This window comes from Lolium perenne, chromosome 3 (assembly GCF_019359855.2).
Source record: "Lolium perenne isolate Kyuss_39 chromosome 3, Kyuss_2.0, whole genome shotgun sequence".
Classification (NCBI taxonomy): Eukaryota; Viridiplantae; Streptophyta; class Magnoliopsida; order Poales; family Poaceae; genus Lolium; species Lolium perenne.
This window is the reverse complement of record NC_067246.2, coordinates 286221369-286293457: the sequence shown is the minus strand read 5'-3', so window position 1 is coordinate 286293457 and position 72089 is coordinate 286221369. Positions and strand designations below refer to the sequence as shown.

General features: G+C 45.8%; 2 protein-coding genes and 1 non-coding gene across 6 annotated transcripts; all 3 read left to right on the top strand.

The window, feature by feature from the left end:
• The first annotated feature begins 21503 nt into the window (after window positions 1–21503).
• Window positions 21504–48350, top strand: LOC127344215 (5'-3' exoribonuclease 3). 3 transcript variants are annotated; one of them, XM_051370433.2, is made up of 23 exons: window positions 21504–21830; window positions 40869–40971; window positions 41555–41631; window positions 41754–41945; window positions 42130–42249; window positions 42344–42406; window positions 42623–42769; window positions 42853–43017; window positions 43203–43280; window positions 43401–43487; window positions 44028–44297; window positions 44387–44482; window positions 45210–45305; window positions 45475–45545; window positions 45682–45810; window positions 45889–45965; window positions 46052–46092; window positions 46166–46240; window positions 46333–46490; window positions 46708–46812; window positions 46891–46966; window positions 47069–47175; window positions 47255–48350. In XM_051370433.2, the coding sequence occupies exons 1-23, from the start codon at window positions 21627–21629 to the stop codon at window positions 47883–47885; spliced, it is 3168 nt and encodes a 1055-aa protein (XP_051226393.1). In that variant the 5' UTR covers window positions 21504–21626; the 3' UTR covers window positions 47886–48350. The 3 variants fall into 3 exon arrangements, with proteins under 3 accessions (XP_051226393.1, XP_051226392.1, XP_051226394.1); XM_051370432.2 differs by lacking the exon at window positions 21504–21830 and adding an exon at window positions 39819–40160; XM_051370434.2 differs by lacking the exons at window positions 21504–21830; window positions 40869–40971; window positions 41555–41631 and having other exon boundaries at window positions 41812–41945; window positions 42164–42249.
• Window positions 48351–53938: 5588 nt separating this feature from the next.
• Window positions 53939–57254, top strand: LOC127344216 (uncharacterized). 2 transcript variants are annotated; one of them, XR_011756099.1, is made up of 3 exons: window positions 53939–55075; window positions 55592–56597; window positions 56689–57254. XR_011756099.1 is itself a non-coding variant. In XM_051370435.2 (2 exons), exons 1-2 carry the CDS (start codon window positions 54061–54063, stop codon window positions 55888–55890), a joined length of 1314 nt encoding a protein of 437 aa, XP_051226395.1. In that variant the 5' UTR covers window positions 53939–54060; the 3' UTR covers window positions 55891–57254. The 2 variants fall into 2 exon arrangements, 1 of the variants encoding a protein (XP_051226395.1); XM_051370435.2 differs by having other exon boundaries at window positions 55592–57254.
• A 4829-nt stretch (window positions 57255–62083) lies between these two features.
• Window positions 62084–65202, top strand: LOC127344217 (uncharacterized). Its single transcript, XR_011756098.1, has 2 exons — window positions 62084–63215; window positions 63511–65202. It is a non-coding gene; the product is annotated as an uncharacterized protein (transcript).
• Window positions 65203–72089: the final 6887 nt, after the last annotated feature.

Below are 72089 nucleotides of genomic sequence, written 5' to 3'. Positions count from 1 at the left end.
AGCTCCGAGACGACTTGTGTATGCTACTTGTAATAATATGTGAATGAGTTATGGACCCTGCTATGTTCGTTGTACTACTCGAGGGATGTAATATTTGCGGAATGGTACTTCGCGAATGTTATATCAACGGCGGCATACTACAACATGCGGTGGTATGCGGTGGTCACCACAGTTGGTATCAGAGCAAAAGCTTTGACCTTAGATTGGAACCTAGTAAATGGGACCAAACGTTAGGAGTCAAATAGGATTAGTAAAGAATTCTCTAAAAATATGGTGTATATTCAATTGAGAATACAACAATCATATCTTTTAGTGCGATAATTCTTTATTATCTCTATTATGATGCATTATTACTAATCTTATAATCTTTCTATTTCTACAGCCAACATGGCAAGTTCACGACCGGGAAGAAACGTGAAAGTTATGGATTCCACACTGAACGAATACCAAGGAGGACTTGCTGATATCCTACGAGCCATGTTACTGGAATTTGGGTGTGATCCCCAGATTCCAGTAAAGAAGTACATGTTCTATGATGGACCGGTATTAGCCAAGTGCAGAGTAGGACTGCGACTTCCCGAATCTTTGGGAATGAGCATAGTCATGCCAGCTGGAGAAGCTAGGACAACCAACACAGCCTACCATATAGCTGTTATGAGAGCCATAACCGACATACGGGAACATAAGACAAAAGAGCTTATGGATTCCGAGTTCTCCCATATTCCTCATAATCAGGAGGAAGAAGATCCCATGCTCAATCATTACAAATACGCCAAACGCAAACCCATAGCAGCGGCAAAATATATGGATAATAGCCGTAACTTCATATCATTACTCTTTCAGTTGAATCATCATCTGATAGGAGCAATTGATACGATGCTTGAGGAATTTACAGCACCCAAGGAGGAGAGTAGGGGGAAAGAACCTATGGAGAATGTAGTGCACACACCAGTTTATTCAGCTGGTGACTACATCAGCTTTGATCCACTTGCACGTGAACCTACACCTGCTACACCTGGGAACTACCTGGGTAGTTCCTATGGGGGATACGAAGGCGGAGAGGAATCCGGAAACAACCAGCGTTCCGAGACTCCAATCGAGAATTCCAGGGGTTGGCGTTGGGGTAATGATACTGGAACCCATAGTACTACTGAGTATTATGATGGAGAGATGAACGATGATGCAACAACCCAGAACCAGAGCTATCCTAGTAATGAAGGAATGGATGGAGGATATCCGACACAGGTTGAGTCGGGTATGGGTTTTGGTAACCCTTATGGAGGGGCTACAGGAGAGTACACCCGATGGGTGGACTATGATGCACTCAACGATCAGTTTGTGAACACTGATTTCGCCTTAGGGTCATCATCGGATTCGGATTACAAGCCAACGGGGAGACCTTATGTTCCAGGGTCTATCAGGAGGACGACACGTTCGACTGGATGGAAGCCTGGAATGTACCGGGAGTGAAGACCGATTAGAAGTCCACCAAGGGAGGCGTGGCTATAATACACAAGTACCACGTGTATTATAGTTTGTAATATTTGTATAAATTTGTACATATACTTTAATAAGTGAGTTTGCATACTCACATCGACTTGAGTATTGTAATAAGACCACTTATGTATGTATATACAGGGTATATGTTTTGTATGATTTGGATTTGCTTCTTGATTTCCATTGCGTGACTAGTTACGTGCACAAAGTTGAGCTCGTAAAACTTGCGCATGGAGTAATTATGAGTATCATCTTGTGTTGCGAGAACTAGGGGGATTATGTCGGGAACGTTAGGAAACGAGATCAAGCACGAGCGCATGGAGCGCGAAGCAAAAGAAAAGGAAGAGGCTGAGGGTGCAGCCGGAGATCGATTTCCACCACCACCACCACCCATGACCCGGCAGAACTTTATCCAAGACATGCGGTTGGCGGAAGAGAGGCAGCGTGTAACACTGGAGCTGCAACAAATTCCTTCGTAATCTGATGCAGCAGAATAGGGTGGAGAGACCTGAGAACCAGGGAGTCACATTAGCAGACTTCCAAAACACCAAGCCGATATCTTTCGCATACGCGCCAGAGCCTATGGACGCGGAAGATTGGCTGATGGATACTGAGCGCAAGCTCAACACTGTTGGATGCAACGACCAAGAGAAGGTTAGATATGCTACCCATCTGTTATGTGGACCTGCAGCATCATGGTGGGACAATATTGTAGCCGTTTACCCGGCTGGAAAGGTATTTACCTGGGAGGAGTTCGCAAGGAAGTTCAGGGAATCCAATGTCCCTGAAAGTATAGTGGAACTGAAGCGTCGAGAGTTTGAGAGTCTCGAGCAGAAGGACAAGGCAATCCTGACCTATGTCAGGGAGTTTTCAAAGCTGTCTCGGTACGCGGTTGAGGAAGTCAACACCGAGGACAAGAAGAAGAAGAGATTTCTGAGGGGGTTAAGTCCCCAGTTCAAGGTACAGCTGCGGATGATGAGAGCAACGGAATTCCAAGAGTTGGTGGATGCAGCCATCACTCTTGAAGATGACTTCAAACAACTGCAAGAAGAGAAGAGGAAGAAGGCCAAGTTTGAGCCTAAGAGATATATCAGTAACAAGCCTAATACTGGTTTGAGTTTCAAACCAAGGTACAACAACAACAACAACAACAACAACAACAGCTACAACAACAGGAGGAACCAAGGGAACCAAGCTGCAAACCAGATTGTTTGCCGCATTTGTGGGTTTAAGGGGCATCTTTCACAAGATTGCCGGAAACCCAAGATCATATGTTTTGGGTGTCGTCAGGAGGGGCACATGCTGAAGGATTGCCCCAAGAAGCATAGTGGAGGAGGTCAGTTAGGAGGAGGAGGAAACCGAGGAGGAAACACCGGAGGCAACTGGAAGAATAAGAAGCCCTTCGGCAAGCTAAACTGTACCAGTCTGGAGGAGGTGGTCAACTCTGACCAGGCGGTGATAGGTACGCTCCAGATACTCACTCATCCTGGCAAAGTACTTTTTGATACTGGTGCAACTACATCATTCATTTCTCAACAATTCATCATCAAACATGGGATTAGTTGCACTAAGTTAGATACACCCATAACCATACTTTCTGCGGGGGGAACGATATTAGTAACCCATGTCAAACAAAAACAAGTCATTATGATCAATAAGTGCGCGTTTGACGCGGACCTGTTCATTTTACCGATGAAGGACATTGATGTCATTCTTGGTATGAACTGGTTGGAAGCTAATGGAGCATTGATCGACTGTGTTAATAAGACGGTGTCTTTGAAGAGCCCCGATGGAAGTAGAATGATCCACCAAGGCGACAAACACACTCAAATTGAAGTTGAGCTACAGCTGAACAGCATGAAGGAGGTGAAGTTAGAAGATATACCTGTAGTAAATGAATTCCAGGATGTGTTTCCTGCGGAATTACCTGGTATGCCACCAGATAGGGAGATAGAATTCACTATCGACCTAATTCCAGGAACAGCTCCGATTGCCAAAGCACCATATAAGATGGGGCCTAAGGAATTGAAAGAACTGAAGGAGCAATTGGATGACTTGGAACAAAAGGGATTCATTCAGGAGAGTGTTTCACCATGGGGATCACCTGTGATCTTCGTGGATAAAAGAGATGGAGGAAGAAGGATGTGCGGAGACTACAGGAATCTGAACAACGTCACAATCAAGAACAAGTATCCACTTCCAAGAATACAAGATCTATTTGATCAAGTGAGAGGCGCAGGAGTCTTTTCCAAGATTGATCTAAGATTGGGTTATCACCAGATAAAGATCAAGAAGGAGGACGTTCCGAAAACTGCCTTTGTCTCAAGGTATGGACACCATGAATACCTTGTAGTACCTTTTGGATTAACCAATGCCCCAGCAATATTCATGAATCTCATGAATAAGATTTTCATGCCATATCTAGACAAGTTTGTCATCGTATTTATCGATGATATTCTGATATACTCCAAGAACAAGGCAGAACATGCCGAACATTTGAGGGTAGTGTTGCAAACACTAAGGGAACACCAACTTTACGCCAAATTCAGCAAGTGTGAATTTTGGCTGGATCAAGTGGAATTTCTTGGTCATGTCATAAGTAAAGATGGAATCGCTGTCAACCCGAGCAAGGTAGCAGCAGTTCTAGAATGGGAAGCACCCAAGACTGTCAAGGAAATCCGAGGATTCCTAGGAATGGCAGGATACTATCGGAGATTCATTGAAGGATTCTCTAAGATAGCAGGACCTATGACAAAGTTGTTAAGGAAGAACACACCATTCGTGTGGTCCGAGGAATGTGAGAAGAGTTTTCAAACTCTGAAGGAGAAACTCACCACGGCACCGGTGTTAGCAGTTCCGGAAGTTGGCAAGGATTACACCGTGTACTGTGACGCGTCCAAACATGGATTGGGTTGCGTACTCATGCAAGATAGGAAAGTGATATCTTATGGATCGAGGCAACTCAGACCTCATGAAGTGAACTATCCAACACATGACTTGGAATTAGCAGCGGTCGTATTTGCACTCAAAACTTGGAGACATTTTCTCTATGGAGCTAAGTGTGAGCTCTATACAGATCATAAAAGCCTCAAATATTTCTTCACACAGAAGGAACTCAACATGAGGCAGAAAAGATGGCTAGAATTGATCAAGGATTATGATCTGACGATCAACTATACACCAGGGAAGGCTAATGTTGTAGCAGACGCCCTGAGTAGGAAGAGCACCGGAGGAGCAGAACAAGAAATATCACCGGAGTTGAGGAAGGAAATAAGCCAAGCCCAAATACAACTTTGGGAGAAGGAAGCCCATGAAGGATTATCGGCGTTGCAAGCAGCCGATGAGCTTAATGTCAACTTGAAGAATGAGATAATGATGGGTCAGATGGACGATCCATTCATTGTAGAAGAGATGAGAAGAATAGATGAGGGAAGACCATCAGAATTTCACCGAGGAGAATCTGGATCTTTGTGGTTCCAGAAAAGAATTTGCGTTCCGGATATTGCTGAAATTAAGGAAGTAATACTCCGGGAAGCTCATCAAACCCCTTATTCCATACATCCGGGAAGTACAAAGATGTACATGGACCTAAAGGAACTATTCTGGTGGAATAACATGAAGAGGGAGATAGCACAATATGTGGCAGAATGCCATACCTGCCAAAGAGTGAAAGCAGAACACCAGAGTCCGGCAGGGAAGTTACAACCTTTACCTATTCCAGAGTGGAAATGGGAGGAGATAGGGATGGATTTCATCACCGGACTACCCATGACTAACAAAAAGAAGGACATGATATGGGTAATCGTGGACCGGTTGACAAAAAGTGCACACTTCTTAGCGGTAAACCAGCAGGATAAAGGAGAGAAACTTATCGATCTTTACATCAAAGAGATCGTGAGTAAGCATGGAGTGCCTAAGAAGATAGTGTCGGATCGAGGATCCGTGTTCACATCAGCATTCTGGAAGCAACTTCACGAAGCTTTAGGATCTAAGTTGGATTATAGTACCGCCTATCATCCTCAGACCGGGGGACAAACCGAGAGAACCAACCAGATCTTAGAAGATATGCTTAGGGCTTGTGCCCTAGACTTCGGAGGATCATGGGAGGAGCATCTACCTTTAGCAGAGTTTTCATACAACAATAGTTATCAAAGCAGCATCAAGATGGCACCATTTGAAGCTCTGTATGGAAGGAAGTGTAGATCACCGATATGTTGGTATGAAGCCGGAGCAAGCAAAGAGTTCAACCCTGATTATGTCAAGGAAAAACAACAAATCATTGACATTATCAGAGACAGGCTCAAGATAGCCCAGAGTCGGCAAAAGAGTTATGCCGATCAGAAGAGAAGGACATGGGAGCCACAAGTTGGAGATATGGTTTATCTTAAGGTAAGCCCGATGAAAGGACTCCAGAGATTTGGAGTTAAAGGGAAACTCAGTCCTAGGTATATAGGACCTTTCAAGATACTGAGTCAGAATCGAGGTTTAGCCTTTGAATTGGATTTACCAGGAAGGTTAGATCAAGTTCACAATGTATTCCATGTGTCACAACTTCGGAAATGTTTGAAGACCCCAGATGAACCAATATCACATGAGGAGCTCGAGTTACAACCAGACTTGACATATATCGAGAAGCCAGCCAAGATTCTCGAGGAGAGCTGGAAACAACTCAGAAACAAGGCGATCAAGTATTGCAAGATACAATGGAAGCATCACCCTGAGAGGGAAGCCACCTGGGAAAAAGAGGAAGACCTGAGGAAAACATACCCCGAGCTGTTCAGGTATTACAACCACAACTTCGGGACGAAGTTTTCTTTAAGGGGGAAAGGCTGTAATGTCCCAGGTTTAGAGACGATCGAGGGGTAGATTTTAGAAAGGGATGTGCATTGCATAGTAAATTCGGGGAAATTTCGCGCTTTTAAACAAAAAAGCGCATCGAAGGGGGACAAGTTTCTCTCTCGACACCTTACAGGGTTAGGGTTTCGAGAGTGCGACAAACTTGCATCTCACTTCACTAGTTTAGGGTTTTGAGAAGAGAGGGGAGAGTTTACTTGATTGAATTCTAAATGATATGACATGGTTGAATTCAAACCAAGGTTGAATTTGAATTTCAAATTCAAACATTAAATAATTACCTTAAATAATTCAATTGAGGAAATTCATTAAGTATATAATCAATAATAAACAAGATGAACAATTATAATAAAGTGGAGCTCATTAGGGAAAACCTTGAGCTTTATTGAATAACACACAAGATACATTGTCTTTACATTATTCATAATGGAAATAAATGAATTACAACACATTACATAAATGGGCAGAATAGAAGAAAGAAAAATAAAGAAAAATTACAAGTTAATGATCCTAGTCTAAATTCTACAAGATCATCTTCATTTGATCTTGAACTTGATGAATTCCAAGTCCATTTTGAGCCATTGATGATCCCTGCACAAAACAAAGCAAAAACAGAAGTAAGCCAAGTGGCAAAGCCACTTGGCAGGTTAAAAAATAAAGCAAATGGAGGGGATATGATCAGGCTGCCGAGTTGATCCTCTCCAAGCCAAGTTCACAGGATTTGGTACACACATACACACTAGCAGCACACACAGCATGTGTGCATGCTCAACACCAAGTCACTGGATGTGCATGTGGCACAACACACTCACACATCATCAGTGAGTCACCAAAGTGACCAGGCCAAGCTGTCGACCAGGGAGAGCATAGAAGCATCATATATAACCTTTTCAGAGCCCAAACCCTAGCCATTTGTTCAGTCATCGACAAGCAGCAGTGGTAAGTTCACCAAGAACACCAAGAACACTTAGAACAGGAAGAACAACAAGCCACCAGAAATCATCCAGGGACAGTTTCACCAAGAACTGTCAGTTGTGAGCAAGTACCAGATGGAGTAAAGCACCACAAGCTTGTAAGGAGGAGAAGGGCAAGCAAACCAAGCATCACAGAAGCAATCCTCTACAACAACACTTAATTCTAGGAGCTGGAGTGAGGTATACCACACAAGAGCCTGAGCAAGATCATATCTTGCTCATAATTAAGCATGCTTGCATCACAGGAGCAAAGAAGGGTAGAAAACCCTGGGTGTATCATCATTTGGTTACTAAACCAATTGGTGCCAGCAAGTACAACCAAGGCTAAAAGGAAAATAAACCAGGGAACACTGGTTATGACAACACAGTGTCAAAGCCAGAGAAATCCAGCATGGATTTATTCCTTGCAGCCAATCGTAATCACAAAGCACCTATTGACCTAGCTAAACCATCGATTGACAGGCAACATGTGCCTATCCTAATTATCAACATCAAAGCTACGGAAATTCACTAAGTGACTAGCCAAAGTGAGCATTTATCCATCACGTAAAGCCACCAAACAGGGGAGCCATCCCAGGGCAGCACATGAATACCGCCAGATCACCTCAACCACTTAACCAATTCCAACAAAGAAACCATGCACGAGATATCATCACCCGGTAGGGTTCGAAGGAGGGCTAGGGTACACAACCAGGTGGTTGGCATCCTGCTAGCCCTAACAAATTCATTGAGATGATCATCACTGAATCACAGTTCACATCATTTATCCATCTAATCAAGCAAGGATAAACAAATAAATGAAACAGAGAAAAGCAATTGAGGCACTGTGGTCTTGCCAATGATCAAATGAATCATGACAGCATCAATTGATACTTAAGCAAGCAACAAGACACATCGGGCCAGGCCCGTGTGATACACATGTGAGCAACAAGTGAGGCACAGACACCAAGGAGCAGCTACTACAAGCAACCGGTGATCATATGATCACCGAAGCTTGTTATAGCATGCTACCGCATGCTAGAACTCATTCTAAGCAATTAACACATGAACAGATAATTAAATAATCGTACAATTGCATCACGAGATAAGGGCATCGGGCTTTATAATTGTATCCGAGAAGCACATCCAAGGCTTGATGAACCAAAGGATCATAATACACAAGAAAAGCACATATCAATTCATCAACTGGATCACACTTTGCTAAGCCAACGGTAATGCTCAATTGAGCATAATCATGAATCTGAACTAAATGAACTAGCCCGTAGGCACCGGCACTTGCAAGTATGCAAGGATTAACCACCACAATCAAGCCAGGGACAAGATTAAGCACACACGGTATGCCCAAGTGACAAGAAAAGAATAGGAGCATGCCGGTAGGCCATGAGCATCACTGGATGCTCATGAGCAATCACAGGAGGACCACAAACAGAGATTACAATGAACAGAATAGCTAGGAAGCACGGTGAGCAATTGAGCAAGAACAGACAAAGACAAGAAGCTAGGATCTATGGCGACGGCGATAAGCCAAGCACGCAGAGCATCAACAAACAAGAGCCAGCACCTCCACAAGGAGGGAAGCCATGGCCAGGGAAACTAGAGGAGGAAGAAGAGAGGCACAGGAGAAAGAGGGTGGCGGAACATTTACCCGGGAGCGAGCAGACGGCAGCGTAGCCGTGGCGGCCACGGCGGCGCGCGCCGAAGACACGGCGGCACCTGGCCAGGCCATGCCAGGCCCGGCGAGCGCCGCAGCGCTCCGCATCTTGGCGGCGACAGCCGGCGGCGTCATCACGCCTGAGGTGCCGGTGAGCACCGCACCACCGTGCGGGCAAACGAGAAGGGGATCGGTGTCGGGGCGGCTTAGAACCAGATCTATGCCGTGGATCTGGTGCGCCGTCACGTGGCGGTGCAGATGCGCCCCATGGCGAGGGCCATGGCGGCCGGTGATCGCCGGAATCGGCCGGCGACGATGCGGGCGACGCGAGTCGCCAGAGCACGGGAGAGGATTAGGGTTAGGAGGAGCGGCGCGAGGTGCGGGAGTGAGTGACCGACCGCTCGGGTCGGTTGGACCCGAGCCGGTTTAGCCCAAACCGCTGGGCCACCCTGACAGGTGGGCCCAGGGGCATTTTGGGTATTTCCCAAATTCCAAATAAGGCAGAAACTTTGAAAATACATAACAAATTATTAACAACTCTAAAAAAATAATGAAAAATATGAAAACCACTCAGGATAAAATTCTCTATCATAATAAAATATGAAATGGAATCTTTGGAGATAAACTAGAATAAGTTCAAATTTGATGATTTAAAAAATGATTTAAATCACACATATTATTTTCAATAATGAAAATAAGTCCATTAATGCATTTGGACTTCAAAAACACCTTGACAACATTTCAAGGTAGTAATTTTACTCTTAAACAAGTATTCCCAAATTATTCTTAGTATTAACCTCTTACATGAAATAATAACGATATCGGAAGGGGGGAACAAACCCTAAAAATGGAATCATGCATAATTGCTCCTTTAACCATTGCCCTTATCGGACAATGATGTTATTTTTCGTAACAAGAGGACAAGGGTCGATCCATACCTTCCAAGCTGCAGAACTTTGCAGTGTTCAGGCAAGTTCATCACTTGCTCATGTCATTTGATTATTTCTATCAAATTACTTGCAAAGTATTATGGTTATCACTATTGCATAAAAATCAAAACCACTACTTTCATAACTATGAATATGACTATGTGGTGGGCAATGGAACCATGGATTGTGTTGATATGGTGGAGGTTCCATTGCACGGGTTTATATCCATCTAGGATTAAACAACAACCTGCTTGATGATTCTTGTGCCGTAATATCCGTGTTAACCATAAGATCCGGAGTGGGACGGAGTAGTCAAAAGTGTTTCCACCTCTCGTTCATCAACGGATGCGCTTACCGTAGCGGTTGTATCTTGCGGAGCAACTTGTGGGTGGGGAACCCATTCTAAGTCCCCACGGTTATGCTGTGCATACCGTAGCGGTTGCGGCTTGCGGAACAACTTGTGGGTGGGGAACCCATTCTAAGTCCCCACGGTATTGCGGTCTATGATGGGTTGCAGCTACCGGCGAAGGAGTTTGGTTCGATCCCAGACTGTCGTCGTGGTCGGGGTCCACCCTGAAATTACGGGACTAATGGGACCGGCGAGGACCCAGGGTCGGGGCCTGCCACAAAGGGTGGGTGTTCGAGGTAGCGGAGGAACATGATTGGCTAGACCTTATACCGGGCCTCACACCAAAGGAAGTGTGGACGGGAAAGCTTCCCGGTTGGCACCAAGGTTAAGATCTCTTATGGGTAAAGCAACACACCTCTGCAGAGTGTAAAGAACTGTGACCTGTCACTCCCTGTTCCGGGATTGAGGAACTGCGAACGCGGCCGGAAAGGAGCTCCATGAAGTTCTAGTAAACCGGTGAAGGCTGACGGACATAGCTCTTTGAAATAAAAGCAATCTCTTGAAGAAATGTTTATCAAAACTTGCATTGGTATTAGACTTTCTGGTCTAATATCGTAGCTAGTGCATAAAACACCTCTTATCGATAATGAACTTGTTGAGTACGCTCGTACTCATACCACTCTTAAACCCCATGCTTAGATTGTCTGAACCATCTGGAGGAGGACTACGACAGCAATGAAGGAGCCGAGATCATCGGCTACGAGGAACCAGACCTCTCAGGAGGTGTTGAAGGCGTAGACTACATCATAGTCTACGGATCCGGGGAGGCTTCCGGAGGAGAACAAGCCTAGAGATATCAGGAGGAGTAGTAATAGCCGAGCAGCACGAACTCTTACTATTTAGCTGCTCGATAAAATAAATGTTTAGTTTAACGAGACTATGATATTGTAAGTTAAGTTGGGTTCGCCTCGAACCCAGGAGTTATCCTCTTAGGACCCAAGAGGAGCTCCGAGACGACTTGTGTATGCTACTTGTAATAATATGTGAATGAGTTATGGACCCTGCTATGTTCTGTTGTACTACTCTGAGGGATGTAATATTTGCGGAATGGTACTTCGCGAATGTTATATCAACGACTGGCATACTACAACATGCAGTGGTATGCAGGGTCACCACAGTTAGGTTCAGCTCGCGCTGCGCCCGGATGATGTCCTTGCCGCTCTCGAGCACCTTTTGGCGCTGCGCCTCCAGCTCCGCCTGAGCCACCGCCGGATCGATGTTCTGCGCGATGGGGGTGGCGAGGACGTTCATCGCCGCTTGGAGCGGTGTTTCCGGTGGTGCGGATGATGCTCCCGCTGCGCCTGCGTCGCGCTCCAGCGGTGGCTTGGCCGCACGGGTCGAAACCGCACGACCAGTACCTTCACCCACAGCCTCCTTTCCTACACCAACCACACCGGTCATCATTACCTCGACGCTGCCGGCGGCGCGGCCAGCACAGAGCCATCTTGGCGGGTCCGGTGCCACCAGCACCGGCGAGAGGCGCTGGCGCACAGGGACGGTGCCGAAGTAGACGCGGTGGCTGCCAAACTCGATGATGCGGCCGTTCTTGGGGAAGACGCCGCCGTTGGCGAAGCAGCCCGCGTTGTCGTTGATGAAATCCATGGCGTAGATGCGCTGCACGAGCGCGGACACCGTACGCTCGCCGGCGACCTCGAGGATGCCCGCCCGAATGTGAACTCCTTCAAACGCCACTTCATGCCCCACGGTGGGCGCCAACTGTCGTCGTGGTGAACAGACAGATGCCATAGGATGGCTTAGATTGGGGCCGAATGGACGCTAGAGGATTCGGGGGAGGGTTTGCGATCTGATGGGACGAACTTCCGGATGGTTTCCTCAAGAACTTGGCCAAGGCCAGAGGTTGAAGAAGAAAGACACAAGGAAGAACTCGCTCTAGATCACTATCTTCATTGATTCTCACAAGTTACAGGTTTGTGCTTCGTGCCTTCCTCCTACTGTCGTGCGTCTCTACGTGCCTGTAAGGAGGGCTGCCCCCTCTCCTTATATAGGGGAGAGGGTGGCTTACAGTGCAAGAAACCCTAATGGCATCTTTGACTAGACAAACTACTTTATAAAGCTACTTTACAAAGCTACTTTAATCATAGATGACACCGGGGTCCTCTTTAATTAGGGAGGCTGACGTCCTCCGGCTTCTTTCTTCGTCATCTTCTTCTTTATCGTCAGCCCTTCGTTTAAAGCTACTTTGCTTAGCTCATCTTTGTCTTCTAGCTCTGGAGAGGATCTTTGACCAGTCTTGCCGACAAGCTCTTCTTTCCGGTGGCCCGGTACCTTTTCTATCCGGTTCCGGTATCCCTCCTCTGAGGATACCGGCTTAGCCTGTTCAGCCAAACGCCTATCTTAGACTCTGGCATGAACATTTAACCGGTATACTGATGGCTCAAACCATCCGGTTTGGCATGCCTTTGGCATACCGGGGGTCATCCCCCCAACACCAATCACCAAAAAGCGAAATCTTGGACCAAAAACCGTGGACTGTGTCTTTCTTGGCTATGCTGCCCATAGCATTGCTTATAGATTTCTTGTGGTGAAATCTGGAGTGGATGACATGAATGTTGGCACCATCTTTGAATCAAGAGATGCTACATTCTTTGAGGATATATTCCCTATGAGAGATATGCATGGCATGTCTAGTTGGGAATCTGATCCAATACATGAAACTCCTATGGAGTCTGATGAGGAATCTGATGATGAGAGTTCAGATTCTGATGAAGATGACAATGAAGCTCCCACAAGGAGTAAGAGACAAAGGACTGCAAAGTCTTTTGGTAATGATTTCATTGTGTATCTTGTGGATGATACTCCAACTACCATTTCAGAAGCTCTCGCATCTCCTGATGCACTCATCGGAAGGAAGCGGTTCAAAGCGAGATGAATTCCATCTTGGCTAATGGAACGTGGGAGTTATCTGAGCGTCCTTATGGGTGCAAACCTGTAGGATGTAAATGGGTATTTAAGAAGAAGCTTCGAGCTGATGGTACTATTGAGAAGTACAAAGCTCGGCTTGTGGCCAAAGGCTATACCCAAAAGGAAGGCGAAGATTTCTTCGATACTTACTCACCTGTGGCGAGATTGACCACAATTCGAGTACTACTGTCATTGGCTGCCTCACACGGTCTTCTCGTTCATCAAATGGACGTTAAGACGGCTTTCCTAAATGGAGAGTTAGACGAGGAAATTTACATGGAACAGCCTGATGGTTTTGTACTACAAGGTCAAGAAAGAAAGGTGTGTAAATTAAAGAAATCTTTGTATGGTCTTAAACAAGCACCCAAACAATGGCATGAGAAGTTCGAAAGAACTTTGACATCTGTGGGCTTTGTTGTCAATGAAGCTGACAAATGTGTGTACTACCGCCATGGTGGGGGTGAGGGAGTTGTCCTATGCTTGTATGTGGATGACATACTAATTTTTGGGACAAGTCTCAAAGTGATTGAGGAGGTAAAAACCTTCTTATCTCGGTGTTTCGAGATGAAAGATCTTGGAGAAGCTGATGTTATATTGAACATCAAGTTATTGAGAGATGAGAATAATGGGATTACACTTGTGCAATCTCATTATGTTGAGAAGGTGTTGAGCAGATTTGGCTATGCTGATTGCAAATCTTCTCTCACACCTTATGATCATAGTGTCTTGCTTCGAAAGAATGAAAAGGCAACTAGAGATCAATTGAGATACTCTCAAATCATTGGTTCACTCATGTATTTAGCTTGCGCCACGAGGCCTGATATCTCGTTTGTTGTATGCAAACTTAGCCGGTTTGTGGCCAACCCGGGAGATGATCATTGGCATGCTCTTGAGAGAGTGATGCGCTATCTAAAGGGAACCATGAGTTATGGAATTCATTATACCGGGTATCCAAGAGGACTTGAAGGGTATAGTGATTCCAATTGGATTTCTGATGCTAAAATGAAGGCCACAAGTGGATATGTTTTCACTCTTGGTGGTGGCGCTGTTTCCTGGAAGTCTTGCAAGCAGACCATCTTAACGAGGTCAACTATGGAAGCAGAACTCACAGCATTAGATACAGCTACTGTCGAAGCGGAATGGCTTCGTGAGCTCTTGATGGACTTGCCTATGGTTGAAAAACCAATACCGGCCATCCTCATGAACTGTGATAATCAAACTGTGATTGTCAAAGTGAAAAGTTCTAAGGATAATATGAAAAGTTCCAAACATATCAAGAGGAGATTGAAGTCTGTCAGAAAACTGAAGAACTCCGGAGTGATAGCATTGGATTATGTCCAAAGTGCTAAAAATCTGGCAGATCCTTTCACAAAAGGACTATCAAGAAATATGATAGACCTTGCATCGATGGAGATGGGTTTGAGACCCACTTGAGTTGCCGAGGGGGTAACCCAACCTATGTGATCGGAAATTCCGTGAAGTAGGACCTGGGAAAACAAACCAGAGTAACTGAGTTGAGAGAAAATATAATACTCCCACTCCGCTGCAGATGCAATTCTCTCATAGTTACTGTAAGGCAGGTTGACAATGTCTTAATGTGTTCTGAGCGGCTCTTGATGAGCGAAGACGCCGTCCTACAGAGCGATCTTTTGAAGAACACACCTATATGAGTGACACTACTGGTCATAGTGTGGGAGATTTGGGTAAATCTCTAGTAAGCTCATGAAAGGCCGAGGAGTATGACTTATAAGCTCCACCCGAGGGGAAGGCTATGGTAGCCTAGTACCGTGCCGGCATTGAGCAAAACTTGCTGCACAAAGACTGACAATTCAAGGCTCAGTCCATTGTTCAGTTGTAGTCAAGCGTAGCACCTTGCCTAAGTGGAAGTTCAACTTAACAGTCTCCACTGAAGTGCAGGTATATTAAACAGTGAATGGAACTAATGTGTCATCTGATGTGCATATGAGATCTGGTGGGGGATTGTTAAATGTAGATGGGCTGCAGCCCAATAAGGCAGCCCATATAATCTACAATTCCTGAAATCTCAAGGCCCATCACGTTGGCAGCTTGGGACAGCCTTGGGGGACAAAGTTTAGTCCCACATTGCTAGTTGGGAGAGAGTTGGAGTGGTATATAAGGGCTGCTGTTCTAGTCCTTCCAAGTGAGTGAGAATAGAAAGAGCCCTCGTGCACTCCTCCTCCTCCGCCCGCCCCGCCTCGGCTCGGCACATCACGCACGCACGTCGCGTTTCGTGACTCGAGTTCGAGTTCGAGACACACTCAAGGAAGCCTAAATTTTTGCTTGGTGCACCAACTGTGTTGCGTACGTGTCGGCCTGCATGTGCATGCTCGCCGCGTGTCCTGGCTTCCTACGCGTGTCAACGCGGTCGGGTCGGCTTCCTCCCAGGCTATACAAGGAGAACGATCAGATCTGGAAAACAGTACTCTTAGATCTCTCTCGTGAAGTTCCTTGTGTTGTGCTACTCTCTAGTCTTCCCCATCCCGGCGACTGCGTGCACAGCTGTCCGGGAGAGCAGGCCTCCGAAACTCCGTCCGTTGAGATCCTGCACCGGGAGACGGGCGATAAGGTTTTTGGGGAGCGTCTCGGCGCGACTGCTCGCTGCTGTTCGTGTTCATCTTCGCCGGTTCGCCTGCTTCATCGACGACTTCGACAACACCATGGGCGACATCAACAATACCCATGGTGGTGGTGCTACTGGTGCGACCTTCCCGGTCGCGATGTACGTGCTTTTCCTCTCCTACCTTGCACTGCTACTTGTTCCATGTTCAGATCTGATGCATGTGCTTAGTCTGATGAGTATGGTTAAGTATGCTTGTGCATCTGTAATGTTGCTTTCGGTAATTAAACTCTCACGGAAATTGCCTAATAATCTAACAACACAGACACTGCCTAACATTCAGAATTCAAAACAGAAACAGAGTGAGCAGTCAGTTAGTGCTGCAATTTGGAACCCTAACAGCAATCAACAACATGCACGAACTAGTATAAGAGCAGGGGCTAGAATCTGAACTAGCCGATCCAGATCCGTGGAAAACAAACATGTGTGTTTGAGTGACCAGTTTCAATTGTAACTAGATCAAGCAAGACGAAAACCAGCGGCACAGCGACAAGAGAGCACCATGGTAACAGATAAGCTAAGCAAAACAAAATAGTCGGCTTAGTAGCAGAAGCGCGACGTTGGGGTGTAGCTAGCATGGGAGTAAGGTATTGGGCAGCGGCTGGCCGCGGACAAAGTGGTAGCCGGTAGGGGATCTCGAAATAGCCTGCATCCTAACAAACCCCCTAGAAATCGGAACAAAACAACCACACTATTCTCTGAAAAAATCCTAATCAGAACGAATCGAACAGTGCGTGTACGGGGGAGAAGATGGAAACAAGCACTAACCTTCCACCGCCATTGATGGAAATGAAGGAAGAAGACCATCAACCAGACCCTGCTAGCAACGAGAACACCGAGGAACAAGAACTATAGGGGCGAGAAAGGGGGCGGAGGAGGAGACTACTAAGCAGTATAACTTGGCTAAATTTCCTACTCTGAAAACATCTCTGAACGGAATGAATATATTAAGTGCGAAAGAGTCCTCGTGGCTGCTATATCCGCGAGAATTCCAAGTGTTCCAATTCATCTGGTTACAGAAAAAGATCTCCCACATCAAACATGCAACTTCTTGTCGCATACTCCTGCTACTCCCACCTACGCTTCTCACATCACATCCTTTGGTCCTTAAATTACCTACTGCTGGTGTACATGAAACAAATATTGCATATGAACAACCCCAAAATTATGCAACGACCAAAAATAATATTTGTGAAAATGTTCCACCAAAAAATCCTATCACCACATTCATGTTGATTTTGCTAGCCTACTGCCTGGGATAGATGCTAACTACAGGACCCCATTTCTCCAATCAAGAACATGAGTTGCGAACTACAAACAAAGTAGCACCACTAAAAACAGTAAGAATCAAGAACATGCCGGCGTACGTGAATATAGCTTCCATAGCCGAGAGATGTTGCGCAGCACCGGCTGTCCATGGAACAAAGTCTAGGGGAATCTCTTAAACAGTAAGAATCCTAGCTAACACGCTGAAGAAAACCCACAAAATCAACTGGAGAAACCCTAACTAGAACGAATCTAGTAGTTCCGGAACAAGGATAAGAAGGAAACGATACTAACCTTCCGCTGCCATCGATGGAGAGGAACGAATCCAGTAGTTCGCGCGCGGGGATCCCGAAAGAAACAGAACTCGAGCGAGGGAGTGGCGGAAGCGGAAGGCCGAACTTGGGGGATGAATCGAAGAAGAAGCTCTACCAGCGGAGGAAATCAAGAAGAACGAACGGGGAAAAGCTAGAAGAAGCAGCCGACCGTATATGGGCCGGCCCAAAAGGTAAGAGGGGGGTGTGCGGCGCTCCGTATACACCGACCTGGTCGGTGTATAGGATTTGCCGCTCCCCTCGGTCGGCGTGAGAAAAAGACAAGAAAAACTAAAGTTCAAACATGAACATTTTCACGAGGCCCATTAGTGTCAGGCCAGAATGGCCCATCCTGGGTCTCGCCGCAAACGGCCTGCTCACATTAGAGTTGATGTTTTGATTTGTGGGAGAACTCCGGATAGTCCTAGGTCCCTAGAGCGCAAAAGAGCTCCACTCTCTTCTGCCCATACCCCCTTCACGAAAGCATCCAACCTCACAGGGTCTGAACCGCAATCTGCCTCTCCTCGTTCCCCACACAGAGATATTTAGGATGTGTTTGGTAGACTGTATCATCACAGAAAGCCTTTCCCATTTGAGATAATCTGATCTCATACAAGTTGAGTTGAGATTTTACACATGTTTCGTAGCTCGGGTGTGCTCGCCCATGTTGAGCCAAGATGTTGTTTGGTGATCGTTCAACCATTCATAACTAAAGTAATTTGCAAAGAGGCCCCATTTTTCACACAAAGAACCTTGAGCAGAAAAATAAAAAGCAATTAGGTCCTATCTCTCTCCATGGAATGCTTGACGTGTGGGAAAGCAGCAGGACGGCGGCGCTAGTGCCCGACGGGGAGAGAGGAAAATCGCGGTGCTGGGTCGCCCGCCGTGGCTGCGCAGGGAGCCGACGTTCGGCGGCGGCACGAGGAGTCACCGGGATGAGGAGTCGCCAGGGGTGCTGATGTGTTGCCGGAGATAGAGAGGACGGCGCGAGGAAGCGGAGAGGACGGTGACGAGCGGAGGTGGTGGCGCCGGCGGGAGGGATGGACGCCGTGGGGCGGGAAGGCACCGACGGGAGGCTGGCCTTGGCGCGGAAGGGCGCTGGACTGAGGCAGGGAGTCGGGCTGGAGGCCGACGGGGAGAGAGGAAAATGGGGGGGAATGAGGAGAGGAAGTGGTGGGGGTTGGGGTCTGGGTGGGGTGGGGTGGGGGTGGGGGTTGCGGATTAGCTCATCCCAGATGAGCAGGGAAGCTCGATTTGAGCTTCGCTCCTCGACCCGGCTCTGGGGCATTTTCCGTATCTCCTCAGCAGTGCTCAGATGGGAAGAACCGACCTAACAAACTAGATCTCTTCAAAATCTTGGTTGGGAGGAGAGTTTCTGAGTAGCCCCGGGCTACCAAACACACCCTTACTCACCTAAAGGCATATACCACGCCAGCTGTGTGCCCTCTCCCTCATCTGATAGGGTTTCATGCCTCACTCCCTCTTCCTCTGCCCTCGTATGTTTGATAATAGGTTTAGGGTTGCGGCGAGGCATCCTTCTCGCTGGCGGCAAGGATGGGTGCCCTGGTGTTCTACCGATGGTTGGCAGAGAAGTACCATATTCATCTATTTTGTCTCGCCCTTTTCATCTCCATTGTCATCTTCGTCCATTTCTTTAGGAGTCCAACGATGTCTAGTAAGTCCACAAAAAAATCTAGTAGGTATGCCAAAAGATCCACACGTGACTTAAACTTTAAATGGTTCGACCCCTCTCCCTCCTCAGTCTCTCGCGCGTGCGCTCCAGCCGAATTTCAAAAAACAAACAAGTTATTGAACTTCAGCCAACTAAACATAACACCATCTACCGTTCAGTAGTTTCAAAATCATTATGTCATTTGAGTGTCAAAATTTAAGTCTTACCCAAATATGAAATCAATAATAATCAATCTATTCCAAAATAATTAAAGTTCCAGATTTTTTTTTGAAACGAGGCAAGACTTGCCATTTTCATTAATAGAGAAGAATAGGTGGTCAGTTTATTAACGGAAAACCGACCAAAAACCAGTACAAACACCCATGCCGACCGTCATGGAACACGACCGTCGCATGGGCAAACACAACCACCCTGGCAACCCACCGAAGCTGCACAAACACCACCTAGGCGAAGATCGTCGTCGAGGTTGCCCACCGGCGTCATCGTCATCACTCAGCACCCGCAGCGACTCCGACTTCCCCGAAGAAGCGACCAACAAAGAAGACCTTGCCGAAGCGGCACCGCGAGGTTCAAGCTGGCCAACGCCAAACAGGTGGCTCCTCGTGTAGGGGAATGCAGCTCCGACTCGGATGACGAGCTCCAGCGAGGGGATGCGCAAGACCCGCGCCGAAGGTGAACTTCACCTGGACCGCCCCTTGCAGGTCATCGTACGCCGCCCAAGAGAAGACCTCGAAGAACATGGCAGCTCCGACTCCACAGCAACGGAAGACCAGCATGGAGGAAACTCGGACACGCCGGGCCAAGCCGACTAACAAGGTCTTGCCGCGACCAAACCATCACTCTTCAACGCCATCGTTGCCACATAAGCCGCCACACGGAACACCGACATCGCCGGTTGGACACCTGCCAACCGCGAAGATGTGTGCGTCCAGCCCAAAGGAAGAGCAGATGTGATCGAGGTCTTCTAGACGACGCCCCAAAGGAGGTAAGCGACGTGAGACGACGCCCGTCGCCCGACCCAACAGGGCCAAAGCTTTCACCCGAAGAGCCTGATCCGAGCTTGGAGGCCGAGGGAGCTCCACGGCAGTGCCTCCAACGAGGGAACAACGCCCGCAGGCGCAGCCACCGCCGGCCGGACATAGCCGGGCAGACTTTCGCCCGGAACATCAAGGCCACCATCCCCACGCAACTGGCCGAAGCCAGCCAGTAGTTCCACTGACCCGCACACACCTGCAACCACGACCGCGCCATCGCGAAGCAGGGCCACCACAGACCTCGCCGCCGACGAAGTCGACGGGCCAGATCCTGCACGATCTGGCGACCACCTCCAGGGCACCGACGACGACCAGCAACAGCCAGCAGGCCGCCACCCCGCACAAAGGAACCACCAAGCAGGAGGGGGGCCGCCACCCCACCCCAACGCGACGAGCCGCAGCCACAGGGCTGGCGGCGTCGGCAGCCGCCGGGCCGGTGCGGGGAGCCGGAGCTCGGCCACCGGAGGCGCAGCAGGGGAGTCCACGACGCGCGAGGGCTCCAGGCCGCCCGGAGCCGCCGGACCGTCCGCCGCCGCGAGGGCCGAGCCTCCCAACCGGAGCAGAGCCACCGCCCCGATCCGCGATTGCAGCGCGGCCGCGCGGGAGAGGCCCCGCCGCCGCCGTCTTCCGCACGGGCTTTGCCCGGCGAAGTCATCCGGCGACGGCGAGGGGGGTTGGAGCCTGGGGGCTGGGGTGGCGGCGGCGGCGGGCTAGGTTTCCCCCGAGCCGCCCCTGGAGACGACGCGGGGGTCTGTACTATAGTTCCAGATTTGTCCTAAGTCAAACTTTGAGTAGTTTGAGCAAGTTTATAGAAAAGTTTTTGTTGTCGTACTCGAACAACTATAGATTAGGTGTTGTCTTTTAGCAGTTATGTTACTGAGTGACTAGTACTTAATATGGATAATGGATGTGTACGACGAAGGTCGCCATAAACTAGAATATCAATTGTTTTGAAATGGAGAAAACATTTATATTATATCGTAGATAGAAAATCAGTACGATTATACAATAAATGTATACCCCTTCAGTCCGAAAAGAAAGATATTCTCCTTAGCATACGGAAACGAAGCTATCACAAACACTCGAACGCTTATGGAAATGAAGAAATCTTTACTCGAAATTCAAACATGGACATTTTCACGAAAAAAAAGTGTCAGGCCAGGACGGTCATCTTGGGCTGTTCTGGGGCTCACTTTAAACCGTCTCAGTTTGCCGCAAACGGCCCGCTCAAGTTGGAGTCAACGCTTTGTCTCCTCCCCGCAGAGCGCAGAAGAGCTCTGCTTTCTTCCGCCATTCTCCTCTCTCCGACCCTTCCCACTCCGGCTTCCAGAAGGGCTGTTCGGAAGGCATATTTGCCATCCCGTCTGCCCCCGTCCGTTCGCTCACAGTATTAGGGTTGCGGCGAGGTATCCTTCTAGTTCTAGCCGGCGGCGGCCGCTGCGGCGGAGATGGGTGTCCCGGCGTTCTACCGCTGGCTGGCGGAGAAGTACCCGATGGTGGTGGTGGACGTGGTGGAGGAGGAGCCCGTGGAGATCGAGGGCGTCAAGGTGCCCGTCGACACCTCCAAGCCCAACCCCAACAGCCTCGAGTACGACAACCTCTACCTCGACATGAACAATATTATTCACCCATGCTTCCACCCGGAGGACAAGGTACGCCCGCTCGCTTTGCTCTCTCTCTCTATCTATCCCCTTCGATCTCGAGATATGTTGATTTTCGTTGGGCTCGAAGTCTCGGGCTGTTTGGGTGGGGGATGGTGAAGCTGCGTAGATACTACCTCCTCCTTCAAATTTTGATCACACTTGTGCGCCAATTGGGTTAACTGCAAATTTTCATATAACAATAGAATAGAGCATATCGGCAAATAAATTTCACATCAGACTAGTTTAACATAAGGTTTATTTGCTCTTTTATCAAATACCGCAATGCTGAACTGAACTGAATTACTACAGAGAGTTAGTAGTTGAGACAGTATATTTTCAACACTACAAAGAGTCTCAGGGAGTTACTAGTTGAGACGGTATATTTTCAACACTACAAAGAGTCTCAGGCCTGACAGTATATTGTAAGGGTGGTAGGGAGTTACTAGTTGAGACAGTACATTGTCAACACTACGAATTCAGAATTACACACTTGTAAATGTTCTTTTTTTTTCTTCAAGAGTACACACTTGTACATGTTCTAATCCCTAACAATTCAGCTAATAAGAGATCAACTAAGAAGTAAAAACAATGGCATACTGCGGCAACAATTCAGCTAATTATACTAAGGGAAGCAACAACAATATTCAGACTTGCTAACAATATCCAGACTCGAAAATTTAGACTAGCTGTACCTCCAATACCCCACTTATGGGATATAATATAACCATGTTCTCCAAATGCAATCCGACACCGTGAACTGTATGGGGAAGAAAGGCAATCAGAATATACTTAAATACTGTACTTACATATAGTCATCTCATGGATCAGGTATTTTAGAACAAACCACTTTATATTAACAGTGTCATGTTTGAAATCAAGTCTCAAGGTGTTGATATATCTGGAAATAGTGATACCGCCTTGTCTTGATATTCTTTGATTCGGGACTGGCTAAATCATAATCAAATAAAGGATTGAATTGGTTTGTTTATGCATGTAATCAATGTTAAACGGAGTAGGATGACACCTGAGCGGGTACGATCCTGTCACGTCAGGCTAACTAGACTTGCGGTAGAAGTTGTAATCCTAACCATATTGTAAACCCTAGATTGTATGTCTGTTATATATAAAGAGTATACGCCTGCCCTAGAGAGGTACGGCAATTCAATCCAATCTATACTTTTTACATGGTATCAGAGCAACCCGCTCTTTGATCATCCATGGCTCCTCCCTCTCCCGCAGCCCCTGCCGCCCCAGCCAACATCGCTCAAACCATCGGCGCTGCGATCACCGTCAAGCTCGACCAGGACAACTTCCTGTTATGGAGGGCTCAGGCTCTTCCTGCTCTCTACAGCCTCGATCTGTTCGGCTTTGTAGATGGGAGCAACACCGCGCCGCCCAAGAAGGTTCCAGCGTCCGAGGGAAGCTCGGAATCGGTGGCGAACCCTGAGTATGCAGCGTGGTTCAAAACAGATCAGCAGGTTCTGAGTGCTCTTCTTGCATCTCTGAACCCATCTGTGCTCGGCCATGTGATGCTGCTGGACTCATCTGCGAGCGTATGGAGCGTACTCACCCGGATGTTCTCGTCACGATCCAAGGCGAAGATCGTGCAGCTCCGCACGGCGCTTGTGAAGCCGAAGAAAAGGGAGATGTCCCTGTCTGACTACTACAACCACGTGAAGAAGATTGCTGACACCATGGCGACAGTCGGCAACCCTCTGAGTGATTCAGAGGTTATTTCATATATTCTTGCTGGGATCAGCGAGGATCACGAGAATTTCACTACGTCGTTATCGGTGATAGCTTCAAAGGGTGATGATGATTTCACTCTCAGCGACCTCTATGGGCACATGGTCGCATACGAGGCACGCAACGTCGATCGCGTGTCCAATGGATCTCCTCAGTTCCAACACTCCGCCAACACTGCATCGCGTGGAGGAGGATACGGTGGCTTTCAGCGCGGTGGCGGAGGCCGCGGACGCGGCGATGGTGGCCGTGGCTATGGAGGAGGTCGCAACTACAACAATGGTGGCGGCTACAACGGTGGTGGCTATGGCGACGGAGGTGGCCGCAACGGAGGCAATAATTCTGGGCGAGGCAACGGTCAAGGAGGAGGTCGTGGTCGCAACGGTGGCGGAGGTGGCAAATCCACCTGCCAGATCTGCGGCACCTATGGACATGACGCTCTTCGCTGCTACAATCGGTTCAATCACGCCATCCAACCTGAGACATCAAATCGCGCTGCCAACTACTCCAACTCGAACGAGATTGCTGAACCGACCTGGATCATGGACTCCGAGGCGACAGATCACATGACCAACGACATGGATCGCCTCCACGTGCAGAAGAACTACGACGGCCATGATCAGATACAGGTGGCCAATGGTATGCATATTCCTATTTTACATGTTGGTGAATCTTCTTTGTCTGGTCCAAACCAATCTGTTCTACACCTGAAAAATGTCTTACACACTCCACACATTAGCAAAAATCTCATATCTGCCAATAAACTTGCTTTTGATAACAATTGTTTCATTGAGCTTCACCCCTTCCATTTTCTTATCAAGGATCGCATCACGAAGCAAGTTCGTCTACACGGTAGGGCTCAAGGTGGTCTATATCCGGTGCTGCATCCACGCTCTCGTCAAGCACATCTTGCCACTCCATCCAAAGATATGTGGCACCGGCGTCTTGGTCATCCCACATCATCGATTGTTCAAGCCATCATCTCCACCAATAAATTAGTTTCGTCGTCAAATAAAAAGCTAGTTGAGCATATTTGTGATGCATGCCAACAAGCAAAAGCACATCAACTTCCTTATGAGTTGTCGTATAGAGTCTCTACTGTTCCTCTAGAGTTGGTTCACACGGATGTGTGGGGACCAGCGGTTAAATCTTCTGGTGGCTTTAGTTATTATGTAAGTTTTTTGGATGATTTTAGCAAGTTTTCGTGGGTCTATTTGTTGAAACACAAGTCAGATGTTGAGCATGTCTTCTATCAATTTCAGAAACGAGTTGAGCGATCTTTGGGTGTTAAAATTCTTTCTGTTCAGTCCGATTGGGGAGGGGAATATCAGAAATTGCATCGCTATTTTCAGAATACTGGCATCACTCATCGCCTCTCCTGTCCCCACACCCACCAACAAAACGGTGCCATCGAAAGAAAACACCGTCATCTTGTCGAAACTGCCCTTGCTCTTCTTGCTCAAGCTTGTGTTCCTCTTCATTTTTGGGATGATGCCATCCTCACGGCTTGCTATCTCATTAACCGGATGCCTAGTCGAGTTATTCACAATGAAACTCCCGTCACAAAATTGTTTAACATCCCTGTTCGGTATGAAGCTTTACGTGTTTTTGGGTGCGCGTGCTGGCCGAACCTTCGATCCTATAACAACCGGAAATTGTCTTTTCGGTCTATTCGCTGTGTATTTCTTGGGTACAATCCGGATCATCTTAGTTTCAAGTGTCTTGATCGGTCTACTGGCCGTATATATATCTCCCGTGATGTAGTTTTTGACGAAACAATTTACCCATTCTCTATTGACCACTCCCAAAATTCCCAACCCACTGAAGATCTTCTCCTTCTTCCGATCCAAAGAAGAAATTCCTCAATGTGTAATGATATGGACTGTGCTACTAACCCGGTTCCTAGTATTGCTGTATCAGGTGCAGGCGCTCCCGTCGACTCTTCATTTCATGGCGTGCATGTCCCTCCTGACGACGATCATGGGGCACCGGATCCTGCTGCTTCGGACGACCATGCGGCTCATAACGATGTTGAAAGGACACGGATGTCGCCTAGAGGGGGGGGGGTGAATAGGCGATTTAAAACTTTTACGAGATGGGCTTAACAAATGCGGAATAAAACTAGCGTTTACTTTGTCAAGCCCAAAGCATATATACTATGGTTCACCTATGTGCACCAACAACTTATTCTAAGCAAGAGTTCACCTATGTGCACCAACAACTTATGCTAAGCAATACAAGCAAGTATGTGATAGCAAGATATATATAACTTCAAGCACGATGGCTATCACAAGGTAAGGTGCATAAGTAAAGAGCTCGGGTATAGAGATAACCGAGGCACGCGGGAGACGATGATTTATCCCGGAGTTCACACTCTTGCGAGTGCTAATCTCCGGTGGAGAGGTGCGGTTGCTTAGTGCTCCCGAACGCCACAAGAGGCTCACCTTGAGGTGTGGTTGCTCGATGCACACCAACGCCACAAAGGCCTCACCCCAAGATGCGGTACTCACACCACACACCGAACGCCACGAAGGCGCCTCACCTAAATCTCCGGTGACCCTCGCCACAAAGGCCTAGGTCACGGTTCCACTAAGGGATTTCCTTCGAGGCGGAAACCGGGCCTTACACAAAGATTGGGGCACACATCCACAACTTAATTGGAGGCTCCCAACAAATCGCCACAAAGGCCTAGAATCCGTCTAGGGTTCCAAGAACCCAAGAGTAACAACTTCCTTGCTTTCACCTCCACGAATCACCGTGGAGAACTCAAACCGATGCACCAAATGCAATGGCAAGAACACCACAAAGATGCTCAAGTCCTTCTCTCTCAAATTCCAACAAAGCTACAAAAGCTATTGGGGGAATAAGAGAGGAAGAACAAAGGAATTCACAAAGAACACCAAGATCAAGATCTAGAGAGTTCCACTCACAAAGAGATGGATTTGATTGGTAGAAATGTAGATCTAGATCTCCTCTCTCTTTTCCCTCAAATGGGGGCAAGAATCATGGAGGGATTGAGAGATGGAGCAAGCTTCTCTAGTTCAACAATGGAGGGGAGAGAGAGTGAGAGAAGCACAGCCCAAGGAGGAAGAAGGGGGGTATTTATACCCCCAAGAAAATCGAGCCGTTTGGGCAAAAACGGGGCCGGATATTCCGGCCCAAGTTGGGGCCGGATTATCCGGGGCCGGATAATCCGGCCTCAGGGACAAAACCTGGACAAAATCCGGCCAAAAATCCGGCCCCTATCCAGAGCTGCTTTTCTTCCGGTCCTTAGACGATTTCGGGGCCGGATATTTCCGAAATATCCGGCCCGGATAATCCGGCCCGGATATTTCCAAAATATCCGGCCTAAGAAAAATCACGAAACACCAAACCTAAAACGGGCATAACTTTTGCATCCGGACTCCGATTTCGATGATCTTGGGCTCGTTGAAATCACAACAACGAGCTCTACAACAATATGCATAGAAACATCATAGTCCAGCAAAGGAGGATAGAAACAAATGATGAAAGGTTTGACCTATCTCAAAAAGACATACCCAAAACCTCCAATCTTGAAAATGCAACAAGTTGCCCATGGAAAAACCATTCTCAATGAACTAGAGCTTGTCATGAGAATAAGCACAAGCTCTAAAACATCACATGGATAAGATCCAAATAAAACCAAGAAAGATGATGAACCAAACTCGAAAACGCAACAAGTGATCTATGCGAAATCCGTTTTCGATGAACTAGAAGCTTGTCATGAGAATAAGCACAAGCTCTAAAACATCACATGGATAAGGTCCAAATAACAACCAAGAAAGATGATGCAAGGATGCAAAGATTTGAGCTCTCTCCGAACGATACGATCGAGTTACTCACTCGAGAGCCCTCTTGATAGTACGGCAACTAAACTATAAACCGGTCTCCAACTACACTATGAGACCGGTGAGAAACAAACCCTATCAAGAGCAAACCTTATACTTGCGCATTCCACTTGAGCTCGATGACGACGATCTTGACCTCAACAAGATGGAACGCCTTTCTTGCTTGTGCTTGCTTGACGAAGTCTTGTGGATTGCTCCCCATAATCCACCATGGGAGAGCTTCTTCTTGCGCATCTTCACATATCCATGATCACCATATGGATGGCAAGACTCAAGCAAAGGATCTCTTCGAGATGGCTCATCTTGAACTTGCACTTCATTTCTTCATTCTTCATCATGTTGATGTCTTGAAGTAGCTTGAGGGCTCACTTCATCTTCATCTTCAAGACATACTTGACACTTGATATCCTTCATCAATTTCTTCTTATTGCAACCTTGAAGCCAACATATGGTTCAAGAATTGCCTATGGACAACTCCTACAAATATAACTCAATGCAAACATTAGTCCATAGGGATTGTCATTAATTACCAAAACCACACATGGGGGCTCCATGCACTTTCAATCTCCCCATTTTGGTAATTGATGACAATCTCTTTGAGAGGGTTTATATAAGGAATTGAAGTAACAAATAAGTTGAATATATAGAGCAAACTCCCCCATAATATATGCATGTGTGAATGATCTTGACTTTCATTGCATATATTGGCATTCAAAGCCTAGTGGAGTTTCCTCTAAATATTCAACTATGCAAAGCAACAAGATGCAATGCAATAAAAGCACATGCTTAAGCACAAAGCAAAGACATAACCAAATTCCCTTAAACCCTCCAAACTTCTCCCCCATTGGCACCAATTGCCGAAATGGGTGAAAAATTTAGAAGGCCAATATAGTGAGAGTTCCTCCATAGCGTGTGCATTTCTCATAATTTGAGTGGAATCAAATGCTCATATCCAATGACGAATATTCGGAAGGAATCACACTATAGATAGGATCAAAGATTGCAAAAAGATAACAAAGTCAAGAAGCTTCAACAAATGAAGCAAGCAACCAAATGAACCACAAGGAAGATACCAAAAGAAAGATAGATATTATGATAAGATCAAGAAGATTGCTCTAAATAATATGAGGAAGCTCCCCAAGGTTTGTGCACAAAACTAGACAATTTCCATTAGAGTATAAAGTGCACAAACATGGAATCATCACTCCCATAATATCATTCAAAAACAAAAGATACCAAGTGAATCAAACTCTAATGATCGCCACAAGATAGTGCTCTAAATCAAATGAGGAAGCTCCCCAAGGTACATGCATAAATTAAAATGTTGTATTTGAATACAATATGCATAACATGGAATCCTCACTCCCTCATTACCATTTAAAACACAAACATTTGGAATAGATCATAGATAGAGAAATAAGCTTAACACTTGCAACAAACAAATAGTTGAGCAAAAAGTAAGAGGCACCATAATAAAAGGCTCAACCAAGAAGATATGTGAAAGGCATGATAAAGCATATTATAAGACTATTATATGGATGAGCAAAAAGCATCATCATAGTCTTCAATGAATTATATTTCTTAGCATGACCAATCAACATGCAACAAATAAAAAAGATATCAAATGGAGATGTATCATCTCTTATGTGTATAAGTTTCTCTAAGTGGACAATATCACAAAGATATTTATCCACAAAGAAACATGCACACACCAAATAGATACACAAGAAAAATAGCATGATATCCAAGACGAAGTCATGCAATATACCAATAAGATTTTTGCTTAATAGCATGGCCAAAGGCTCAATATTATCTTATTGTACATTCATGAACTTCAACCACAAACAACTAAAATACATCACAAATATCAACAAGGGATAGAAGATAGTTGGGATGCATTTGAGAAAGGCAACAAGTATCACAAACGGGGATACCAAAAGAAGTAACTAAATTTGCACTTTCATCTATATTGCACATGTGAGAGCCTTGAGGAATTGATATGCAACAAAATTGCTAGATAGGCATAGTTGGGATGGATGAATCATGAGCATGATTTAAAATACTTCCCAACACATGCACTCATCTCAAATTACTCACATTCACAATAAAGAGGTTTCATTAAGACTTTTGCAAGAAGCACAACATTTGCAAATCAAGAGATTCATGCCAAGATGCAACCATAAGGTTGGATACAAGAAAAGTATGCATGAGAAGATACTTGTTACCAAGATAGCATTGGTGTGGATGTAGTAGATATGTGTTCGTTGATCATCCTAGCTTGCCTCACGTTACCATTGAGTCACCACTTCTTTCCAAGAGTGAGACAAGCATTCAATGCATATCCATTGTACCTAACACAAAGGTAAGTACAAAATGGTCCCCAAACTAATTGGGTCCGAAGTAGTTAGACACACTACAACATATAGGACAAACTCCACAATTCTATGTGCATATAGATATGAAATTGAATTTCATGCACATCTTAGCCAAATTAGGATTTGATGGAGTTTACCCTATATATTGGATCAAAGAAAGTGACACATGCCATAAGATATACATATATTAAATATGCATGCACAATACTTTCAAGAACCAAAGGAAGATACAATTTGGACAAAACACCAAATAAACCAAGAGACAATGGTTGTCCAAATTATATCAAAGAATCAAATCAACACAAGATTGACTCCAAAGACTTATCTCATTATAAGAAGCTAATTAAACCTAAGCACAAAGGAATGAGATAACCAACTCCCAAGAGAGCAAGGTTCCAACAAATAAACCAAACCCTCGACACTTTTTATGATGGCACACGGTACCAAAAAGAAAATTTATGACTCCCAAAACCAAATTTTTGATAAAGATCAAGAGAAGTTTATATAACAAATATAGGAGAGCTCCCCCAAGATTAGTGCATTATCTAGGATTTAGAATATGGATACAAAATGCACACAACTAGGATCATCACACTACCTATATCTACAAAAAAAAACTAAGAAAGTTTGAATAGAAAAAAGAACACATGGGAGTCAAAGCACAACAAATTCATGGCAATAAATAAGGCAATTTAAACACAAGATCCATAAGATGCAAGGAAGACACATGGGAGTCAAAGCACAACAAATTCATGGCAATAAATAAGTCAATTTAAACACAAGAGCCAATGTAGATATGATCAATAAATATCTACCTCATAATTGATTACCAATTGTCCTAGGACAAGAGGTATTAGGAAATATTTCCCGGTGGTAGTTTGTAAGTATACATAAGATCATATTTACAACGAACAAAGCATATGGTAAAAGATAAGAGTTAACCATCATGCAAAGAAAGTTTCTTGATAGCTTCATTTAGTCATACCAACATGCAAGGCAATTAATAGTATTCATACCAACATGCAAAGCAATTAATAGTATTCATACCAACATGCAAAGCAATTAATAGTATTCATACCAACATGCAAAGCAATTAATAGTATGACTTGAAGCACATGGTTTTCCAAAAATGTATTGAGGGACACGTTGTGAAAAACCATGCCAAGAAAAACTTACACAAATAAGATCCACAAAGATATTAGCAATGAAGCCATTTAAGCAAATTGGAGCTTGTTTGAGCAAACATGCCACATAGGAGAGATAATCTACAATATCAATTCTATGTGACACAACCTCAAATGTTCACATTTCCTAGGCTTGTAATATGCACAAAGCTTATTACTCCCCCATAATGTGATAAGGAATTTATTTTCACAAGAGGCAAATAAGATCCAACTAGAGATATTAATGAACATTAGAATTTGAATTTCTCATGAAGATGACATACCACATAGAGACTAGATAATCTTGCAATATCAATTCTAAGTGATATTCCTCATGTACACACATTGTTAGGATTGTGAAATTCCTAAAGGCATATCACTCCCCCAAAATGTTATAGTCCAATAATCTCTCATAAGAGCCATATAAGATACAACAAGATGCAAAGAGGCTCCAACACAAGCACAAATACATGGTGTGCAACCTAACATACATAGCCTTGATTTCTCAAGAAAAACACGTAGGATGCACAACATATACAAACACATGTTAGGAACAAAACTAACACATGCAAAGGGGCGAGTAACTTTCAATATAAATGAGTTGAGCACATGTTACCGCAAGGAGGAACATTGGGTGTATGATAGAAGTAAGATAACCAAAAGACTTGGCTTGAGATAGTATAAATGATGAAGATCCCTTAACTCTTCATGATGTAGCCAAGTCTCCAATGCCCTCCAACAAGCACCTATTGATCAAGTTTTGGATTGTTGGTCCCCAACTAAGTTGGGTCCTAAGAGGTTAGTCACAATAGGCCTGGCAACCCAAATGGTTCTTTTCTTGACACCACTTTGAGCACCAACAAATTTGGCAAACACATTGCCACCCTCATCCTTACGAAGAGAATAAACATCATCAATGGTGATAGAGTTGGATGAGGTACCAATAGTGCAAAAGGAGGAGATGTGACCCTTCTCACGGCATATGTAGCAAGTTCTTTTCTTCTCCTTCTTCTCACTAGATTTCTCCACAATGGGAGCATTGGCTTGATTCTTCTTGGGAAGTGGCATTTCTTCAACTTGAGGTTGAATATGAGTTTGAGCTTGAGGCCGCTTCCCTTTTTGCTTCTTCTTCAAAGGGCAAGATCTAACATGGTGCCCTTCAATTTTGCACTTGAAGCAAACGATCTTGGCCGGTCTTTGACTTGTACTTTGCCCTTCTTCTTCTTGTTGTTCTTGGACTTGATCTTGTTGTTGGAGTTGAATCCAAGTCCACTCTTGTCATTGGGGGATTGTTGCACACTTAACATCTTATCAAGTTTGCATTTCCCTTCATGACCCTTTACCAAGTCGTTCTTCAAAGAAGAGACTTGGGCCTTGAGCTCTTTGATTTCCTCTACATGGTTAGTAACAACACAAGTACTAGTGGAAGTAGAACCTTCATTGTTAGAGCAACAAGGCAATGAAGATAATTCATCACAAGATTTAGCAATATTATGAGTGGATGAATTACTAGGACTAGCACATGGCAATATAACATTTTGAGTAGTAGTGCTAGTACCCACATGAGGCTCACAAGGTGTTGCCTTAGATATTATAGCCTCATGAGCTAACTTTAGCCTATCATGAGAGGCTAGAAGATCCTCATAGGAGCTAGAAAGCTTTCCATGAATTTCTCCCAATTTCCCATAATTGCTAGTTAGCAAATCAAGTTGAGCCCTTAGCTCAACATTCTCCTTCAAGGTAGATGCTTCACAAGAAGTAGAGTTAGTAGCACAAGCATCATTATCAATAGCAATAGGAGAAGGCAAGTTGGCATGCACTTTTAGATAAGAAGCTTTAAGTTGCTCATGCGACTCGGTGAGTTTGGTGAGCGCACTCTCAATGACCCTTGAGCCCTTTTTGAGTTGCTCAAAATCCTCAAGGAGTTTAGCATTAACAAACACAAGCTTATCATTTTTTAGCTTTAGTTCATTTGCCATCTCAAGAGCTCTATCATGGTTTTCCTTTTCTCTAGACAATTCTAGAGCAAAGGTCTCCTCAAGAGCTTCCTTGATGGTTTGTTCTTCTTCAAGTTCATTCTTTAAAGATGCTACATCATCGGCATACTCTCGTTCAAGAGCACCCTTTTTATCAATGGTGTTCTCATGCATCCAAATAAGTTTTTGGCTCTCAATAGCGGTAGTCAAGATTTCAAAGAAGTGAGTGCTAGCAATTTTATCTTTGCAAATAATCTTGAATACACTCTTACCCTTATCGCGTAGAGAGACAACCCAATCCTCTTCTTCATAAACATCCTCATCCTTATCACCACGAGAAGTATGAGGTTCCATGGTAGGAGATACCGTGGAACCCTTGGCCATAAGGCACATATGAGAACCGTGAGATAAAGATGAGGAGTTACTTGAGGCTCCTTTCAAGATCTTGTCTTGACCAATAGAATCTTTGGTTTCCTCTACAATGTTAGTCACACAACAACTAGAGGAAATAGAAGCATTTTTATCATGGCCACAAGACAAAGCAAGCATATCATCATTAGATTTATTCAAGCAACTTACACATGATATGCAAGGACTATCAACACAAGCATGTAAATCATTTCTAGTGCTAGATGTGTTTGAGTCCGTAGATGAAACATTGCATTGAGATAGAGATGAAGAATCATCAATAGAAAGCTTAATATCAACATTGCAATTTTCATCACCACTCACCATATCATTACCTTGTGTCTTGACACACTTTGGTGAAGTGGATGAAGATGAGAACTCATCACGGCCGGAAGTGGAAGCAATGCAATCATCCTTAATAATATTGGACACATCATATTTATCTTGAATTTTTGTCCATAACTCATGAGCGCTCCCAAAAGGCATGATTGAAGAAGTAACTACATTGCTCACAACAATGGAAAACACATGAGAAGCAAGAGCATCGAGGCAAGAGTTTTTCTCCTCCTCAAGAGATAAATTTTGAGGATCCTTAGGAGAAGAAAAACCCATGCCAAGAAATCGCTCCATGTCCCAGACATACGCCGCAAAATATTAAGCACATAAATTTTCCATAGATCATAATTTGTGCCATCAAATATAACCAAGTTATTGTGCGCTAATCCCCTAACCGACATCTTTACTCTCAAGGCGGTGAAGCCTAAGAATGAGAGACCTTGCTCGATACCAATTGAAAGGACACGGATGTCGCCTAGAGGGGGTGAATAGGCGATTTAAAACTTTTACGAGATGGGCTTAACAAATGCGGAATAAAACTAGCGTTTACTTTGTCAAGCCCAAAGCATATATACTATGGTTCACCTATGTGCACCAACAACTTATTCTAAGCAAGAGTTCACCTATGTGCACCAACAACTTATGCTAAGCAATACAAGCAAGTATGTGATAGCAAGATATATATAACTTCAAGCACGATGGCTATCACAAGGTAAGGTGCATAAGTAAAGAGCTCGGGTATAGAGATAACCGAGGCACGCGGGAGACGATGATTTATCCCGGAGTTCACACTCTTGCGAGTGCTAATCTCCGGTGGAGAGGTGCGGTTGCTTAGTGCTCCCGAACGCCACAAGAGGCTCACCTTGAGGTGTGGTTGCTCGATGCACACCAACGCCACAAAGGCCTCACCCCAAGATGCGGTACTCACACCACACACCGAACGCCACGAAGGCGCCTCACCTAAATCTCCGGTGACCCTCGCCACAAAGGCCTAGGTCACGGTTCCACTAAGGGATTTCCTTCGAGGCGGAAACCGGGCCTTACACAAAGATTGGGGCACACATCCACAACTTAATTGGAGGCTCCCAACAAATCGCCACAAAGGCCTAGAATCCGTCTAGGGTTCCAAGAACCCAAGAGTAACAACTTCCTTGCTTTCACCTCCACGAATCACCGTGGAGAACTCAAACCGATGCACCAAATGCAATGGCAAGAACACCACAAAGATGCTCAAGTCCTTCTCTCTCAAATTCCAACAAAGCTACAAAAGCTATTGGGGGAATAAGAGAGGAAGAACAAAGGAATTCACAAAGAACACCAAGATCAAGATCTAGAGAGTTCCACTCACAAAGAGATGGATTTGATTGGTAGAAATGTAGATCTAGATCTCTCTCTCTTTTCCCTCAAATGGGGGCAAGAATCATGGAGGGATTGAGAGATGGAGCAAGCTTCTCTAGTTCAACAATGGAGGGAGAGAGAGTGAGAGAAGCACAGCCCAAGGAGGAAGAAGGGGGTATTTATACCCCCAAGAAAATCGAGCCGTTTGGGCAAAAACAGGGCGGATATTCCGCCCAAGTTGGGGCCGGATTATCCGGGGGGATAATCCGGCCTCGTGGACAAAACCTGGACAAAATCCGGCCAAAAATCCGGCCCTATCCAGAGCTGCTTTTCTTCCGGTCCTTAGACGATTTCGGGGGCCGGATATTTCCGAAATATCCGGCCCGGATAATCGGCCCGGATATTTCCAAAATATCCGGCCTAAGAAAACTGCAGAAACACCAAAACTAAAACGGGCATAACTTTTGCATCCGGACTCCGATTTCGATGATCTTGGGCTCGTTGAAATCACAACAACGAGCTCTACAACAATATGCATAGAAACATCATAGTCCAGCAAAGGAGGATAGAAACAAATGATGAAAGGTTTGACCTATCTCAAAAAGACATACCCTGTAAAACCTCCAATCTTGAAAATGCAACAAGTTGCCCATGGAAAAACCATTCTCAATGAACTAGAGCTTGTCATGAGAATAAGCACAAGCTCTAAAACATCACATGGATAAGATCCAAATAAAACCAAGAAAGATGATGAACCAAACTCGAAAACGCAACAAGTGATCTATGCGAAATCCGTTTTCGATGAACTAGAGCTTGTCATGAGAATAAGCACAAGCTCTAAAACATCACATGGATAAGGTCCAAATAACAACCAAGAAAGATGATGCAAGGATGCAAAGATTTGAGCTCTCTCCGAACGATACGATCGAGTTACTCACTCGAGAGCCCTCTTGATAGTACGGCAACTAAACTATAAACCGGTCTCCAACTACACTATGAGACCGGTGAGAAACAAACCCTATCAAGAGCAAACCTTATACTTGCGCATTCCACTTGAGCTCGATGACGACGATCTTGACCTCAACAAGATGGAACGCCTTTCTTGCTTGTGCTTGCTTGACGAAGTCTTGTGGATTGCTCCCCCATAATCCACCATGGGAGAGCTTCTTCTTCGGCGCATCTTCACATATCCATGATCACCATATGGATGGCAAGACTCAAGCAAAGGATCTCTTCGAGATGGCTCATCTTGAACTTGCACTTCATTTCTTCATTCTTCATCATGTTGATGTCTTGAAGTAGCTTGAGGGCTCACTTCATCTTCATCTTCAAGACATACTTGACACTTGATATCCTTCATCAATTTCTTCTTATTGCAACCTTGAAGCCAACATATGGTTCAAGAATTGCCTATGGACAACTCCTACAAATATAACTCAATGCAAACATTAGTCCATAGGGATTGTCATTAATTACCAAAACCACACATGGGGGCTCCATGCACTTTCAGATGTGGCCTCAGACACAGACTCGGAGCCCGCTTCTCCGCCCACACCGGCTCGTGGGCCGGCCTATGATGCGGATCATGACTCCCCTGCACCATCTCCGTCTGCTGCTTCCTCGCCATCGCCAAGTCCTGCACCTGCCCCTGCACCTACACATCCTATGCGCACTCGGCTGCAGAACAATAAAGTGCGTCCGGTTCGCCTCTATGATGGGATCATCCGATATGACTCGTCCAAGCGTGCCTTTGCTGCTGAACCCACGTCTCATCATGACGCTTTGGCTATTCCTGTGTGGAAAACGGCTATGGATACGGAGTTTGATGCGCTTCGTCTCAACAATACCTGGCGTCTTGTGGAACTGCCCTGTGGACACCATATCATCGGCTGCAAGTGGGTTTTCAAGGTCAAGCACAAATCTGACGGCACCATTGATCGCTACAAAGCTCGTCTCGTCGCCAAGGGCTTCACTCAGCGTGCTGGTATTGACTACACTGACACGTTCTCCCCGGTGGTTAAACCCACGACAGTTCGCCTGATCTTGTCCATCGCCGTTTCTCGCGACTGGGCTCTTCGCCAAGTGGACGTCCAAAATGCCTTCCTCCACGGCGATATCCAGGAGGAGGTATACATGTCTCAACCACCAGGATATGTTGATCCAGATCGCCCTCACCATGTCTGTCGACTGCAGAAATCGCTTTACGGCCTCAAACAGGCGCCATGAGCGTGGTACTCCAAGCTAAGTGTCAAGCTTCAGTCCATGGGTTTCAGGCCATCCAAAGCAGATACCTCCTTGTTCATTTTCCTTAACCCACGAGTCACTATTTATATGTTGAGTTACGTGGATGATCTCTTCTTCGGTGGCTCGTGTCGACGTACTGTGGAAAATCTTCTGGAGCTAGTTCGTGTCTCCTTTGCTGTTAAGGATCTTGGATAACTTTCCTATTTTCTTGGATTAGAAGTGACAAAGATGTCTGATGGAATAGCACTAACTCAGACCAAGTATGCTACCGATCTGCTTCGGAAGGTGAATATGCAAAAATGCAAGGGTATTGCAACGCCCATGTCGTCATCGACAAGCTCGGCAAGAATGCCGGCACTATACTCACCGAAGCAGAGGCCTTCGTTTATAGGAGCACGGTGGGAGGTTTGCGGTATCTATGCTTGACACGGCCGGACATTTCTTTTGCGGTAAATAAGGCGTGTCGGTTCCTCTCTCTGCTCCTACGTATGTGCATTGGTCTGCAGTTAAAAGGGTGCTTAGATATGTGAAAGAAACTCTGAAGGTTGGACTCGGTATACGGCGTTCGCAGTCCACAGAGTTAAGTGTATATACGGATGCAGATTGGGCAGGGTGTCCCGATGATCGCCGATCAACTGGAGGATATGAAGTGTTCTATGGACCCAATCTGATATCGTGGAGCTCTCGGAAACAACCTACAGTCAGTCGTTCGAGTACTGAAGCGGAGTATAAAGCCATTGCAAATGGCACGGCAGAGGTATCATGGTTGCAGTCAGTTCTTCGAGAGCTAGGTGTGTTTCAGGCTCAAGCTCCAATTTTGTGGTGTGACAATCTCGGTGCAACTTTCCTCGCAGCAAATCCTGTGTTTCACGCTCGGATCAAACATATCGAAATTGATTTTCATTTTGTACGAGAAAAGGTGTCAGCTGGAGCACTGAAGGTGAGGTTCATCTCTACGCGTGACCAGATTGCTGATATATTCACAAAGGCCCTTGGCAAGGAGACGTTTGATGGAATGAAGTATGGATTGAATTTAGTTAGCCCTTGTTTGGATCGAGGGGGACTGTTAAACGGAGTAGGATGACACCTGAGCGGGTACGATCCTGTCACGTCAGGCTAACTAGACTTGCGGTAGAAGTTGTAATCCTAACCATATTGTAAACCCTAGATTGTATGTCTGTTATATATAAAGAGTATACGCCTGCCCTAGAGAGGTACGGCAATTCAATCCAATCTATACTTTTTACAATCAACACACATGTACAGTAACCTACAAATCTTGTATCTTCAAGCAAGCAAAGATTGCAATCAAAACAACTTAGACTCAACACACGAGTAGCACTAGTACTAAAGCACAAGTACATGACAAAACCAAATCCAGCCCATGGACATGAGACGGCGAATCACTGGATGGTTGTAACATACAAATTTGAATGTAGCAGAAGAGGGGGCAAGGGACCTTTTGTTGAGCGTCGTCGTGGTCAGGGTTAGGCAAGTCGCCCTCCCCTTGTGCGTGGTCCGTTGCAACTCCGGACAAGAGTTCGACATGGAGGAGGTCCTCTGTTGCTGCTTGTGCGCCCTGCCGTCGCCCACAACAGGTGCAGCTCCAACTGCTCCGGATGGAGCCGTCGGTGAGGTCCGCCACCGTGTGGAGGTCCCGGAGTTGTCGAGCCCACATATATGAAATGCTCATCCACCCCTCAGTCGGATCTAAGAGCATCTTGGCCGTTCGGGGGCCACCGCGTGGTGGCGCGTTTGGGGGTGCTCATTTCCAGCCGCGACCCCCAAATTAAGCGTAAAAGTTGTATGCGGCGTCCCTGATAGTGCCCCGTACCGGGGGTGGGCAAACCGGACAATATTTGAAGCACACTCGAATTGTAGCGTTCTCTGAGGCGCGCGACTGGGGAAGCGAGAGATGCTCTAATGTGCCCATATGTATACCGTCGTAGACCACTGCCGCACCAATTCGCTGCCGCCGGCCCTACGGGTAGCACATACTCATGTTGATTTGGTATATTTCCTTTGTACTCCCTTTTAATTTCCAAGGGGGGCAGTAGGGGGCATCATCAAAATTAATCGACACAACCACGTGCCACTAACCTACATCGCACCACACGTGTCGCCTCCGGAGTCCACATGGAGCAAACAATCAATCATACTCTAAGTACTACGCATATATATGTGTGCACCTTTGGACCACATTTTGCAAGTTTGTCTATGAAATTGCACGTAGAGCACACGTTTATGCACTTGTTGTTTTTTTTTTTATTTAGAGAAGTTTGTCCATTGTTGTTTCTCAAATCCTAGCCTCAGACATTTCCACGAGGCCCATCAGCGTCAGCCCAGGACGGCTCAATCTTGGGCTGTCCCGAGGCTTACCTTCCCGTCCCAGTTCGCCCGCTCACATCAGAGTCAACGTTTTTGCTTCCTGGGAGAACTCCGGATAGCGCAAAAGAGCAATACCGCCTCTCTCCCCGTTGCCCACACGAGATATTTCCACCACGCCCCGAACGAAAGGGCATATACCTATACCATCCCGGGCCGTCCCTCCTTTTTTTAGGGTTTCGCGCGCGCCTCACTCCCCCCCGTCCTCTGCTGCCCCCCGCGTCCGTTCGCTCAATAATAGGGTTAGGGTTGCGGCGAGCTCCCCTTCCCGGCGGCGGCGGCGGCGGCGGCGGCGGAGATGGGCGTCCCATCGTTCTACCGCTGGCTGGCGGAGAAGTACCCCATGCTGGTGGTGGACGTGGTGGAGGAGGAGCCCGTCGAGATCGAGGGCGTCCAGGTGCCCGTCGACACCTCCAGGCCCAACCCCAACGGCCTCGAGTACGACAACCTCTACCTCGACATGAACGGGATCATTCACCCCTGCTTCCACCCCGAGGACAGGGTACGTGCGCTCGCTCGCTCTCTCTATATCCCCGCTCAATCTCGAGATGTGACGATTTGATTGGGCTCGACGCCTAGGGGTAGGGGTGTTTGGGTGGGTGATGGTGTAGCTGCGTAGATGTACTATATTATTGTGCTTGGTTGATTGGTGTATGAGGGAGCTAGTGCGGAGAAGAGTTTTGGGTTCGAGAAGAAAAATTGGTTTTATTAAACGTTGGGGAACGACTTTTGTGATTAAAATCGAGCTTCTAAATTGTCCCCCAAACCATATTAAGATGCCTGCCTGGAGGATGTTGCAGCTCACCTATTCGAATTTGATGTTTTCCCCTAACCATATTCAGATGCCCGGAGGATGTTGCAGCTCAACTATTCAAATTCGATGTTTTCCCCTAACCATATTAAGATGCCCGGAGGATGCTGCAGCTCAACTATTCAAATCTGACGCTGCAGTTCTAATCGGCTCTTATGTTATCTCTCAAACCACGTTTTGCAACTTAATTTCTGGACTAGTGTGAATCTGCCAAGACCAGTCCAAGTTTAATTTACTTAGGAGGCCCTGCAGTTTGCAGATTCTGCGCTGCTTCTTTTATCAACGGTCTTACTGGAAGTGTTTTATTTCCCCTCAATAAGAACGTTTTACGTTTTGCTCAATTGCTATTAACTTCTGCGTTGACTCTGATTCTCTCCGCTATTGTATTTTCTGCCGCAGGCCTCGCCAACAACATTTGCCGAGGTCTTCCAGTGCATATTTGATTACATAGATCGGCTCTTTATCATGGTTCGCCCTCGCAAGCTTATGTACATGGCCATTGGTACGCATTTCGTCTCTGTTACGGAGGGAATCCTCTTGCTGTTCTTCTCCCTTTGCCTGTTGTAATGTTGCTTGAACTGATGGAGTTCACATGGTAGAAATTATGAGTGCTCACTATACCTTACTCTGTCGCTTGTTATGGTACTATCATGAATGAAGAACATCTCATCATAATGCAAATATGTATATGCTCACATGATACTCCTTCCAAAAACATAATGCATATAATCCGAAGCAAAATATTTTTAAGCTGGTTAAGTTTGTAGCAAAACAAATTAATATCAGTAGATACACCATCAATCTTGTTTTCGTACCATATTTATTTGACACTATAGATATCGATATTTAAAGTATGAACTTGGTCAAACTTGTAAAACTTTGACATGCTTTATAGTTTTGGGAAGGAGGGAGTAGTTTGTCCTGATGCTGACACTCTCATGGTACTCATAGTCTTCCTTTAGAATGAATAGGCCCATGTATGAACAATGGTGGCATAATTCATCTACTTGTTAAGCTTTCCTGTCATGCAGTTATGTTAAACACAATTTTCTCCATTTTGTATTATATCCTACAATGGTTTACAGATGGTGTGGCACCTCGCGCTAAGATGAACCAGCAGCGCTCGAGGCGATTCAGAGCTGCAAAAGATGCAGCTGACGCGGTGAGTGTTCTATTGGCCTCTTATACTCAGTATATAACTGTAGAGCTGTATCTATTGGTGTTATGTAGGTATTTGCAACCATCTGTGATTGCACTCACTGGTCACTGTTGCCATATCTCCAGGCTGCTGAAGAAGAAAAATTGCGTGAAGAGTTTGAGAGGGAAGGCAGAAAACTTCCTCCAAAAAATCAATCGCAAACCTGTGACTCTAATATTATTACTCCAGGGACAGAGTTTATGGCTGTTCTATCAGTTGCTTTGCAGTACTACATCCATCTCAGATTGAATTATGATCCTGGGTGGAAACAGATTAAAGTAAGCATGACATTTTGATAATTCGGCTTTCTACTGGGTGCCTGTTTGATGATTTGACTTGCTACTGGGCATTATCTTTTGTTAGCATGTTTTAGCCATGTTTCCTTATGGTTTAGAAATGTTTTAGGTTGGTACTGGGAAAGTATGTATAGACAATATATGTTCTGATTAAAATCTTCTGAAGGTTATTCTTTCTGATGCCAATGTTCCTGGTGAAGGGGAACACAAAGTTATGTCCTATATTCGTGGCCAAAGGAATCTCCCTGGATTTAACCCGAATACCAGACATTGTCTGTATGGCCTGGTAAGTTCTTTATGATTAATGCTTTATTTCTTGTTTGACACTATTTTATATGTTAGTTGTCTTGCTAATGTATAACTTATTCTCTTAAATACAGGATGCAGATCTTATCATGTTAGCTTTAGCAACACATGAAGTACACTTCTCCATACTGAGAGAGGTTCTCATCCTTTCTCAAATGCTTCAAATTTACACTTCATTGCCTTGTGCTAAGAAAAAGTGAAGTTGTTTATATATTTTCCTGTTTTCTGCGTTGCTTTTTTTCTACCTTGTGAAATTTATGACTTGTAACTTTCTTTCAGAGTATTTTTTTTCTTGATCATCTTGTTTGACTTTATGGCATGAAAGCTTATTTGCATGCACTTTGTGTTTGCAGGTGGTTTTTACACCTGGACAGCAGGATAAATGCTTCATATGTGGCCAAGTTGGACATCTAGCGGCAAAATGTGAAGGAAAGGCAAAACGGAAAGCTGGGGAGTATGATGAGAAGGGTGATGAAATTGTACCAAAGAAACCTTACCAGGTAATGATGATCAGTTTCTATTGGTGCAACTTGTATCCAAGATTTTTTCAGTGGTATCTTACCTCACTTTTGTGTCTTCACAGTTCTTGAATATATGGACCCTACGGGAATACATAGAATACGAGTTCAAAATGCCAAATCCACCTTTTGAGATCGATCTTGAACGTATCATTGATGATTTCATCTTCATGTGCTTTTTTGTTGGCAATGATTTTCTTCCACACATGCCAACACTAGAGATCCGTGAGGTTTGTTTCCTATTTTGTAGTTCAATCTTAGTATGAAGCTAGCAGCTAACAAGTTATGTAGTGTTACTAGTTACTAGAGTGGAGCTGTGTTTTATTCTTAAAAAGTTCGACAAGTTTCCGTTTTCTGCTTGTAGATCACTCTATTAAATTGTTGTCACAGTGTTAACTTTCTTATTTGTCTGTAGGGAGCTATTAATTTGCTAATGGCTGTATACAAGAAGGAATTTCCTTCAATGGGTGGCTATTTAACTGATGCTTGCACGGTATTTAAATTTTATTTGTACAGGAGCTGATCCATGTGGTTTCGTCTTCAGATATTTACTTGATTTCAGATGACATATGGTTATTTCAGCAATAACATGGTTCTTTCTTTATTGTTGTAGCCGGATCTGAATAGAGTTGAACACTTCATTCAGGCAGTTGGTGCGTTCGAGGATAGAATATTTCAGAAAAGAACTCAAATTCACAAGGTAACAATGATGGCCAGCTTGATTTTACTCTAACTTCAGTTATACCTGGCATATGTAATTGCGAAGAGGATTATGCCAATATGACATTTCTTCTCTGGGTGATCTTGCATGTTTTCTCATGTTGGTAACCTCTTTCTACAATTGTGTTCCTCGTTTTTTCCCCATTTACTTTTATTGTTTGATATCTGCTTCTGTAGTTTAGTGTTTATTTTTTATTTAAGCTCGAATGTTTTGAGGTGCTCTTCATGCGTTGTGAATATTATGAACTCTATGAAATTTTACGGAATAAGAAAAATATGTTCCCATTTAGTGGTGTTCTATCCATATTTAGCATTGTAATTGAATATACTATCATGAAATTTGCATTTAGTGTAACTGTGTAAAGCTCATGGAACTAGACAATACAAGTCTGGAACTCTTGAATGCAAATGTTTCTTGACCTACTTCTATACATTTGATGATCTAGTGTTGGAAATGTTAGAAAGAGTAGTTGGATTTTTCACTCAAAGTTCACATTTACAATTATTCTGTCCTGTGTAGCGTCAAGCGGAAAGAGCAAAACGTGATAAGGCCCAAGCAAAGCGAGGTGATGATCTGGATCCCCATGTCAGGAGTGATCTTATTGTGCCTGTTGCACGTTTCCAAGGGTCTCGCCTTGCCTCTGGGTCTGTAGCTGCACCCTACGAACAGAATGGCTCTCGTAAAGATAGTACCGAAAAGGGCAGCCGAGATAAGAAAGCACGTGTTTCAACATCAGGTTCCAGCCTTTCTGCTGCTGTTGTTGAAGCTGAAATTGGCCTTGAAGCACAGGTACTTCATTTGATCTTGTCTGGGAAGATTTTGTATTTGTTCAAAGATATTTTTATGGTTTCATCTGAACCTTGCTGTAACTTCCACAGGAACGTGAGAACAAAGAAGATTTGAAGTCGATGCTAAAAGATGCACTTCGTGAGAAATCAGATCTTCTTAATTCTGAAAATCAAGAGGAGGACAATGTATGTCATATATCTTTGGTTATCTGTGTGCAAATCTTGTGCTGTTGCTGTATTGGTTCTCTGTGGTTGTAAGTTCAACAGTGCTCTGGCATATTCTAATGTTGGATTTGTTGAACCACTGGTCACTGTATGCCATTGCTCATCGGCTTAATATTCCTTCCTTTAGTGATAAGATAAGATAAAACTACATTCCTGGTAGAGTAATGATTATACAAGTTAAATATTTCTTAGAGATAAGATAGGATTAAATTACATTCCTTTTAGAGTATGATTATATAAGTTAATAATCACTAGTTGCATTAGGGGCTATGTAAGTTGTCCCTTGAAAGGGAATGCCACACTTAACACATTGTCCTTAAGCAATGGAATAATTAATATGTTCCAAGTTCTCAGGATCTTGTTCTTCAGGTGGATAGATAAGGGCGACTGCCCTATCCTTTGTCTTCAGACGTTTACTCACCACTTCATGTGACACCAAGTCATTGAATATATTTGAATCTATAGGTTTATTGAAAGCACATTTTATATTTTGGATCTTAAATATAAGTGCTCAGGGATTAGGCCCTTTCTGGGGCGGGTGCCCTTTTAGTGTTGCAAGTTACGGAAGATATTTGGGACTAGAGGAATTGAATATAAACTTCCATTTTGGACCTAATGAAGCTCTATTTTTTCTGTATAGTTTATTGGTTAAAAAATGTAAGTGATAACCTTGTTTGTTAATATTCAGGTAAAGCTTGGAGAACCTGGATGGAGGGAAAGGTACTACGAAAATAAGTTTGGGGCAAGAACACCTGAGCAGATTGAAGAAATACGTACAGATGTTGTAAGTATCTTGGAACTGCCTATTAATTTACCATATTCATGATTAATTAGTGACACCATGACTGTTGCCATTATTGCTTTATTCGTGGCAACTTTGATAAAAAATGTTACATGATCATTTTCCCCCAATTGTGTTATTTTCTCGTATGATGTGCTTTATGCTCCTTTAGGTTCTCAAATATACTGAAGGTTTGTGTTGGGTAATGCACTACTATTACGAAGGTGTCTGCTCATGGACATGGTAAGCTTGTTGTAATTGGCCAAATATATGATGTTACACAGTTCTATTTGTAGCACAATTGTTGATAATCCTTGTATCATTCTCCATCCAGCCCACCAATACCTGTTTATTTCTAATTGCTCCTTATGATATGTAGGTTTTACCCTTACCACTATGCCCCTTTTGCTTCGGATTTAAAAGGACTAGGCCAGCTTGATATAACTTTCGAACTCGGGTCACCTTTCAAACCATTTGATCAGCTTATGGGAGTTTTTCCAGCAGCGAGGTGAATAGATATTGCATTTCTTCGATCTTATTCCTTAATGCGATGGATTATTTGATAAGTTTTTAAATGATATTTCAGCTCGCATGCACTCCCTCTACAGTATCGGCAATTGATGAGTGATCCAAGTTCGCCTATAATTGATTTCTATCCGATTGGTATGCTGATTTTACAATCATGGATTCATCAGATTCTCCTATAACCTTACGCCAATTATAATCTGTCTTCACCTTGTACTCTGCAGATTTTGAGGTCGATATGAATGGAAAACGGTTTTCTTGGCAGGTATGTTGATCTTCGTGAGCATAATTTGTATATCAGATGTCTGCCATATTTAAAGAAAATCCGTACTTCACAGGGGATAGCGAAACTGCCCTTTATTGATGAAGCTAGGTTGCTGGCTGAGATTAAAAAAGTTGAACATACTTTGACGGTATGAAACAGTTTCTGATGTGTGTATTATGTTTATGATATGGAGGAGACGACCTTGTTCTATGTTAACCATTTTCCTCATCATTTGTGTAGCCTGAAGAAGCAAGGCGAAACAGTACAATGTACAATATGCTTTTTGTGAATGGGTCCCATCCGATTTCGCCCTATATCTACTCTCTCAGCAGTAAATTTGGACATCTATCTGATAATGAGCGAAATGAAATTAAAGAACAGCTCGATCCTTCTGCTAGGTAGCTCGCCCTACAAGGATTCTTGATTGTTTGTAGATTCGTTCTTTTGTTTGCTTAAGTGTACAGTTATATTAGCACTTATTGGCCTTCTACATGATATACTGAACACGCTGTTTGTTCAGGCCTTTGGGTAAAGTGAAAACATGAGTAGACTGCCATATTCTTATATAACAAAAACGTGCCCTTTATATGGGCTGTTCTTGCTTATGTTGTGCAGCGGAGGAATGAATGGTTACATCTCACTTTGTGGTGGGGATCCAAGCCCGCCTGTCTTCAGGTCTCCTGTGGATGGACTAGAAGATATTATGGACAATCAAGTGATGTAAGTTCATTCTTTTTCTGTATTATTAGTTAATATAGTGGCACTTCCGTTCAAAATTATGACATTTGCCTTCGCTAGATCTACAATTTACAAGCTTCCAGATCCTCACAAGCACATAGCACGCCCACCTGTTGGTGTTATCATACCCAAGAAGGTACAGTACAGTATGATTTTGTTGTAGCAGCAACACTAGTATATCATTCCACCTGGGGATGCGCTTATGGCTAACAGGCTTATTGTTTAATCTACTCTGAAGATTGTCGAAGCTGGTGATCTGAAACCACCACCTGTTCTGTGGCATGAAGACAGTGGCAGGAGGGCTTATGATAATAATAATAGAAGGCATTCTGATTACAGTAGCAGGTAGTATGAGCTCTTCGCCTTAATTTGTGAATCGTTGCTTCCACATTGCAAATCCTTACCTACTTGTGAAATGGCTCAGGCCAAACCCTGCAGGAGCGATACATGGCCGCCAACTTGGGGAAGCTGCCCACCGACTAGTTGTGAACAGCTTGAATGTTCGCGGCGGTGGGCAGTATGCTCCGGCTAGGCCGTATCAAACTATAATGAATGGTATGCATTATCCAAACGGAATGCCACCAAGGATGGAGCAGCCTGCTGGACGTCCTGGTTGGCATGTTCCTAGCGATATACCAAATGGTCATGGACCACCTTATGCACCGCCATCAGGTCATCAGTATACAAGAGATAATCGCGGAAGACACCAATCTTATGCAAGAGATAGCCACAATGATTCGAGAGGAGTGGGTCGGCATCAATCTGGACACCATCAGAGTAGTAGCCACTCATACTCATCACATCCCGCTCCTCCATCATCGGGTTTTGGACGTTATGGGCAACCCCCATCTCACACTGGGGGGTATAGTGCTGCCTACCAGCCTGCACCATATGCAGGGGCCCAGCAGTGGCAGCAGCAACAACCTCATAGTTCCTATTCAGGGGGTGGGGCACCTCCTGCAAGGCCTAATTCACGACCACATCAATCACAAAACCGCTACGGCACCTTAGATAGGACTTCAAACAGGAGACCACCAGGTCAGGGCCGCTACTAGGCCCGTGTCCTCTTTGGTTCTAGCCCTGGTTTTGCTGTTACTACTTACTAGAACTTACTTGGCTTACATCAGGTATAGGAATAGACACATCATTTGCAAAGTCTGGTGATCTTGAAGCTTCTTGGTTTTGGCATAAAAGGTACCCATGGGGAAATGTTGTAACTACAGTTATTGCCAGACCACCAGAAAGTTGATTAGACAACATATTTGCAAAATCTGGTGATCATCAAGTTTCTTGGCCGTGGCAGCGAAAATTCCAAGGGACAAGTGTTGTATACTAGCAATTGTTGTCTTATTTCTGTTCTTTCATTTGTAGCCGTTTAAGCAGAACATTATATATAAGTTCCCAGTGCGATTGGGAAGATGTCCAACAAGTTTTGTATTGTAGAGATAATGTATGTATCTGGATTCATTCAATTTTGATGATGGATAATTAGATCGTACACAAGTTCTTTCTTTGTGTGATTTTTCACTTGTAAACTGGTACTTTAGACAAGTTCAAATACGTGTCATTATGCTATGTTATAATGATTGTGCCATCTGCCATAATGTACTGTACTCCAGAACTTGCAGTTTCATTGGTTTATCCTCCCAGCCACCAGAAAGAGGAGTTGTGCTGTGTAATCACGGGGCAGCAGGGCAGATCGCACGAATCAGGGATCAATTACAAGCTAATTTAAAACAGATCTGTATAGATGATGAGATGCAATTTTATTTTAGAGGGTGGCAATACCGGTAGAAAGTGAGAGTTACTTCTCTCGAGTTCTATTGGCTTTCAGTTTTGGAGGCATTGAAGGGGATTGGGGGTGGATTAAGTCACAAAATCCCTTTAAATCCACTCCAATCCTCTTGTTACAGCCGTCCTTGCTTATGCTATAATTTTATATAAACAAAATGTTGATAGAGAAATTTTAGTTTAAGTTTTTTGTACTTCAGAAAGAGATAAAATTTGGGCTGTTTATATGGAACGTAACAAAGCATCTGGCTCATATGACTTCCCTATAGAATATTTGGCCTTTTGATATGTCATGATCTACTCATGACCTTTAAGGAGTGGTGATATATCAGATCCGTCTCAAATTAATTATGTCACCGAAGGGACTAGGAGCTAATAAAATGGAGACGTATATACCGATTTGTTTGGTGAGTGTTCTTTTCAAACTTCTAATTTGGTACTACTTAATAATTTATTTTAAAATGCATATATTATATATTTTGAATTTTGAAATGTTAAAAAAATCCAAACGAAAAATTCATGTGTGCATCTTCACATGCTACATGATACAAAGTCTTTCCATGAAAAATAGACGTATCATTTGGGCTGTATAAAAAGAAAAAAATTGTTGATAAAAATAAAGCTTTTTGTGAGACATGTTTTGTCTTTTTTTGTCGACCACAATTTTTTTTTGGCCTTTCGGGAAACTATACGAACACATATAGATTGTCGAGATGTACATGTGAATTCTTTATTATAATTTTTTGGCAATTAAAATTATTTTTTGAGTGGCGAAAGCTTATGCACATGGGAGTCGAATTGAATTTCTCATGTAAAGTAGGAGAATCTTTGTATTTAATCTGCATTTATCAAAGGCAGATACATTTTAGATACTTTATTCGATCCAAACTAACTGTCTCTACTTTATCTAGATACGGATGTATCTAGTCAACAAACTCATTTTGTTATATTCATATATATGTAAAGTGGAGTCAGTTAATTTGAATCGGAGGGAGCAATATTAGTGTTTGTTATGCATAGTTAAATAAGATATGGAATTTCAGTTAAAGCTGACTTTGAAAAATGCAGATGATAGGATGAACCGATCCTTATATTTAATCTTCTACAAATGAAGGGGTTGCGCGCTAAGTTTGTAGATTGGATTTTGCGTATAGTTACTGAGGGAAGTGTGAGCATTATGGTTAACGACTAACTCAATTTTTTTTTTGTGCAAACAATAGATGAGGTGGACCAAACAAATCGTTGGAATGGAATATTTTTTGAGGTGGATAGGCTCTATGTTTAGAGAAATATGTTAGTGGAATGATCTACTTAGTTTTACTATATAATACCCCACGTGTCGCGGCGGAATCTATGATACGAAGTTAAAACTGATCATAGAGTGAAATAAAGCACATAGAAAAAAAAATTATTCAACAAATACAAAGTGGAACCTAGGATGATTTAACAAATAACCCAAGGGTCGCGTATACATCTAGAATACACTCTCATGGTGTACAAACAAAAGGATGTCAAAAAAGTATGGTACAACAAACGGGTATATTGTATGTACACCAAAAAAATAAATGGTTGGGCATAACATAAATTATGATTAATACTTTGTATCTTCAAAGTGAACAAAAACCGTTCAGATTTTATAGCAAAGGAAGGTCCACTGCCCGAGCCAGAACACTTGATTGGATGGAAGCAAGTCATATATCGTTATCAGGTCGGCGATTTCTGCATTTCAAGGAAGATAAACAATGGTTTCACTTCAAGCATTGATTGAAGGAGAGAAAAGCATGAACATATGTTTGATCATCTACTGACCATATTATGAAAAATGAAACTTAAAATGATTCTTAGATGATGTTGTATAAGCAACCTAAAGGTATTCTATTTGCTTCGGTTGCTTATCTGGCGACCAATTGAACATAAACATTATTTGTTATTTAGGTCATGTCCCTTCTAATCTGCAAGGGAGAAGAAAATGTAGTCTTTTGTAAGTGTATAAAGGTGCACAATGTGTTTATGTTTCCTCTTTTCCTGCACAATCAGGTACACAATAGAAGATCAATGATATCTCAGTAAGATAGCAGATACAAAAAAGAAGAGAAAGATAAAAAGAGAAGAACAATCATATGCCAAAATGAGAATATTTACCTAAGATCTGAAAATACAAACCTTAGGTGGGCAGACGTTTCAATATCTGGTAAACCTGAACATACCAAACGATGAGAAGTACGAATTTCTTGTTCCTTTATATAAAGTTCATTTACTCTTCACCTGAACCGAACACTAGCAGATAATTTAAAATCAAGTCAAACGCCCTAAAAAAATCAAAAGCTTGTAAGCAAGATAAATAGGCTGAATCTTTTGTGTTGTACAAATGGTGCGTGACAATGTATTTGGGGTATTTTTTTTTGTCTATATCACCTGGGCATCTATATTCTCTGTAGCTAGCTAGGAACAAACATGTTACACAGATGAATATTTGTATATGCATACTTTCTGAATAATATTTTGTACATTTAGCAGCTGCAACTGAAGTGCTCTTTTCTGAACAACATTTGGATACCTCGAGCTGCAGCGGATAGAAGCACAATGATTATCTTCAACAGTGTGATAGGAGCATGCGGAAGATGAGAAACAAGAGACCAGCGGTGGGCGGTGTTGGCGTGAACCGGACGTCAATGGAGTGAAGTGCGGTTGGAGCAGACACGGGCGAGATAGAAGACAAAATTGTTGGTAGATAGCATGTTGATCTGGGCCTTTAGTCGTATATTAGTTAAGTGCATCTGCTTTGAAGTAGAGTGGCAATTGTGTTATGAAGTATATATATGGCATTTTCTTTCACGAAACGCTACCAATTTGTTATTGAGTTGCACCTGTCTTTTGAAGTGGATATATATGAATATTTGTTAAGCTACAGAAGATGAACATTGTTATATTGATATTTTTTCTTTTACATGTGTACATAGTTTGGAGTTGCAGGGTTTCGAGTACATTGAGATGTCATAGTGATGCAACGGAAATGTTAATTCAAGGCAAGAAAACATAAAGATGCTAAGGTCGATCTGGACGCTAAGGTCGATCTGGCCACAACGTAGCCTCCCATTCCTGAGGATCAAGCCCATGCATGGATCTGAGCGATAGGAGGCAACGTTTAGTGATCCGGAAGCCAACAATCCCTCCGTAATTAAATATCTTTTCATGGAGTACCTATTGAATGGGGCATGCCTCATTACGCTGCTTACTGTTTCGTTCGAGGTGTCGTGTCACTGAACAAAATCTCATTGACTATCCCTTATAAAAAATAATATTTTTATTCAATACGTATTAAATGGGACATGTCTTAGTTTTACGATGTGTTTTGTTTCATCCAAGGAGTCCAGCTGCCATGTCACCGATCCGTGACCCCAGAAAAATCTCAGCCGTCCCACTCCATCATGCAACTAGAGGAGAGAACCGAACTGAATCCTTCCCGCTCTTAGCTAATTTTACCTCAAAAACTTCAAACATGCCCTGGCTAGCTCTATAAGTAGAAGGCCATTATCACGGACTGCCTGCGGATTGCGCGTGTGACTATGACTTAGACTTTGACTCTTGCTTGAAGAGGAGAGGAGAGGATAGCAAGCGCCATGGCAGGCCACACGAAGATCTCCGGCCAACCGGCGGCGAGCCCATCTCCGGCCAACACTTGATGCAAGGTTCGATTCATCTTGTCTATATATCGGTGCTAAGGATCCTTCTTCTTCTACCTGTGTTTTTCTGTTCTGAAGTTCATCGTCCTCCTGGCTCTGATTTTTTTGAAGGGGACATCATCTAGTGCTGTACAGTACAGTCTAGCGCGGCTCTCCCTTCGGGACTATATATATTGTTGTTTGTGTATGCGGTGGCGGTGCTACAACATTTGGTACTATCTCACAGAGAGTGCATCAACAGGTAAAATACAATTTTATAGGGTGGATATGCGGTGAAAGAACCCATTTTACGAAAGTGTTTTTCTAACAGGGGTACCGTGCATTCATGCAACTAGAGCATCAGTTTCAAGAGAGTCAACATAAAAAACCTGCAACAGAGACAAAAATATATGTAAAAATTAATTAAATACATCCAACATACACTTGGTTTGTCAACAACATGTAAAAATTGAGCAAAAAACCACTACTGCCAAACACAAATGAGGGCATGCTATGTATATCAACAAGAGAGGGCAATTGGAAGAACTACAGAAACATACCATAAGATATGGCATGCAAGCCTATTTGTCGCTAATCACACCTACATGCATTTGTAATCACCTCCTTTTCATCACACCAAAATCGTACATATTTCATCACACATGAGTTAATTCAGATAACATAGCTACTTACCACAATCGTCTGTTTTCTCGATCAATAATATTGTGTTATCGAACTACTTAGTTGATATTACATGTAGCCACATGTTAATATCTAGATTACCTATAACTTGTCTTAATCGTGTGTGCCCGGTGGCTAGAACCTAAGTAGTAGCCTATGATTTTAGTAGTGAAGCCGGGATCCGTTGAAATTGAAATAATAATAGGTATCTTAAACAGACTACAAAGCTTATACTCCTTCCATTTATAAAAAATACTCAAGATTTGCGGAAGTCCATTTTGGCTCATAGGTGTAGATGCACCTATTACTGAAAAAACATATTTCAAAATGTCTAAAAGTTTTGAAAATAAATTCGGGGTGTACTTTCACATATTCTATACCTGCACATAAAGTGTCGCGAAAAAATATTATTTTCTATGGCCTGTGCAAAAAAGAGAATTTCTGGTGCTTCAAAAATGTTTTTTACGAGACATTTATTTGTCTTTTACGAGACATTTATTTGTCTTTTTTACATAGGCAACATAAACTTTTTTCCCGCAAAACTTTCATGAGGCAACATAGGATGTTCGGATGCACGACGAGGAATTTTATTCGATTTTTTAACATTTTGAAATAAATTTAAATTTTACTTTTCCTAATAGGTGTATCTACACCTACGGGGCAAAACGCCTTATCCCAAGATTTGTCCTTAAATAAACTTGCAATATCCCTTTATGGATAGAGCAAGTTCCTTTTTCATTTCTATGGCAAAAGGAGATAGACTTTACCGTATATTCTTTTTCATAAAAAAATTGAACCACTATTATCTAGTCTCTCTGTCTAAAAATAGACGTCTCAGCTATTTCTAAATATGAATGTATCTATACCTAAAAAATCAGTTAGATATCTCTAGAAAATGCATTTAGATACGTCTGTATCTAGATAAAAATGAAATACTACCTATTTTTAAAATTTTAAAGTGGAGGTAGTTCTATTATTTTTGACACGAACGGCATCTCGGCTCTCTGCGTCCGACTCTGACGGAAGCAACCGACTGGACGGCCGCTCTCCGGTGTAAACCCTCGGTCGCACCGCCGCGCGCAGAACCCCACCGTCCATGGCGCCGGCGGGGGAGGCGACGGAGGAGGAGGCCTGGGCGCAGGTGGACATGAGCGCCATGAGGAGGAGTTTGTTGAGCCTCATCCACCGCTACTACCTGGAGGCCATCTCGCGGCTGCCGGCGGCCGACCTCCGGGCCACCCTCGCGCGCGGTCTCCTCGTCGCGGGCCACTGCTACGGGCCCCTCCACCCCGTCCACAACATCCTCCTCAGCTCCATCTGGTACGCCGCCGCCTTCCCCCTCCGCGACGCCGACCAGATCGATGCCCACATGATCAGCAACGACGGCGTCGTCCGCGCGTGCCACCGCTCTCTCGACGGGCTGGTGGCTTCCCTCCGCCTCTTCTGTCCCCACCTCTCCACCGGCGACGCGCTGTGGAACCTAATGTCCGCCGACGCCGATCTGTCCGCCGCCGTCGCCCTGGCGGACCGGACCAGCAGATCCAGCGCACAGAGAGCGATGGGGTCTCAGGCCCATGGCACCTTCCAGGCGGCCGCCCAGGCCGCACGCCACCCCAACCCGGCCGCCTTTGGGCTGTTCTCATCGTCGGTGCTGCCCACTGTAAAACGAGACATTGTCCTGTTTCTGCGCTCGACACACATGCTTTCACCTATGGACATCGAGCGCCTTAACAAATCACTAGTTCTTGACTTGCCAAACGATCTTCTGCAGCCTCACTTAATGGTCAGCCCAGGAGTTCTTGATGTAATCGCATCCCACAGGAAACTGTTCAAGGACACACAAGAGATAGTGCTCAAAGTCGTGACAGTGGCATTGCGCAAGTACGCACTACAATCCGGGGAACAGTTTGTTCTTCATTCAGTGTGTGGTGTGAATCTGCTGAAGAAAGAGAGAATGGATAACTGCTACCACATCAATTTCTTTGCGCATCGTCAGGAATCTGGTTCTGTGTTAGGTGCCCCTCGCCTCTTCTTCACGGAGGCACTTGTTCCAGCTTTGGATGACAGCAGTATCCGCTTGTGTGTGGTAGTTGATCCGTTAAGAGAAATAGGTATTTTCTCAATTCCAGTTTTCGACATCAAAATTTCCATGGCTTAAATACATACATGGTCTGTTTGGCTTAGTAGCCACCATGCACTACAAACAGCTGGAGATCGTGGAAATCCTCCCTACTATGAGCATTCTAAGCAGATTCTTTTTCTGTGCTTGTTACACTGCTTATGTGTTCATGATAAGTTTTAACTGCTTTGATTGTAGTTATGCAGTGACGACTTCTAGCATTACTTAAATACAATTTCTTGTTGTTATGTGCTTATTAACACTGTTACTTAAAATAAGTCCTGCTTATTCCACTATCTACAAAGGCACTTTCTGGGAATTGCCTCATTCTGCACATCCAGAATATGCCCTTTTTTTTCGGGAATATCTGATTATGTTGTTTGCTTGGTGTGATTTTTTCTTATTATGTGTGTTTGAAATACTGACCTTATTTTGTAGATTTTTTAGCAAGGTTTGTTGAGCAATCTTTACTCACCTTATTTTGCAATGCTGCCTTTTGTAAATATAGGGAGTTGCTTTGCTTGTGAGACTAACAAAAAGAAGATTGTGCACCCCACCTATGATGAATACCTTGGTGGCCGGGACTTCCAAGTGGATGATGTTGACAATGATGGTGATTTTCCAAATCCATTGGATGTCGACTACATCTTTTTTGATGCTGAGAGAGACAGTGTTTTTGCAAAACACTTGGATGATATAGCTACTTGTGACAAGGGTGGTTCTACAGATGTTTTGGGGACTGCAAGGCCATACTATGATGTTGATTTTGGTATCCTGACAGGAAGGTTTGATGATGTAAGTCTGTAGGAAAATAAGCTATACATTAGGCCATTAGGGAGCAGAGCTAAGGCGATGACAAGACTACATCTCGGTTGTCATTTGAATGATAGCACAACTCCGCCATTCTCCAAAAATTACTGTAGATGTTATGCGTATCATGTTAACCTGTTGTGTTGCAGAAGTGCTTCATTCATATTCTACTGGGCTATCTATACCCACTTTATGATCGAAGAACATGCTGTGAGCCTTTTCTTATAGAGATGCTCTGTCTTTGGAATTATGCTTTTAATATATCTTTACCCTTGTTGCCTGTGGATTTTTGTTAATCACCCATGCTAAGCTGATAATTACGTCATGTAGTTCTGATACACATCTGGTAGTTTGCATTCCGCATTCTTCCAGGTGCTACAATACGAGTAGAAGTATATTGTAACTAGCAGATTCCTGGTAACCATGTTGATTTGGGAGGTGCTTAAGCTGTAAAGCTGTATTCTCTAGTTTTTAGTGCGTTCCTTGTAACCACACTGTTGTGGGAGGTGATTAAGCTGTATTCTCTAGTTTCTAGTGGATTCCTTGCAAAACTGTGGATCGTACCGAATCAATTTCATGGTGTGGCCAAGGGATCCTTCTTTCTGGAGAAGCTCCTGTGTTTTTCTTTGCTGAAGCTCGTGGTCTGCCTGGTTCTGACTTCTGTGAAGAGTCGATTACCTTGCAGCCATCACCAAGTGAATCTGGTATGCTCTTGACCTCCAACCGCTTTGCACTTTTCAGTACTAAAATCAAGTGCTATTCATGAATCTGATCATCTCACGGTTGAGTTCATAGGAGAATTCAGGCCATGGTTGAGTCAATCGCTCTCTGGAATTCCATGCGGAATATGCCGTTGCTTACGGTGGAAGAGGATTCATTCTCTTGAGTCTTGGCGACTTGCTGCAAGTAGGGAATATTCGGCTGCTTCTGCCTATATGGCTGTCTACAAGAGTGGTTCCACGGATGTTTCGGGGTCTGCAAGGGCATATTCTGATGTTGATTTTCATGTCTAACAGGAAGTTGTAATGATGCAAGTCTGTAGGAAAACAAGCTATAGCAAGGGCTGCACAGTTAAGACGATGACAAGACCTACTTCTCGGTTGTGTTATACTACCTGTGTCCCACAACTGCGCCCGTTCTCAACAAGTACCATATATCTTACGCGTATCCTGTTAACCTGCTGTTGTATTCCGTTCATGTTATACTGGGCTATCTACCCACTGTGTAGAAGTGATAGTGCAATTAGTTTTGCTCCTATTGATAGAATTTAGTTAGACCATTCCAGGTAATGTTCGTGAATTGTACTCAACAATGTAAACGATGTTAGTGAATTGTTTGGCTGCTGGAGCGCTTTGTTGTGTCGTGTTGCGTTGTGGTATTTTTTGTTGTGTTGTGTGGCCTTGTGTAGAACATGACTCATTTATAATTTTCAAGTGAGATAGCCCAGTAGAAGCCGCCGAATATAAGAAATTTAAATGACTTGTTTATAATTTTCAAGTGAGAGTCTAAAAAGTTATATTCTCTTAGGGCACATGCTGTGCACATAAAACATGATAATTAGAAATTTTGTAACAAGCTGCGACCAACAGAATCGCCAATAATTCCTTATTATGAAGTGACCAAAGTGATCATGCCAAATCTCCAATTTAGCAAGATTCAAAATTTTATCCGTGTACTTCCTCCGTATGGTAATATAAGACGCTTAAGTAAGCTAAACTAGCTAGCTAAAACATCGCTCATTCATTCATAAATAGAGGGAGTACATCACATGTCTCAGGAAAATTATATAATGGTCAACAGACCACATGAAGTAGAAGTAGTGTAACTATAGGCTAATGACATTTGTTTGTGGAAAGAAAATGAGATCACACGATGAAGATTATAAGAACATTCTACGTATAATTTTGGTTGTGTATTGAAGCGAGCTTAAAACTTATCCCACTGAAATTGCATGAAGTTATAATGAATTTCTGGTATAACCCAACCAAATGCTTGGGAGTTGGGAATTCTAGATACGGCGACTAATACAAACGTCTTTGACAAACTAGGTAGTTGTCTTTGTGATTATTTTTCTATTTGTCTATTCCTTTGTAAGAGATACATTTTGTTTCTATCTGCCATTTTCCTTTATTTTAAATTAAATTCCATGTGTTTTTTTGGTAATATTGATTTTCTTAGTCTTTTGAGTACTAGTATCAATTTTAGGTACCGGTATATATAGCGCCCCTTGTGTCTATCTCATCATATTGTTTAGCTTGAAATAAAGACAATATTTCTGTTGTATTGCCGCAAGGAGGGATGTAAAGTACACTATGAGCATTTCAATTAGATCTGTATCTAAAAACAATCTCGACTCGGAAGTTAATGTTATAGACAACACAATTGATTCGAAGTACTCATAAACAAAAGACGAACAAGTGACATTTTACTTTTTTTTAGATTAACTTGCTGCGCTTTATTAGAAACTGGCAGAATCAAAAGCCAAACAGTCTACAATAGACCATGGTGGCAAGGTTTGACACAACTTATTAACGCAACCTATTTTAGCTAAACAATGCTCTACTTCAGCTTCAGCGAAATCCTGGAGCATCAGCTTAACCTCTTCCACGAGTGGCCCATCAAGAGATCGGTCCTTCCCCCGCAATGCAGTTTTGACACCACAGCAGCCTTGTCCAAGCCCAACCCCTTTGCCACTTCCAAACGGCGATTTGCACAAAAATAACCCAAAAGTGAAAGAAAAGCACAGACTGATCCTCCAGCGAAACTATTTCACTCATCTAACCCTTTTGTGTGGCGCCCCTCCCATGGGCGCCACACATGCCCATGTGGCGCCCGTACTGCCGGCGCCACAAACTCGTCCGACGTGGCCCGTCGACGCTGAGCTGGTGAGCCGATCCGACGTGGCAGGCCGTGTGGCGCCGCTCTCGCCGGCGCAACACTTTCACCCGTGGCAAGGGCGCCACACGTCCACTTAAGTTTGGCCGCGCCAGCCCGCCCAGCCCGACCCATCTTCTTTCTCCTCCCTCTGTTCTTCTTCACTCACAGGAGGCGGCCGGTTCTATCTCTCCCCCTTCCCCCCCACCAAATCCACCACCAAATCATCAGATCTGTCCGTGGAGATCGTTCCCAACTCGTTCCTTGAGGTAATCCCCTCCGTTCCCCTTCTTTTCATCCATTGATTTTGTGTTTTTGGTTGAATCTACATGTGAAACCCTAGATGTGGATTTGGTTGATTTGAGGGTGGAGATGGATTTGGTTGGATGTTAGGGTTGTTCAAGTAGGAGAAATGGTAGTATGCTAGTTTGTATGGGTACATTATATTGATTATGGTAACTAATGAACACATGTGTGTATGTGTTGTTCCCATTATGCTAGGGGGATGGAAAGAATTGTTCATGTTCATCATGTGGACAAGGATGCTTTCTTGAAGGGAAACATAGAGCCGGACCCGGAAGAGGTTGACTTGGTGTTTGACCTTAGCCCTAGCTTTGCGGAGGTGGTAGCACAAGTGAGGGTTGAGTTGAATTGGAATGAGCCAAATGATGGTGTTGAGCTAGAGGGGAGGCATAATGTGGGGTTTGGAATACCCGTTGGAAGACAATGCGTATCAACTCCGAGCAACGTTGGTCCGTTTACAAAGAGACGGTGACCGGGTCACAAGATAAGGCTTTGGAGTTGTTTGCAACCAAGACGGTTGATGCTCGTATCGAGCTTGACCTTAACCGGCCCTCCTCCCCCGTTCGAGAGAGGAGTCCACCACCCATGAGCCAAGAAGAGGCCACCCAATCTCCCATTGCCCAACAACCTCCGTTGGATAATGAGTATGACGAGCATGACGATGGTGATGATGGTTTCGAGATGACGAGCATGACGAGCATGACGATGGTGATGATGGTTTGAGATGACGAGCATGACGAGTATGACGAGCATTGGCGCCACACATAGAGCCTCGCCAAAACGGTTAAGTCCCAGACGATTTGTCTTACAGTATGTTTTGGCCAATTACAAATGGATGTGTGGCGCCGATGGGAGGGGTGCCACTCAGTGCAGTGTGGCGCCAGTGGGAAGGGCGCCACACATTGACTTGTGTTAAACCAGCCAAAATCCTACCATATTCCAACAAAACTGCCATCATGTCAACAACTATTTCATACACACATCATATCAACAGCAATTTCGTACACACATCATAGACATAATAACATCATCATACCTAACATCGTAGCACATAGTTTCATACAATTCAGGATAGAATTCAAACAACACGTAGCAATGAAGATAGAGTTCACAACACTCTAAGTTCTAACTATCGGTGTCCGAGCCGGATTCGCCGGTGTGGTAGTGCACGCGACAGGCTGTGTCGTCGAACACCTTCACGATCATCTCGCCGCCCCTCTCGTAGAGGAAGGTGAGCTGGCAGCCGGGCTCGAGCGCGAGGTCACGGGCGAACTTGTCCCACCCCGTGTGCAGGTACATCTTGCCCTGCCCGTCGAACAGGACCTCCACGGTCCAGCGGCAGAAGTTGCAGCTGGCCTCCCGTAGCTGCAACTGCGCCGGCTCGACGCCATCGACGAACTCAGCGAACTTGTTCGGTAGCCGCTTGATGCCGAGTGGCTCGTCGTCGATGCGGAGGAGGAACTCGAAGCAGCGTTTCGTCATGCGAAGACGAGGAGGGTGCAGGTGACGGTGAGCGTGGGGCCGTTGCTGCTCCACCACGGCGGCCCCTTCCCCGGCCCCGGGGGCGCCCAGGGCCACGGCCTCGACCCCCTCGCCGGCCACCAGGACCGGCCATCCTACATGTTTACATCAAACACCATATTATACCCATTCCACTAACAAATATGAGTTATTCCATCACAAATACTAGGCATATGTAACACATTTGCATGCATTTCCTAGGTAAATATTACACATTTCAACACATACATACATAGGGTTTCAACACATACATGTGAAATTTCATATCTAGGTTTCAACAAATCTATGGTTCAAACACATGCATACATGAGGCTACGAATTTCAACACATACACTACAATATAGAGTGCACACAAAAAATTCCATGTCTAGGGTTCATGTCCAAATCTAGCAAGATCTATGAAATTAGTGGATGAATGGACAAGATTCGAAGGGGATTACCTCAAGGAACGAGTTGGGAACGATCTCCACAGACAGATCTGATGATTTGGTGGTGGATTTGGTGGGGGGAAAGGGGGGGAGAGATAGAGCCGGCCGCCTCCTGTGAGTGAAGAAGAACAGAGGGAGGAGAAAGAAGATGGGTCGGGCTGGGCGGGCTGGCGCGGCCAAACTTAAGTGGACGTGTGGCGCCCTTACGGGCGCCACACTTTCAAAGTGTGGCGCCGGCGAGAGCGGCGCCACACGGCCTGCTACGTCGGATCGGCTCACCAGCTCAGCGTCGACGGGCCACACAAAAGGGTTAGATGAGTGAAATAGTTTCGCCGAAGGATCAGTCTGTGCTTTTCTTTCACTTTTGGTTTATTTTTGTGCAAATCGCCCTTCCAAACCCACGGACAAGCTAGCAGCTCTGCTTGTTCCGGGCCAGTCACTGACGAGAAGAAAAGGCAGGCTCCCCAAGGAAGTCGGGTGGTCTCGTAAAACCACACCACCACTACCATGACACGTGTCCCGGTTGAAAACGCCATAAATGAGTGTCTGCCTAATAGAGTTTTAGAGAGAAATGTATATTCATCCATTATATACTCAGTTTGAAATACACTTTTAAAATGTTGAAAAGTTTGGACATAAAATTTAATAGGTACATCTCGAAATTCTACACGTTTACAAAGTGGTTCCACGGAAAACCGACATTTTTACTATCGTGTGTAAAAAAGACAAATGTTGGTGCAAAAAAAAAGGCAGTGTACATAACGTTTTTTTTGTCATTTTTCACACAAGTTATCAAAAATGTTGGTTTTTTGAAAAACTTGATGTACGTGCGAACGTAGAATGTCGATACGTAAGCGCGGAAATTTTTGTTCGATTTTTTTTTTGACATTTCAAAATGTTTTTCCGATGGTAGGAGCATGTGCTCCCATGTGCCAAATTGAGTTTCTGATTAAATATGTGTTAAATACGTATAAAAAGATTGATGTAATGCATGTGTTCATTAATCAAAAGATTTGGGTTATATACACACCCACAGCCACAAGACAAACGCCATTGAAGCTAGCTGTAGTATATTCGCAGACAGGCCGGGGCAAATCTCAATCCATCAGAAAGTGCTGGAGCCCTACCTAGTTCCGCCGCAACACAACGACGGGGAAGAAGGATGCGTAACCGCCGTCGCCGCCGCCGGCGCGCCAATGAGGACGAGCCGCGGCGGATTCTAGATGTTGGCGCTCCGCGTCAGAACCTGCTGGGCCAGATCCGCGGCTACTACCTCGACGCCATCTCCCGCCTGCCCACCGCCGACCTCAATACCACCCTAGCGCGCGGCCTCCTCGTCGCCGGCCACTGCTACGGCGCCCTCCACCCGGTCCACAACATCCTCCTCAACGCCATCTGGTACTCCGCCGCGTTCCCCCTCCGCCCCGGCGACCGGATCGACGTCGCCGTCATCAACGACACTGCCATCACCCGCATCGTTCAGCGCTCCCTCGATGGATTGGTCGCCCTCCTGCGCCATCGCTGCCCCGGCCTCTCCCACGACGACGCCCTCTGGCACCTCAGCCTCTCCGGCGCCGACCTCCGCGCCGCCGTTGCATCCGCACGCGGGGCTGCACCATCTTTGCTCCCGCCCACGGAACCGGAGGCCGTTCAGGCGGCTGCCACGGCGGCGCGGCATCCGAAACCCGCCGCCCTCGCGCTCTTCGCTTCTTCAGTGATGCCCTCTGGAACGTGACGCCGTCTCGCTGCTCAACAACAAGCGCAGGCTTTCCTCAGCTGACATTCTGCGCCTCTCCACTATGCTGCTGCCTTCACCAATACCCGATGAGCTGCCGCATCCTCCTCTCCAGGAGCGGTGCAAGGAGGCCTTCCAAATCATCGCTAGAAGAAGAAATGTTCTTATAAGATGGTACAGAAGATGGGTTGAAATGGCCGACGCAGCATTATCTAAGTATGCCAAGCAAACTGCGGCAGATTACCAGCTTCATATCATCCATGGCCTAGGAACCATGAAGGATGAATTTAATGTGGACAAATCTTTCCATATCAACTTCATGGCGTGGCCAATGGATCCTTCTTCCGCCAGAGAAGCCCCCGTGTTTTTCTTTGCTGAAGCTCTTCGCCCGTCTGGCTCGCACTTTTGTGAAGAGGATATCACCTTGTGCTGTACAGTACAACCTTCATCAAGTGAAGTTGGTATGCTCTCGCTTAGCACCTTTCAGTACTGAAATTAAGTGCTATCTGATCATCTCATGGTTCGGCTTGTGTTATACAAAACAAAATTTATGATTAGTCTCTCATTTTAATTGTTAGGTTGTCTATTAACCTTAGCGCTGAAAGGGGTGCCTGCCCCTCCTGATGTCTGTTTTATTTGAACTTTCAGATGAACTGCCTCTGGCCTGACATGCAGCATGTTGACATGTTTGCAACTTTTAGATTTTCTGAACTCCTTAGATAAAAATCTTTCTGATCTTGCTTCTACAAAATGCAGATTGCTGCCATTCTTGTCTGACTAAACACTATATAATTGATCATCCGGATAATTCCGAGAACTTCGGTGGCGGGCAGTACTTCAAGATGGATGGAACCAGCAAAGAGTGGGATTACCCAGCCACACTTGACATTGACTTCAGGTGTTTCGATCCTTTCAGAGATGTTGATCTCGTGGAGTACTTGGATCAAGACTACGCCCGTTACATATCCTCTTCACCCTGGCATTGTCGTCATAAAAATGAGGGGGATGTCTTGGGTTATTGCAGCAGAATTATGTGAAATGTGATGGTTGTAGTTTCACTATTGCTCTTAAATCGCTTTGCATCTTTCAGTGAAATAAATTGCTATCTGATCATCTCATGGTTGGCCTTGTGTTGTACAAAATAAAACTTACGACTACCCCCTTATTCTTTTTGTTAAGTTCTATGATTGGTTCATTGGGGAGTTTGACTGCATGGGTTTACATCAACACATGATATTATAATGTCTATTATCCTTAAATGAAGATTGCTGCGGTGCCTGTCCCTCCTGCTGGTGGTTTTCATTTAAACTTTCGGATCTCCTGCCTCTGGCCTGACATCCAGCATGTTGACATGTTTGCAACTTTTTTAATTTCCTATATTCCTTAGATGAATCATCTTTCTGATCTTGCTTCTACAAAATGCAGGTTGCTGCTATTCTTGTCTGACTAAACACTACTCCATCCATTCCATATTCTTTCCGCATATTCAGATGATCTATTCACAAAATATGTCTAGATACATTGCGACAAGAATTATGGAATGGAGTGAGTATATAATTGATCATCTGGATAAGTCCGAGAACTTCGGTGGCGGGCAGTACTTCAGGATGGATGGAACCAGCAAAGACTGGGATTGCCCAGCCACACTTGATGTTGACTACAGGTGTTTCGATACGGACAGGGATGCTGATCTCGTGGAGTACTTGAATCAAGATTATGCCCGTTACATATCCTCTTCAGCCTGGCATAGTCCAATCGCTTAGCACCTTTCAGTACTGAACTTAAGTGTTATCTGATCATCTCATGGTTCGCCTTGTGTTATACTTCACAAAATTTATGACTAGTCTCTCATTTTAATTGTTAGGTTGTCTATTAACCTTAGCGCTGAAAGGGGTGCCTGCCCCTCATGATGTCTGTTTTATTTGAACTTTCAGATGAACTGCCTCTGGCCTGACATGCAGCATGTTGACATGTTTGCAACTTTTAGATCTTGCTTCTACAAAATGCAGATTGCTGCCATTCTTGTCTGACTAAACACTATATAATTGATCATCCGGATAATTCTGAGAACTTCGGTGGCGGGCAGTACTTCAAGATGGATGGAACCAGCAAAGATTGGGATTGCCCAGCCACACTTGATGTTGACTACAGGTGTTTCGATCCTGACAGAGATGTTGATCTCGTGGAGTACTTGGATCAAGATTACGCCCATTACATATCCTCTTCACCCTGGCATTGCCGTCATAAAAATGAGGGGGATGTCTCGGGTTATTGCAGCGGAATTATGTGAAATGTGATGGTTGTAGTTTCACTAGTGCTCTTCAATCGCTTTGCACCTTTCAATGAAATTAATTGCTATCTGACCATCTCATGGTTGGCCTTGTATTGTACAAAATAGAACTTACCATTACCCCCTTATTCTTATTGTTAAGTTCTATGATTGGTTCATTGGGGAGTTTGGCTGCATGGGTTTTATTAACACATGGTATGAAAACGTCTATTATCCTTACCGCCAAGAGCGATGTCTGTCCCTCCTTCTGGTGGTTTCATTTAAACTTTCCGGTCACCTGCCTCTGGCCTGACATCCAGCATGTTGACATGTTTTCAACTTTTTTTTTATTTCGTATATTCCTTAGATGAATCATCTTTCTGTTCTTACTTTTACAAAATGCAGATTGCTGATATTCTTGTCTGACTAAACACTACTCCATCTATTCCATAATTCTTGTCGCATATTCGGATGTCTAGATATATCCAAATTTGCAACAAAAATTATGGAGCGGAGTGAGTATATAATTAATCACCCGGATCCGAGAACTTGGTGGCGGGCAGTACTTCAAGATGGATGGAACCAGCAAAGACTGGGATTTCCCAGCCACACTTGATGTTGACTACAGGTGCTTCGATCTGGACATGGATGTTGATCTCGTAAGATTATGCCTGATACATATCCCCTTCAGACTGGCATAGTCCTCATAAGAATGTGGGCAGTGTCTCGGAGTAGCAGAATTATGTGAAATGTGATGGTTGTGCCAAGAAAAATAAATCCTCTTTGGCTTTTTATTCAGTACAATCTCAACATCAAAGACTTAACGGTGAGAAAAAATTCCTTGCTCAAAGCAGTACCGTTTGCTGTGCTGTGAGCTCACAAATAAAACAATGGTCTGTCTTTTCTCCACGTGACTTCAGCCAAACCTTTTGGTGGAAGCTCAATCATGAATTGAACCTAAATCTTCGCATAATGGATATGCTCACTGATGCTCATAATAGGCATCAAAGTCAATCCTTCAAGGAGATGATTATATTGGGCAGCTGGAGTCCGTGGGATCATATAAATACTATCATTTTTTTTACTTGAAATAGTATCATCTTTGATAGAGATCAGAAGGACATTACTCATTGTTTCAGAGTCATCAGGGCTTACTCTGATGTAATCAGGCACAGGTCTAAGCTTTGTCATCAGGAGTAGTATTTTCTGTTGCCCATTGTGTACACAATCATTCTTAAATAGCTCCCTTTTATTGATGAGAATGGTACAGTAGGGGTCCATACTGTGAATGCTGAAAAAATAGTTGGGGAATATTTCTTCGTCCTGCCATTAGCTGCTCGGTGTCTATCACTGTATTGCATTAAGTATTTTGCAAAATCATCAGTTTTCAGCGATCTGAGCGTTCAATTCTTTGCTCGACAAAGGAACCATAAAACTGTTTACACAGATTTCTTTCACCACCTTTACATATATGATTGGAAAATAAGCACCGGTTTCCTTATTTAGGAATTATGGTTGCATAGGATTGAAATTCTGAATACATAAGACCAATCGTATGAGCCTGTGAGGATCTAAAAAGGAAAATAAGATCGATATAATGGTATTGTATCAACTGTCAAACAACGAAACAAGGTAGAACCGCGCTCACTCCCCCCCGATCCCTCTCTCTCCACCTCTCCTCTTCTGCCTGTTGACCGAGGAAAACCGGGCCGAACCCGACCCTTCTCCGGTGACTCTGCCGGCCGGAGATGGGGAGGGGGACGCGCCGGAGTAGATATTAGGTGTAGATCTAGGGTTCTCGGCAAGATGCTGTGGTTTTGGAGTAGTGTCCAGCTCTTATGGGCGAGATCTGGTGCGAGCGGTGGTGGCGGCGGCGCGGCAAAGAGCTCCGGCGGTTGGAGACGGTGGCGCTCCGTTCCCTCCCAGAAATCTCCATCAATAAGCCCCTGGTTTGTTCCTTTCCTCTGCTATGCACAACCTCTCCTTCTGCTCTTCTCCCGCCGGCCGACCGAGGTGGTGAGGGGTGGGGAAGAACTGGCTCGGGCGGTTGTGCTTCAGAGGGGAACAAGGGCCTCCACCCCCTGGTGATTCGGTGCAGCACCGGTGGGCGGCCGAAGAGTGGACGCGCCAAGCCCCCCCCCCCCCCCCCCCGAGGTGGGGGTGGATCTCGTCTGTTCTTCCTGCCGAGGCCCGCGGAAATAAGCACCTTTGGTTGCAGCGCTGCGTCCTCGACGTCCTCAACATCAACCTGGCCGACCGTGGCGGCGAGGAGGAAGATGAAGACGGCGACGATGGTGTTGGCTTCTGTAGCCAATATGTCCGGGATTTCCGAAACTTGGAAGCAACATCGGCGAGCTTCTCGTTGACGGCTTAGTGTCGTCTGTTAAAGCCGGTGAGCTCCGGCACCCTTTTAACCTCCATCGGATGCCTTCTTCAAGGTCAGCGGCCGCGCCCAACGTCGGTACTGAAGCAAGTGGTTTCGTCCCCGCGGTGGTGCTCAACGGCGGTGCAGCTGATTTCTGGCTCGGCAGAGGAGATAGGGAGGGACCTGATTGCTTTTCAGATCTTTCAGAGAGGTCTTCTCCACATAAACTGGGGACATATGTATCATTTTCTCAATTTTATGAGGTCTTCTGTAATATTGTACACCTCCACTGTTTGTGTTTTAATATAAGCTTCCAGGCCCTTCGGAGCTCTCCTTGTTAAAAAAAAACAACGAAACAAGGAAGAGATAGGCTCTTATACACCCGAGGACATGTCGTACTGCCAAGGTTACGATGGAGGCAGTGAGTTGAATGGGTTTAGAAGCTTTTATGTTTCAAGAATGTGCTTGTCCTTACGGATAAAATGTTCATTGGTTAGCCCACCAAAACTAATCAGACAGCCTGTTGCGGCATCAAGCATTCGGTTTAAAATTGAAATATTCAAAAAAGTGGGCTTGAAAGTTTCAAGTCATGGGCGACTGCTTTGCGATGGGAGGAAAGGCATTGCCTTGAGCGCTGCCGCCGCCGCCGGAGTTAGCTCCCGCCGCCGCCGTGTCCTGCTCGCGATGACGCCGGAGCGCTCAGGGGAGTCCCCGCAGGCGGCGGAGATGCCTGAATGCATCCGGGGTCGGCGCTGGGCGGACGTGGGGGATGAGGCGGACGCCGAGGAGGCCGCGGAAGCCGCCCGCGTGGAGGCCATCGCGCGCTGCACGCCGCCGGGGGTGGCGACGCTTGGAGACTATCTCGCCGTCGCGCGTCGTGGTCGTCCTCGCCGTTCGCCTCCCCAGGCTCGACGTCCGGTGGGACGGGGCGCTGCCGGCCGCCGGTGGGTCGGGCTTCGCCGGCGCGGCGCGTGCCCTCGACCTCGTCCGGGGCGGAGCCGCCCCTATCTCCTCGCCGTCGGCGGCGTCCTTCGGTGACCCCAGCTCGGTGGGCGGAGCGCCTGTGGTCGGGAACGGGCGGCGCAGGGGCCCCCGCGGCGTTCGCCGCCGCCACCCCCTCGGGTCGCGTCGGGAGCGACGGGCGCCACTCCCCGTCGTGATGGGCCGTCGTGGCGTGGGCCGTCTGGGCCTTCTGGGCCGTTGCCGGCCTGGAGGCGCCTGGAGGCTCGCGAGGGTGGGCCTGCTGGGCCCGTCGGGCCCGCCCGGCCCCCTCACTCTGCCACGCTGGCTCGGATCCGTCGGGCGGGCGGGATCTAACCCTAGCCAGCGCTGCACGACCCGACCAGATCCGCCGCCACGCCGCCAGCGCCCGATCCATCCGAGTCCACCCACCCCCGCCGCCGTTCTCGTCCTCGTTCGTCGACATGGTGCTCAAGCGCCCTCGCGCCGCCTCCCCCAGCCGCTCGCCGCCGGACCAGCACCATCGGCGGGTGCGGGTCGCATCCCCACCGCCGCCTCCGCCGGCCCCGTACCGGCCCCCGGCCCGCCGGTCCCCGTCGCGCCGCGGCACCTCCCCACGGCGCTCGCCCCCGCCTCGCCGTGGCTCTCCCTGCGCCGCTCCTCTCTCCGCGCCGGAGCTCTCCCCGCCATCCCTCCCCGCGCCGACAGCGGAGCGGCTGCCTGCCTCGGGTTCGACCGAGGGGCAGCGGCCGGGACGAACCGCGCGGCCCCCGGGTCGTGGAGAAGACCTGGGGCAGCTCGCCCGCGCCGGAGGTCGCCGGCTCATCGCGTGCCTTCTCCCGGGGTGCACGCAGGGAGGCTGCGCCGCGGGAGGAATTGGCGTCGCGCGGCCAGCACTCCTCGCGGGACAGATACGAGGCGCCGAGGCATGCCGAGCGGGGTCGTTCGCCGCCCCGCGACCGCCGTTCGCCGCTGCGCCGCGAGGAGCAGGTGCCGCATGCCGCTGCCCCTACCGCGGCGAAGAAGAAGAGGAAGTCGAAGAAGAAGCGAGCCGGCCCAGGTGGTACTGCGGGTGGGGCTGTGGGTGGGAGCCAGGTTGGGCACCCGCCTATGGCACCTCCGCGGGGACAGGCTTTCGACGGCCGTGCTGACACCCAGTTGGCGGTGTCGGCGTCGCCGGAGAAATCCCCCACCTCCAACATCTGCTTCAACTGTGGCGAGATGGGGCACTTCCGCTCCGATTGCACGATGCCGACGCAGTGCCTCTTCTGCGGTGACCCCTCTCACCTAGCCGCGGCTTGCAAGGAGAGGTTCAACAGCCGAAGGCGGCGGGAGGTCATCGAATACCTGGGACACGGGCTTGACAGTGGCTTCTACTACATCGACCTGGGGGGGTCGGAGCTCAGTACCCCCCAGCACCTTGCTACCATCACCGTGCTGCCGAAGCAGGACCCCCCGCTACAGTTTGAGGTGACAGTCGACACGATCCGCGCCGAGCTCGCTCAGTTGGAGTCGACTTGTGTGTGGAACGTGAGGGCGATCTCTCCCACTGAGTTCGCAGTGGCGTTCCCCTCGGCTGAGCTCCTCCGTGCCCTCTCCTGGAGCGAGACGACCATCCTGCCGATCAACAACATCCGCGTTTCTGTCCAGCCGTCCTGTGTGGATCCCATCACTGTGGCTACTTTGGCTGAGGTTTGGGTTCGGGTCCACGGCATTCCTGAGGAGGCCAGGAGTGAGCATATCATAGAGCTCGTCTCCCAGCCAATTGGCAAGCTTGTCACTGTGGACCCTCTCTCTCTCCCAGGCGATGGGCCAGTGCGCATGCTGATCCTCAGCCCGGACCCCGCGAAGCTCACCTGCACTCTTCCCCTCTTCTTCTTTGGGAAGAGTGGCCGGACCGTGACGGTCGAGGTGGAGGGAGACGAGGCCCAGGCGGGGTCCCCATCACCTCCTCCTGACCCTTCTCAGTCACACCGAGACGATGATGGCGAGAATGATGATGATTCTTCCGATGGAGACTCGGAGGACGACTTGGGTGGCGACGGCGAGGAGTCCCCACTGCGACAGTCTCCTGGTGCGGGGGCCGGGGCCTCCGACGCTCTGGACGCTAGACCTGGGGCGCAGTCGACACAGCCCGAGTCGACGCAGTCTCACAGGAGCGCGCCGGCCAAGCTGGGGGCGACCATCTCCCGCGCTCCCCCAGCCGTCACCGGGGAGTCCTACGGCCTGTCCATCATGGAGTACGGGTCCAACTTCCCCCAGGAGACGTCGTCGGCAAGTGTGGGGTTGGACGTGTGCCCCCCGCAGTCGCCGAGGTCGCCAGGGCTGGTCTGCTACACGTGCTCCCCGGGCTCTACTCCCACCTCGCCCCTGGGCCCTGCGACCCCGGGTCCTTCAGTCCTGGAGCCGGCCTCGGTCTTCCCCGACACTCCCGTGGCTGGTGCCAAGGTGAGGGCCCCGCGTCGCCAGCGGCAGTCCACACAGCCGTCCCGTCACAGCGCTAGGTTGGCTCGGTCTCGCTCCGGGACTGAGGCGATGGAGCCGACGGTTGCAGAGCAGGCGGAGAGGCGGGCTGCGGCCCGCAACCTTGACTCAGGTACTTGTCCCACCCCTCGCTCCGCTCCCTCTGTCCCCCCCTCTCCCCCCTCGGGTTCTCGGTTTTCTGTTCTTGCTACGGCTTCGCTCGACCACTTGGGTCAGGTGGCGTCGGATTGTGGTGTGATTTTCAGGGGCGAACGCGGTCCGCGGGTCGAACAGCTGGCGGCAATTCAGGCCAAGGAGGTCTACGATGGCGTGCTCGCAGCCTCTCGAGCTCAGTTGGAGCGCGAGAGGGCGACCAGCGCCTCCCTGACTGACCCTGTGCAGGTGGCACCTGGGTCTGGTCCAGAGCCTACCATTGGGTCTAACCCTTTGGATAGCTCTGACGTGGCCCCCCAGTTGGGGGGGCCGCGAGGGAGACCTCCTCGACCACCGTCCGGTCCCTCGACACGTGGTAGGGCTCGATCGGTTCCCAATAGGGGAACCCCCCAATCTGATGCGATCCGATGAGTAATCCCTTCTTCTCACTCATTTGGAACATCAGGGGGTTCGAGGCCCCGGGCCGCAAACAACAGCTGAAGGAATACATTAGGCGCGAGCACGTGGACATTGTGGGACTCCAAGAGACGATTAAGGAGTCCTTCCTCCTCCACGAGTTGGAGGGCCTTAGTAGAGACAAGTTTGCCTGGCATTGGCGCCCAGCCTCGGGCCATTCTGGCGGCATCCTCCTAGGCGTAAAGGAGGATACCTTCGAGGTTGAGGATATGGAGCATGGCGAGTTCTTCGTGAGCATGGCCGTTACCCATAAACGATCTAACCTTAGCTGGGAGGTTATTATCGTTTATGGGCCGGCGGACCATTCGAGGTCTCAGTCCTTCTTAGAGGAGCTGCGGGGTAAGATCGACCGGTGCACCACTCCTGTGGTGGTGGCCGGCGATTTTAACTTGTTACGCTCCCCGGAGGACAAGAGCTCGAGTCGCGTGGACATCCCTAGGATGAGGATGTTCAACGACTGCCTTGCGGATCTCGCCCTTAGAGAGATCACTAGAGTGGGAGCTCGGTTCACGTGGTGCAACAACCGCATTGACCCGGTCCAGAGTGTGCTGGACCGGGTCTTTGTGTCAGTTGAATGGGAAATGGAATTCCCATTATGCACCCTCAGGGCGGCTACCAGGATCGGGTCTGATCATTCCCCACTCCTTC

Excerpts from the sequence above, each read along its gene's own strand:
- LOC127344216 (XM_051370435.2), top strand. The coding sequence starts at position 54,061 with ATGGCGCCGGCGGGGGAGGCGACGGAGGAGGAGGCCTGGGCGCAGGTG. Across the intron at positions 55,076-55,591 it reads TGATCCGTTAAGAGAAATAG|GGAGTTGCTTTGCTTGTGAG; the intron begins GTATTTTCTCAA and ends TTGTAAATATAG.
- LOC127344215 (XM_051370433.2), top strand. The coding sequence starts at position 21,627 with ATGGGTGTCCCGGCGTTCTACCGCTGGCTGGCGGAGAAGTACCCGATG. Across the intron at positions 41,632-41,753 it reads CAAAAGATGCAGCTGACGCG|GCTGCTGAAGAAGAAAAATT; the intron begins GTGAGTGTTCTA and ends CCATATCTCCAG. Across the intron at positions 46,093-46,165 it reads GAAAACGGTTTTCTTGGCAG|GGGATAGCGAAACTGCCCTT; the intron begins GTATGTTGATCT and ends CGTACTTCACAG.